The following is a 72,089-nucleotide window of genomic DNA, read 5'->3' on the forward strand; positions in this document are numbered from 1 at the left end:
CTTGAGGAATCTTCCTTAACACGACTGGACTTCTAATCCTTACCCCCCTTACTGACCTCCTGACCCTTTAAAGAAACTTACAGCAGATGTATACAGCTGACTGACTCCATGGTTGGTCTTGGGCTCATTGTACCCAAATGAAAGCCAAAGTTTATGCTGCGCTTCGTTACAAATCAATGTTGCTTTGGAAAAAGTCCCAGAGACAAGTCCAGTTGTTTGAGCCCATGTTTGTTGCTCTTGCGAGGTAATAGGAGCCATGGGAGGAGATAAGAGGCTGGGAAGAAGATGGCTCTTGCTGAAGTGAACACAGTGTGTGTTTATGTGTTTGTCATTGTGGGGTTACAGAGGTGTCCAGTTGTATTCCTAGTTCTGTCTGCCTTCGTCCTCCTCTTCCTCTCTTTTGTCATCAATCGTTTTGAGAACAGCAAAGTTTCTTCAGGAGAATACAGTTTGAAGCCATATGAGTGCAACTTTAGGCTGCCATGTTAGTGTTGGAAGGAAGGATGCTTACTTACTATACTCTGCTAATGCCGAAGCTCATATTCTACTTTCTGGGTCTGCATAGACAAAAAGGTTTTAAGTGACAACCATAAGTCAACTGCACATGTTTGAACACACCTCACCAAACACGATTTTAGTCCCAACATACAGGCAGGACCTTTTTTTAACGGACTGGATAGCTCTTAAGCATCAAATTTTCAACTTGCAGGGTAGTTCGATAGACTTCAACACGCAGTTAACATTGTGAATGCAAACTAAACTACTTTTACTAAAAATGACTTGGTTAAGTTTAGGAATAGATCAAGGTTTGGGTTAAAATAAGTGTATGTTACGCGTGTAAATATGTTACCGCACGTAACCAAGCCACTGTGCTTGAGAAGTTGGGAGTGAGGAAACAAACAGCCAGAGAATAAACCGAAACACGTGTGCGTCCACTGTCCATATCTGTTTTAGAATATATCATGGCCTGATGTTAAACGATTCATTGATTAATCTATAAATTGATTAACAGAAAATAAATATGCAACTGTTTTGGTAATTGATTAATTATGCAATCAAAGCAAATATGCCCAACATTTGGTGGTTGCAGCTTCTCAAATCTAATCATTAGCCGCTTTCCCACGTTACGTGATGCCCTTAAATGCCGATATTCACTAACTCTGGTGATTCGTAGGCCAAACAATTAATTTATCCACTATCCAAATGTCATACCAATCTGCCAATAAGATGATTACATATCTTATGTGCAATGATGACATCATGAAAAACTCATGTTGGGAGAAAGATTAAGAAGATTCATTTTGGGTATCTTGAACGTGCTCAGAAAGTTTGATGGCAAAATGCCCTCTAGAGTTTGATGTTGTGTATTGTATTGTGTTAGTGGAGCTTTGGCCTGACAGGTCATCAAAACATGGAGATTCATCCTCTGGCAAGTTTTTGAAATGGAAATTGAGTCTAGTGAAAGACAATAGGTGGAAACTACAAAAAACACTGTAAAAAAGGGAGTTTTACACAGCAGTTTGAAAGATGACACTGATTTGGCCCTCAGCTCCTCAGGCAGGTAAGTTCAAAGGAGCCTCCATGTCAGAAAACAAATTGCTGCATGCTTTCAGTGCAGTCTTTGAAAGGGCAAAGCCGGACCTGTCCAACAAACTCAGGCTGCGTACCCAGCAAATCAAGCTGGTGTGAACTCATGTTTTTTTGCTCCAGTTGCTGCATTTAGCATAAACAGGAGATTAGAAATAATGGGGGGGGGGGGGACACGTCTCAAAAAGTGAGGCAATAAAAGTCAAGAACAGACAGGAGTAAGCTTCTGTGATGAAAAACAAAACAAGGCAGAAAAAGTGATGGGTGGATGAAGAGGACAGGAAGTTGGGGGTCACTCAGTCAGTAGCCAACCCTTTTTCAGTAGGAGCCCTGGGGCTCAGCATGAAGCTCTGACCTGGAATTCCAAATAAATAATTCCTTAAACCTCCCCACTGAAGGAGACTCACACACACACACACACACACACACACACACACACACACACACACACACACACACACACACACACACACAAATGACGGGGCGGCAACGAGCAAAATGCAGAATTACTCCAAAACCACAGCTTATTTAGCCTAGCTTTCCAAGTATTTGAGGGTATGTTTAATCAACGTAGACATAATTCAGCGAGGCTAAATCACACACATACACGCACCAAAGTGTACACACTCACGGGTATTAATTCTCAAAGCTTAGCTCTCAGAGTAGCCTAAATCTTGCATGTGTGAGCAGGAACATTCAGCTAATCCTTACTCAATACAGCATGAAACCATTTCATTCAGTAATAAATGAGCAGGCAAAGGGAGGCATGACACTGAGGTCAAATGCTCTGCAGTATATACAAGTAATTAATATACGCAGAACGGAGAGTGAAGGATGGACCGGGCTTCCATCAGGGAGAGTTTACAGTGAAGCAGTGAGCAAGATGTCCTCGGCTGCACTCAGATGTACCAACAGTCAAATTAACTGGAGCTTGATAAAGTCAAAACCAAAATTGGATTTTATTTCTTGAAGCTGATTTTCAGGGACAGGATATGAACATGCAGTGTCCTCTTGATGTCCCTTATGAAGATTGTTGCACTCGCTGAAACACAGACCCAAAGTATGTCCATCAACATGAGCAAAAACTCTAATGATTTAAGATTTTTCAAGAGACCAGCAGAAAAAAAAATTAAATGGATTATGTAAAATGCTATAAAAGTATCAAGAAGTGATTATAGAGAAGTTTTTGAGAAAATGACCCTACTTCTCACCTTTTTAATATCTCAGTAAACATTGTAAACATTAATTTACCATTTACCACGGCATTGTCAGGTCTGGTAGTTGTCTGTGTTATCGTCTTAGAACTTTAAACCTTTAGTATTGTGTTTTCTGTTTAATAATTGTAACATTTGGTCGCTTAAAAGTGTCTTGTATAGCGTTTGGTTGTACTTAGCTCTACCCCAAAAACCAAGATGGCGACGGCCAAATTGTCTAACTTGAGACTTCAAAACAGCAGTCCAAACACCAATGGATGCTGTCACAGTGACTACGTCTGCTGCTTGTATACAGTCTATGGTTGTAATAAACCGAAATATTGTGAAACCACAGTTTGAGCCATTTGTTAGAGCACCTTAGATTAACAATTACAGTGCTTCACTGATTATTATATAATGAAACAAACCTTGCTACTTTGCTTCAACATGTTGCTTACTAAATGTGTGGGAGGGAATTTAAATCCATGGCATTAAAAAAAAAAAGCCTTAAATATCTCTGGAGTCACTAAATATACTTTCTCAGTTTCTATCTCCCTGTTACTGTTCCAAGATTAGACAAAGAGCGGGTGTGTTGGAGATGTTATGAAACGTTTTCACCCTGTGTGAGTATCGTATCACCAGAGTTTACGCTGATTGAGACAAATGCATAAATGGGAAGTAGTAAACTTAACACACCATGGCAGATGTGAGAGGATCTCGTCCATGCTTTCCCTCTGGCCCATGACAAACCACATTACAGAGGACATTAGTGGACACAGGGGTCACTGTAACACACACACACACACACACACACACACACACACACACACACACACACACACACACACACACACACACACACACAAACAAATACACAAGGGGATGGCCAATTTTGCCTTCAAGACTGAAAAGTGCACAATTAGATCATCCACCCACTGCCTTCGGATTCTCCCCCCCCACACACCCCCCCCCCACCCACACACACACACACACACACACACACACACACACACACACACACACACACACACACACACACACGCACGCTGAACGTAACTCAACACTGCTGCTTTCTCACTGGAGGAGAGCTTTAATCTGCACCAGACAGAGAGATTCTGGCTGCGGAAATTAATGTTTACTTTTCAGCCGTCTCTATTTCAAACCGCTCTCAGTTTTTCTCCGTTGTTGAGAAAACATCCCAAAGGAGATGTGAGATTGCTCAACCACAACACGGCCAAACAAACCCCCGCTGGTTCATATGGTTCTCTTCAGCGGAATATCACACAAACTTGTCAAAAAAAAAATCCCCCGCGAGATCTCATGTTTCTGTGCACAAATGAGAGGTAGCTTAAGATATTGTTTTCATACACATTATACAGTATAGTGGGGTCCCTGGTGTTAGTTCCATGTCATTGGAAGCAAATGGTGATGTCATAGCGTGTTGGCGTCTGAACTGCATTTCATACTTTGTTTTCTGATTTGTTAGTCTAATTGCTGGCACAAAAGGGGGATTGCTTTACAGAACAAAACAAACAAAAAAAGGTGCTATTCTGTGCTCAGGGAGAAACTAAGTATGTAGTTTAAAGACATTTAGAAATTCCGCAAGGTGTCTTGTTGCCGGAAGACAACGGTAGAAGCGCGATTGGAGAGTTTGGAGTTGGAGTACAGAAAACGTAGATGTTATCGAAAAGATTTACAATGCCTTTGCTGAAAATGTTGATGATTTTTAGCATCGTAACAGTGAAGTATTTAAAGAAGTCTATAGTTAGAGACTACCGACTGTCTCCTTGAGCTTTTTACAACAGAGTAAATTGATACTTCAGCTGAATGAGCATGTGTAATGTTACTCTGTGTCCATTTGGGTGTTTGTGTCCGGCCTGTCAGTAGGTCGTACATGTTAACAACCAGGCCCATTAAACTTAATAAGGACCATAATCCAACTATATCCTCATGCAGACCCACATTCATAAATCCCAGGAGGGTAGCTGTACTAGAGCATGCTGCAGAGGTCATCTATACCATAACTAGGAATGTTAAGCAGCAAGAAAACAACAGCTTCAATGGTGTTTTTTTGAAAACAGCTTCAAAGTGAGCGGATCACCGTGTGTGACACATTATGATGAAGTGTGCAACACATGCAAAGAGGAAATCCACCTTAAAACCAGCCCTTTTGTATCAGATGCATCAAGAACTGCGTGGATGTTTGCCGCAGAAATCATCTTTGAAATAGTGTACGGATTAGAATAGCCGTCCTTTGACTCCCAACAGATGACTATGACTGTGAGACAGTGAACAGATCCATATCAGAAACTCCTGCTGTAAGCCAAGAAAGTCAACCTGCACTCCATCACAGTTTCAGTGTTTTGACAAAAGCTCTTGCAACAGCGTGATGACATCTTACTCCTTGAGCTACATCGTAATCCACTCGCTCTGCTCTCCAGTGATAACGTTTCATTAAAGCCAGAACAATTCTTCTAGATGAGTAAAACTTTTAAAATCCTTTGGGCTAAATCTTCCAAGATAGTGCACAGATTTGTTTTTAGTGTGTATTTTTGGTACGAGCATTCCAAAGCTGTCGGGCCATCAAGGTCTTGTTCCTCCAACGCAGCCTCCTCACTTTGAGGGAACTTAGGGAGGCAATCAGGGAGGAAAGGCAAAATGGATAGCTGTTAGGTTAACAAGTTCAGGCCTCTCTGTTTCCTAGAGCAAGAGAGATTGTGTTGAAACATGGGATGTTGCCTGTCAAAATTTCAAATATACAGTATAAACTGCAAAGATCAGATTTCTTTTTGTATGCCCTATTGCATTTCTTTTTTTGTATTTTAGTTTTAGACTTTCATTGGAGTCGTTGAACAAATTCAATAGTGAGATTTGCCTCATTCCTGAGTGTTCTGATTGATGATGCATATTTTCCTAGAACACCAGTGAACACAGAGATCTGCATATAGGAGAGAAGGACACATGTGAGGGAAAGTATTGAACTAGTAATAGTCTAGTAATAGACTATTACTAGTTCATTACTGGGTTAGGGTTTGTACATAAAGCAGTAGTAGAGGTGGAGACAGGGTTTTCTTTGCGCCATAAAGCGTCAATTTGCCATACACCATGAGTGTCTGACAGCCAAGGCACGATGACCTTTAGTCCTCGGTCAAAACCTTAAAAGTGCCCGAAGGTTCCTGCACAGGAATCTCTCCAAATGCCAGGTCTTTCTTCTTACGAGTGATTGGAAGCTTTTCTGCAGCATCTCTTTCCAATGCTCCGGAAATGTGACATTGTTGTTCTAAACATTTCAATGTGGGGAAACTCAACAGAGGGCCATGACCTGTGTCAACGCTTTGGCCCATATGGTAAATAGCATCAGCATTAACAAAAACATGCAGCAGTTCATACACAGAGGCTGAATTAGAATGCATGATTTCTGATAAATGGAGTGTTACCCCAGCAGCATAAAAAGAAATCACGGGATGAGTAAGCTTGGAACACTCATGTTATTTCAATTAGATATTCCACATAGCATGCGGGGGATTATATCTTTCTAAAATATTCTAAAATAGATCTCAGTAATGTTGCACACGAATCTCTACCAAATAGCCAACAAACTGTCAACAGTCAATTTGGGATTCTAGTGATAGCTGTGTTTAGATAACATTGCAGAATGTCGTAAATGTAACCTTTTATAGGAAATATCACTTGTATATTACTGGACATGCAGATGAATGTAGTCCTCATTTTTTAGAGGAAAAGGCTGCGAATCACCAAAGTCAACGGGTTCATCCCCTGGCCACCATGAATGTACTAAATGTTGTGTAGTGGACTGACCTACCCATCGACATTGCTATATAGATCCATGGTGCCTGCATGGCGTAAAAAAAACCATATTTAGCGATCCTAAGAAAGCAAACAGTAGACCGATCTCAACGTGTGTCCCTCTACTCCGTCTCTCAGCTCTGAGGGCTCTGACGTAGTTCAGCCATGGCGCATAAACACAAATCAACACGGGGGCATCTAGAGAATCTTAAGAATGGCAACAACATGTCAGCGACTGTCATTGTAAGTGTTCCAAACGAGGACACCAGTCATATACGCTGACACTTCAATAAACACTCAAATGATCTCTCTTCACTCCACATGCTTTGAGCCAAAGCGATTCTAAAGTTTTAGCTGCTCTGAGGGCAGCCAAACAAGCCATCTTAGATTAAATTAATCACTAGAAAGCAACAGAAAAGTGGGATCTGCTCTGTGCAAACACACTAAACCAAACAAAACCGATAAAATCAAGAGTTTTTGCACACTAATAGCAGCTGTTTAACCTTATCAAATTACATTACCTTACTTGATAGGCCAGAGCAAACAGACACATTTCCCTCTAACTCCACTGTGTGTTAGTCACTCCAACATGTTGGTTGCGCTTGTGAATATATGCAGATTACATCACCAGAGACGAAGATCTGACCTCAATGAACCCCTGCTATATATCAGTCATTTAATAGCAATAGTTGTTTGAATGGAGGAGATGTCATTTTAAGATGATTTTCTCCACTTGGCCCCTCTTATAAAGCATCAGAGTAAGTGGCTCTAAAAATAGACAGTACAAAGTCAACATTCTGGCGCCCTGTAAACAACCAGGATTAAACTAGCCGACCACTGTTTCCTCTCCGAGGCCCGTGTGCGTCTGTGTAAGCGCATGGTATTGTCAGAAACGTACGTTTAAAGTGTACGTTTCACGCTCTGAAGTTACACATTCCAGTGTTCTCCTGTAAAAAAAAAACATCCACTGTTTTTATACGTGTGCGATTCTGCAAGAACATGTTGATAAGACGGCCAACTCTTAGAGTCCAATCACTCCACAAGAAGAGCCACTTCCAGTCACAGGCCCTCCTGCTGTATCAACACCGAGGGAAGATTTTCTTTCTTGCGTCATCGTTCTTTCAACATCAACAACCTGACCATGGAAAAATAGCTATTAAGCAATCACGGCCAATATAACTGTCAGACGTTGCTTTTTGTGTAAACCGTTACATCTCCACTTTGTCTCTGCCTCTCCCTTCTGTTCTCCCTCTGCCTCGCTGTCTCCTTCCTTAAAAAGGCATAGCACGAGACTTAGCTGCACAGGTTGCCCTCCACACACACACACACACACACACACACACACACACCCACACACACACACACACACACACACACACACACACACACACACACACACACACACACAGACACACAGTGCCACACATGCAAATTATTTAAAGTGGGATCCCAACCAGAGCAAAAGTTGGACAGATGCGATTCATGACTTTGTACCTATACATGAAAACCCTGTCCATCTACATTGATACAATTAAGACAACGTCTTTAGTCGTTTATTGCTGCTTTTTTTCTTCTTCAGTGAAATTGAAAAAGAAGTATATTCTGGTTATAGCTCAAACCAAATTAAAATGCTGCTCTCATTTTGAAATGAAAAAAAAGGGTGATTTGAGTACCCCTTTAAACTGTATCACATTCCAGAAAGTTTACTCAAATGTCATACCTAATAAACTGTATACTTATCGGCCACCATGTAGCTATTGGCTGCCATTTATGTTAGGATGATATGAAAACTAACTTGCAGACATTTAATTCATCATTTCACCACCTCCAGCTATTTTATCCTCACATGGTAATGGAGCAGAAAGCTAGGACCATTCAGATAGCCAGACAACGAGCACATGCATTCCACAAAAAGACATTTGTTTGTGTTGGAGTATGGCTACAAACAAATCATAAAATCACGCTAGTTTTGGTTGTTTCGTAAAATAGCCAGATAATTCATTTGCTGACTAGAATGTTAAGTGTCACCTGCAGTTTCAACATTGGAGACACACACTCCCAGTGGGTCGGCCATGTTTAACCTGGAAAGAGTCCCTCTGCCGAACCCCCTAATTTAGACACTCTGATAATCTTTCTTTTACAACAGATTATGTGAAATGCTTGTTTGCATTTGAAAAAAGGTGCATTGCAACTAAATCCAAATTCTGCTACACTCAGTTCTTTCCTAAAAACAAAGCCTTTGTTTACGCTTCATGTCTGGATTTTACTTCACACCCAACAGTGTGTGAAACATCACGGCAGACCAGCAACACGTCCTGGACTACTGCAACTCACTACTTGCCGGAGCCCCGGCGTCGGCCATCAGACCTCTGGAGCTCGTCCAGAAAGCTGCAGCTTGTCTGGTGTTCAATCGCCCCAAGTTCTCCCACACAACTTCCCTTCTCCGTTCTCTACACTGGCTCCCTGTAAGAGCTCGCATCCAGTTTAAGACTCTGGTGCTAGCCTACAGGGCAGTGAAAGGAACAGCTCCTTCCTATCTCCAGGCCATGGTCAAGCCCTACACCCCCGCCCGACCACTTCGCTCTGCTGCCTCGGGGCGATTGGTTGCCCCGTCGCTCAGAGGTCCCTGCGGCCGATCCACCCGGTCACAGCTTTTCTCTGTCCTGGCCCCTCAGTGGTGGAATGAACTCCCCACTGACGTCAGGACAGCAGAGTCGCTGCCCATCTTTAGGCGCAGGCTGAAAACTCACCTCTTCATGAAGTACTACCCTGAGCCTTCCTCGTAGCACTTATTGCATTCGTATTAGTTTGTTGCACTTATTGTATTCGTATTAGTTTGTTTCTGCACTATACTTTTGCTCTGGTTTATGCTTTTAGATGCTTGTTTAAGAAAGGAGATGCGCTTATGACTTCTGGTGACTGGTAGTTCTCTTGAATACCTATGTTGAATACACTTATTGTAAGTCGCTTAGGATAAAAGCGTCTGCTAAATGACTGTAATGTAATGTAATGTCTTGGCAAAGTATTTTTATAAATACTCTGAGGTGCAATAACTTCACGGTCCAGATCGTACTAATGACTCCAAACCGATGGCCTCATGTTATCCTCGGTGGGGCGTACCAGGGGAGGGGGGGGGGGGGGGGGGGGGCATGGAAAACAGAGTTGCAGCGGTGGGAAACTGCTGAGTGAGAGCTTCTCCACATCTCAGAGAGGAAGAGAGGGAGGAGAAGAGAGTGTTGACGCGTGTGTGTGTGTGTGTGTGTGTGTGTGTGTGTGTGTGTGTGTGTGTGTGTGTGTGTGTGTGTGTGTGTGTGTGTGCAAGTAAGTGAAACAGAGAGAGTGAAGCTGGAGCAGCTCTCTGTAATGGGAAATGATGGGAGAGCTGTTTGAGGGCCGCATGGTTCTGACCCCGAGACCACTCGCAGTCGTGAGAACCGGGTCCAGGGCCATGTGTCCTTAAGTCCCTCACATCAGCACACGCAGGCGCTGCTGCACGTACACTCGGTGGGGCTCGACAAAGCACAACACGAGTCACAGAGTCCACACCAGAAGCAGGGAAATTATCATACCTTCTCACCAGTGCATGTGGACTCGTGCCAACTATGCAGCCTATAAAGCCCCCCCGCTAAAAGTAAGTCTCCCAAGTATGTTTTGGTAAGGATTTCATACGCTGCCCTCCCCTCATTCACACTCAATTTGAAGCCTATATGAAGACAAAAGCCCAACCAGCCCAATGCTGACAACAGTAGGAGGGAAAAAAGGATTTTGAGGGGGGGGGGGGACTTTGGTTGGATTTATTTAATCCTCAGATCTCCATAAGAGTTTCTTCAGCTTTCCCAGAAGTACTTTTGTGTAAGGTGACTCTCACGAGGACTGATAAAAACGGAAACAAATTCAGGTAAGAGAAGCGAAGCTCCCCTTCCCCCTTGTTAATTACCCATGTGCCCTTGGGCAAGACCAGGACAACTGCTCCAGTTGTGGTGGTTTGATACTGGACCGGCTTCCAGGTGCAGATGTCAGTGCGGGGTCAACACTCCCACTTCAAAACCCATAAATCACCCAGTTAGGCTCCACCATCTCCACACAGAAACACCTCCAGTCCGGATGTCACTGTGAACACACGGTGAACTTCCAGATGCACGGATGCATTTCTGGGTCCAAGAATAAAAACATGCATCTTTTCAGAGTCTGGCTGTGCTGAAAGGAGATTTTCAGCAGATGTGTGTGCTGGCATGCAGCGGGCTTGACTCTCTTGTAGCAGAAATAAACGGTGTGCAAAGAGTGCTTTTTCTATCTGTTCCTTTCATATAGAGATTGCTGGTATGTAGTTCAAATCAAGGTCATGGACTTAAGATCATATTGTTTCTTTTTCTGCACAAGGTTTTAATGTTATAGGAAGTATGTTTTAAGATAGCAATATTTGTATAATTGTATACTGTAGGCCTATATATTGTTTAATTGTATAATTGTATATTTTAGGTGACTTACCGTATATATTTTATTAGAATAGGTAGCCTGATCAGGGATGAGGTGCAAATAAGCTATCTAATATAAACCTTTTATGTATTCACATCTGCAAGTATTATAAATGCCATGTCATGTTTGTAATAATGTGCACTGCTTTGTCCCTGCTAAATAAACTACAATAAAAAAAAAAAAAAATAAAGTGATGGAGTTGGGCCTACATTCTGTTTTGCTACATCTTCTTACTGACACAGCATTTTCATACAAATCCATAATGCTGAGGGAACTTACTGAAGCAGTAGGGAACAGGTGCTTGTTGGCTTTGCTTTGCTGCCTGATCTTATTTGTATTTAGCCCCAACACTGAACCTGCACTTTTCACTGCCAAAACTGCAGCCAACACCTGAAATTAAAACCACAGAACAATCTAAAAAAAAAAAAAAAAAAAAAAAAAAAAAAAAAGTTTACCTCTGATTTCCACACAACGTAAGCGCGAGAGCTGGACGGCTGCGCCTTCCTCTGAAGCCACCTCCGCGGGGAGAACAGAGTGCCCGTGCTCCCGGACGGCGTTGCCCCGGGCCCCCTCACCAGAAACGGTAAATCCCCGGCGGTATTCCTTTTGGCACGCTTCGAGATGTCATAGTCAAAGTGGAAGTTTGAGGACGGAGAAACATCCAGAGGAATGGAGGGCGAGGAGAGGGACGGGGTGATGGGCTCCTTAAGTGTCGGGATCTTGGTGCGTAAAGCCGGTTTCACAGCCAGGCGCTCCGGAGACACACCTGCGTCAACAGAGCACGGTGCGCCGCCGCTAACCCCGCCGTCGGTCCCGGTGTCACAGTGTCTGATGATAGCCGGGTCCAGGCTCCGGGTTTGGCGTAGCCTCCGTTTGGTTATGGCTTTGGAGGCAGGAGAGGAGCAGGAGAAGACGCTGTTGAGAAGCCCTTGAGCGGCAGACATGTCTCCTTATCTCACCATCAGCGTCCCTCAAAAAGCTCCCCTGCAACGGCAACGACACGAGTTTAGTGTTACTGTTTCCCCATCAAAAAGAAGGTCCGCGGAGGGCTGGCGGAGGGCTGGAATGCGCTGCATCTGGCTGCGTAAAGTGGAGAAAAGAGCGAGTCTTCTTTTCCTCTCACGTTGGTCATTCCCAAACTAGAGTGGAGTGAGAACACATTTTTAAGTGTGTGTGTGTGTGTGTGTGTGTGTGTGTGTGTGTGTGTGTGTGTGTGTGTGTGTGTCTGATTCTGTTACTGTTTAACGCTGAGACCTGCCGGTTATCCTTATTTACATGAGCTTCTAAAGTTCCAGTTTATTTGAAAGACATTTGCGATATTTAAATCAATAAATCTGTGACATAAACTTTGAAATCACACTATGCTCAAAAATGTATTGAGAAGCAGGGTTTGGTGACTTTTTTGTGTTTTTTTTCTCCACACTGTCAATATAAATCATTCCTAATTTCTGCTTTTCCTCAATGGAGTTCAACACTGAGTCTTGATGTTGAGTACTTTGCTGCACATGCAATTACCCAACCCTACTGTAGAGATCAGTTCTTGCATAGTGTATTTTTTTTTTTTTTTTTTTTTTTTTGCTTATTAACCAATTTCTTCTGAAAATAGTATATTATTAACAACTTTGATTTGATTTTTCAACTCTCCAGGCGAGTTTTGCATTTAAAGAGTCAACTCTCGACCCCCATGGTTCCTCTTTTGCTTTGCTGATCAAATGTAAATGCCCTCCAGATGAAACATCAGTGGGTGTTCACTAATCTCATCCCACAAATTCCATCCAGAAAAGCTTGAATTTAAACTCAATTTAGTTTCCTGCTGCCTTTTAAAAAGAAAAAGTAAAGTAAGATAGCTTTCTATGATTAATAAGCTAATTTTCATAATTAGGCGAGCAGACAGACCCGATAATCAGACAGGCAGAAGGTCACGCACACAGCCAGACAGACATGATTTAGCCAGAGATGAAAATAGGCATATTAATCCTTGTCTCCCATTAATCCACCTCGCCGTCTGGGAATAATAGGCCCATCAGTGAAGCCCGCTGTGTGCTATTATTAGCCAAACAATAAGTGAGCCATAGGATTAATAGCCAATGCCTTTCTTTATACACCTGTGCAAGAGGCTGTATTCCAGACATTTGTTTACACAGATGCTCTTGGAGGAGCTCAGTGATTCCAGTGTATAGAGATGGCTGTGTGAGTGTTTGTTTTTAAAGGGGGAGAGTGTGATAGAAAGAGAGACTCTGCCAGAGACAGACAGACAGAGAGAGAGAGAGACAGAGACAGAGAGAGAGAGGGAGCATGTGTGGCCCAGTGTGTGAAAGTATGGGAAAAATGAAAAGGGACAGCAGGAGTCCTGAGAGGAGGGTGCCGCGCGGCTGATAAAGGAGCTTATGAAGCTGCGCCGCATGACGCGCTCACACACATACACACAACACAGCGTGACACGACACCGATAACAGCTGAGATAGATTTGACCCTTCTAAAAACAGTCGGCTGGGGGAAAGAATGAGACACAGGCTGAGTGAAAAACACAGAAGCGTGAATTATAGAAAGAAAACATGGTGTTTCATATTAGAAATATTTATGGTAAGAAGCCAGCGCCTGAGGGAGGCAGTGTTGCCCTGAAGTGTACCCATACAACTCCTCCATGTAGGGGAGAAAGCCAACAAGAACTGCCATATGGAACAATAGTGTATAATTGAGAAGAAAATGTTCCACAGATTTAGAGAGTATGTATAGTCTATTGCAGCATTCTTGACTTTTCATTTTGAGGCCTTCAACCTCTTCGTCAAAGACAATCTCGGGCATTGCAGGACTTTATATGCAGCGTAACCGTGGAAACATGTAATGTGAAACAGTGATCATTTGACGTGACTGTCAAAATATATCAGTGGCAGTCAGGGTCAAAGGGAAGGAGGATAAATCAGCAGGGCTGCACTTCAGCTTACGCTCAGTAATGTTATATACACACTGTCCATATTTGGTATACAATAGTGGAGCAGCACTGCCTGAAACCATTTTAAGCTAAAATGAGCCTTGATTCAGATACAGCTTTTGAGACATGGTTTCCTGAGTGCACATTTCATTGTTCTAGCCTGTTAGACAGATATGAATGAGAAGGTCACAAGGTCAGGAATCAAAGTAAATTAAATCAATTGTAGACCTATAAATGAAATATGGAACAATAAATCAGTGATACAAGGTCTATTTTTATCTGTTAAAGACAATTTACTTCAGTATTATTATATATTCCAATACTAAGAAAAATGTATAATCTGATTTCTTAAAGTGATAAAACTCTCCGATTAGAGAAGTGATTGAATCAGTTTGCAAACTTGCAGGACAGTGTAAAATTGAAGACAAACACAGTTCAAACATGTAATACATTACCATAGTGTTCCAATAGAGGATGATTAGATTATTGAGCTGTATACTGTATTCTTGTACTGTTTTTTTTGCCTCAAGGAAAAGACTCCTTCCTTAAAGTGTGTAAACTGAATACCAGAAAAGGTTTTGCTCCTCTAATGTATGTATGTAGGGTAGGGGTGTAAAATACCCGTGTTTGCTTAATTTGTATAGGGTGGTTTAATACAGATATTTAATCTGAGAATCAGGGGAGCTGTAATTGAGGCCATTTGCAATAGTCCAATAAATTGCCTGCAGGTTCCTAATCATTTTTCATGTCATGGACACCTAAACGGACACAGATGGCTTTCCTCTTTGGTGAGATTTTATCCAATGGACCCTTGCAGGACCTACTTTTTCATATGGATGTGGAGATTAGAAAGATAATGGTAAAATGTAGGATTCAAATTGGGATAAACACAGGTGAATTGCAGTAAAAAATCTGTTTCACATGTTTGTTGTAGAGGACTGGGATCTTTGAGCATTAGTTTATAAATCTATATTCATGATGTAACTCATACACGTGGTCCACACAGACATATGCTACTCCTAGTCAAGGCAAGTGTTGCTTTATTGTGGAAATGGGATGCATGCTAGTAAGTACTACCTATATGTATTAAATTAAATGTATCAAATGGAACAAAAGCAATTTGGTGGTGACTTCACAATGAAGGCAAATTAGTTTCATGTACACTTTTTAGTGCCCGTATACTGACATCTGCTGGTCAGTTTCTGAAATTACCCTACTAGTACGGTGTCCGTGAGAGACCATTTGAACTTTATAAATTGCGTTTTCCATGGTGCCTTCACAGCTCTGTTGAATGTTGGGGATATGATTTGCATATAAATGATATCCTATTGATGAAGATATTATATATTTTGAGTCCAGCCTAATGGACTCACACGTGAATGTTATATATATATATATATATATATATATATATATATATATATATATATATATATTTATTTGTGGAACTCTTTTTGGTTTTAAATGAGTATTAAGACTAAAGTTGAAATCGTGATGATTCACATACTAAAATTGCATTCATGATTGTTACCTTAAAGCTTTGTTTTTTTTTTGTGAATGTGTATTGCAGAACAAAAAACTCCCGCACACTTTCTTCTTCACTTGCGTATAAATATATTTTAGTAACAACGTTTCGGTACGTAGACCTTCATCAGGTTATTTTACAAGGAAATGAGGATGCATGCATTAAATACAACACATACACATAATACATAATATCATATAGGAGTGATGTCTTCAATCAAAAAACACATAAAGAAGATAATTATAGAAATGATAGAAAGGCTGTAATGCCAAGATCAATACTTTTCTTTTATAGGACAGGATTTTTAGGAGTTTGCAAAGGTTTTCTTCTACAGTCAGTCCCTAGAAAAGGAAAGAAAAGAAAGAACAAAACATGCCACATTATAAAGAACGAGTATTATACGTTTGAAATAAGTACAAATAAAATGAATGTGTATTACAAACATATGTTTTCTAATTCTATCAAGGCATTCACAACCCTATTCCACGGCCCAGTGCCTGATAGTGGGAATTACGAGGCGCCAGTGAAGGCAGCGAGGAGCATTTTTTTCCCCTCGCAATAGCGCCATCCCTCCAAAGTGCGTTTCGGTGAGAGACCCCTTGCAGAAAAGCGTCTGGCGAGGAAAGGGTTAAGGGGTTTATAGGGTCCAGATCGATGCCCCCTTTCCCACACGTCGCCATGAACAAATGAATTCGCGGGGAATTAAATACTCATTTCGCAAAGGAGAAAGAGTCCTGTGCTTTGAACCCGACCCCACCAAGGCTAAAGTGTTGTATGACGCCAAGGTAATGGTTCGTATTCCGTCATTCAGACTTTGTCCAAACGAATGCTTTATATAGTCAAAGCAGGGCTGTGTGTGTGTGAAGTGTGGGTCGTATGAACCGACCGCTCAAGGCCTCAGAAAACACAACATTATCTGTTGCAATGTGCCGTTTCTTGAATGGTTTCCGGGGTACGTTTGACCGCAGCCGCGTTCGAGCGTTGCGTTTCTGCAACGTCGCGTTCACCAGGCTGGGCTAGTTGGCAAAGCTAACGCTAATAGAACGGTCTGGTGACGTCATCGCGTTCCGGCCCAGCTGCTGGCTCGATGTTAGCGTCGACTGCTGTTGATCTGCGTGTTTTGTGAGTCTGCAGTGGTGTAAGGAGCAATGCAAGTATAGTTATCATTTCTGCATTTATCTTTTTTTTTTTTTTTTTGCATCAAAACGTCTTCCACTTAGCATTTCATTTTGGAACCAATGTTGCATTATTTAAGATCAAGATACACAAAACTATCATATATAAAGCAATAACAAACTATAAAACTAATATTTGCATGAAAAACTATAATATAATTGAAAGTGTAATAAATGCACATACAGTGCATACAGCTGCAGACTTGACCTGACACTGCAATACAATACACTGTGCAATTATAGTTGTAATAGCTTTCTGTCTGAACATATAATATTTCAGTTATTGTGGATTCTTTACTGTTTTTTTATTGCTTATTTATAAATACTTGTTTTTTATTTTATTTTATCTTGTTTTTATTTTATTATGTCTCTTGTTTGCACTATAACCTATGCTGCTGTAATCCTGTAAATGTCCCCGCTGCGGGACTAATAAAGGATTATCTTTTCTTTATTTTATCTTATCTTACATTACCTGAGTTTAAAGGCACCGTCCTTTTAAACCACAGGAGCCTTGATGAACACAGTTCTTATGGTTTTCTGTTCACGTTACAGGTCATTGATGTCTTGATTGGTACAGATGAACATGGAAGAAGAATCCCAAAGTACCTAATTCACTTCAACGGTTGGAACAGAAGGTAAGATGAGTCACCGGCACCTGCCTACTTAACTATATCATACTCATTGTAGTGTTTATCATTGCAAAAATCTCATGTTCATCGACTTGTGTAATGACATAGATATGAAACACTGCTGTCAACCCATGCAGGTCTGTGTGATTTTGTTATTTTTTATTTTCTAAATGTGTGTGTTTTGGGTAGCTGGGATCGTTGGGCTGCAGAGGATCATGTCCTAAGGGACTCTGAGGAAAACCGTAAATTGCAACATAAACTGGCTCGCAAAGCTCTAGGTCGCATGTAAGTTCATATTATGTTCATTCATTCAGTCATGCAGGTAAATACCATCAAAATGTTTAACCACTGACTACTGTTTTCTTGCATGTGTATCAATTAGGCCTCTCTTAGTAGAGAGAGTAGCGTCATACAATGACTTTTGTTACCTTATTATCAGGCTTGAAAAGTTCTACTGGTGATTTCAGACTGTGCATGTCAGTGTTGTCTGTGAACATACTGTACATGACACCTGTAACTCAAACCACACTGCATGTCAATGTCTGTTCTGTGTCCACATGTTTTGGATTCGACCTTTCTGTTAGTTTGGTCTATCTTTAGACGAGACTGATACAGATGGTGTGTGTGTGTGTTTGTTTTGTTTTCTCTCCTGGCGGTAGGAAGAGAAAAGGATGGGCCAAGAGGCGGCGTCGTCAGTCTGGTACTAAATCTTCTCTGAAGACTCTCCCTAAGGAGGACGACAGCGATGACGCATGTGAGAAATCCTTCTCCGTCTTTGTATTTCGCTCCCAGTCTCCCATAGCAATCTAATTAATCCCCTCCCAAATTTTTCCTGTCTCTAGGTTTGATTTCGTCTTCGGATAGCAGTGACGGGGACGACTCTGACCCTGAATCTTCAAATAGCGGGGAAAGCACCTTCTCTGAGGATATCAACAAAATGGTGAAGTGGATCAGTCCAGTTTTCATCTAAAACAAGGGCATATATAGACCGACATTTACATTGGAGGCCTTTAGCTGATGCTGTTATCTAGACCAACGTGCATTGCAGTCAGTGCCACCAGAAAACGACCTCTGTTTCCTTCATTCCCTCTTAATGTCATAACACACTTGTGGTCTTGCAGGTCAAAGACATTCTAGGTTGTTATTTTTATCACTTTGTTAAACCAGTATTGTCGTCTAAATTGGCTTATCCAAACCTTGATAAGCCAAAAGTGACTTTTATGACCTTGACTTCAGTCCATGGCAAAGCACATCCTCTTACTGTCTCTATACCATTTACCTGAATGTTCATATCTTCTGTGTTTCAGAGGGTTGAGCCCGACATTAATGTTAAAAGGGAATGTGAGGAGAAGATCGTCCACGTCGACATCAGCATCCCCGATGTCCTGAAGAAGAAGCTGGAGGATGACTGCTTTTACATCAACAAGAGGAAGAAGGTACATGCAGCAGATGCTAAGCAGTGTTACACATTTAGTTAAGATACAGATACTGGTACTTCTGGTAAGCCATGGTAAGACAGAAGAAGCTTGCTTAAATTAAACAGACGTTTTTCTCCCCCAGCTGGTCATGGTTCCCTGTCAGACGAACGTCGTGCACATCCTCGAGTCCTACGTCAAGCACTTTGCCATCAACAAAGCGTTCATGGCCAACGAGAGGTACCGGCGCCAGCAGAGCACCACGCAGCCCAGCAGCCCTCAGCCAATCCCTCCAGAAAAGAGGTGAGTCCGCACACGCTTTGAACAGAGTGCGATGGAAACGAATGTGAATGGTTCCCAAGTGCCCAGCTGAGACGGCATACATGATTATGAACATTAACTTATCCTTAAAATGAATTTGTTTTTAGTGAGGAGTTGTGTAAGGAGATGGTCGACGGCCTGAGGATCACGTTTGACTTCACCTTACCCATGATCCTCCTCTACCCCTGTGAACAAGCCCAGTTCAAAAAGGTCAGCTCGTCCAGGCTTTTCCTGGCCGCCAACGAAAGCTCCCCCTGCTCCAGCAAGTAAGTGTGCTATGATAAATCAAGTCTACGTGTTGTTTCAGAGACCACTGCTTGGCTATGATAAACTGCATTTGACTATTGAGCTCTACCATTAAGCTGTAAGCCTCTTTCTCTCCCGTTGTGTCTGAAGCGCCCAACGAGAACGCAGCCCAAGCCCGTTGGGGCACAACCCACCCACCCCCCAGTCCACAGACAGCCAACCAGCACTGAGCGACATTTCTGCCACCACGCCTACGCCCACCGCCACTGCCCCCACCCCGAAGCGCCGGCGTCACCCTGACATGGACTGTATCTCTTTCCAGTCCCAGTCACTGAGACGCTCCACCAGGAACACATCTGGAGGTGACCGGCCAGCTGAAGGAAGCAGTGGAGGTAATATTTTTTTGGAGATTTAGTGCTATTTTGAAAATGATTCATAAAACAAAATATGTCTATTCATATTACATATATGCTTTATTATTTATATATGTGATTTTTTAAAAAATGTTTTGTCAAGCATTTTGTAACGATGTTTACACTTGTGAGCTATTTATGTATTGATAGAATGTATGTAATGATTCAGGTGGAGGCAGTGCTACAGCATCCCCGCAGCTCAAACGCCGTTTGGTCGACACCTCATCCCAGCCCAAGTTCTTCCTCAACCTCGACAGAAGTAAGAGGACAGTCTGTTAAAAAAAATATGACTTCAAATAAAAGCTTATTGTGACATTACTCTTAACTGTAGCTTGTAGTGACAACCTTTTGTATTTGTAGTAACCAGTTTTGCCCAGTAGATGGTGCTGTCCTACTTCTTTCCTCTCACATGTATCCACTTCCCAGGTGCCCAATAACTATACTTTCCTAAGAAGGACTTTGTGCCCAACTTTTTGTTGCTTGCATTCATTTTCGCTGTCATTGGTTTATTGTGTCAGCCATATCTCATCAGTGATAAGCAACACAGCTTGAAATGTATCTGTGAACATCTTGTTGTTCTCTGTTCTTTCCCTTTACCCAGAAACCCCAGTGCACAGTGGCTCATCTTCCCCGTTGCCCTTGACGCCAAGCAAAGAGCGAAGCGGGCCTTTCTATGGCCTCGAGAGCCGGAGAAACAATGAGCTTAATGAGGTGATGAAATTGTGTGTGTGTGTGCTGAATGTACTATTATCTGGATGGAAAACTATTTTTTTGCCGAAGGGCACTAGGATAGTTACATAAATGGACTTCCTCATTGCAGGGAGAGAAGTTAAGCAACCGTTTGATGATTTGTGCATTCAGGCCCAAGTTCACATTGACCAGTCATTTAAATGTTAATATGTGAAATGCTTTTTCCTTTACTCCATCAACCAGGTCCTCAGTTGGAAGCTGACTCCTGATAACTACCCTCTGCATGACCAGCCTCCTCCACCCTCGTACCTGTACGGATCACAGCACCTCCTGCGGCTTTTTGGTTGGTGTCTTTCTTGATTTCAGTGGTTTGATTGTGGTGAAGCGGAATATTTCCCCGTTATTTTCTGATTTTGAATGCATTCTTCTACCTTTTGTGCAACTTCTTCATATAACCATGGCCACTGTCCTGCTTTTCATTCAGTGAAGCTTCCTGAAATCCTGGGAAAAATGCAGATCCCAGAGAGGAACCTCCGAGCTCTGGTCAAGCATTTGGAACTCTTTCTCAGGTAAGTGATTACTGTGTTCAAATCAAATGTGTCAGTGTTGTCACGTGTACATATAAGAGGTCTCAGAGGTAAGTGCTTTAGGAAGCAAGAGAGGGACAGCAACTGTTAATTGAAATGGGTAAAAAGAGATTAAGCACAGGTTTCAATTTTCTTTAAGCTGTGCAGATGGGAAAGTACCAATCTTTGGGTCACTCAGGCCTAAAGTCTAACAGCTCCATCACTGAAACATTCAAGCATACTATTTAAATCTCAACCCCCAGTGGAATAGGCCATCAGGTGGACAGAAACTGTGCGAAATCTTGTATAATTTCCATGAAGGATAAACCATTAGAGAGACGGGGGGCTGCATTCAATTAGCGGAACATAAAATAGGAAGCACTCTGACTTAAGATGCTCCTTGGTAATAACCTGCACGCTCCATTAACCCAGGTTTGACCGAGCTAAGCATTTAAACTCAATACTAACTTCCAGCGTTGAGCTGCAAGAAGTTCTCATTTCACAAAGAGAGAGGGGGGCAGAACCTAGAAGCCATCAGCCTCTAGAACACCCTTAACAAATACAGTTTATGCCTCACTCACAATACCCTAATGTTCCATTTGGTAGCTTGCTTCCCATAAGTATAGTAAATCAAGATATTAAAAGATGGCGGACAACAATAGAATTCCTAGAAAGACAAAAATAGTGATTGTCCAGAAATGATTAATGTACGAAAATAACCAAGAAAAACAACAACAACAACAATAAAAAAGCAAGGAAGGGTAAGTAAATGAGAACATGAGGGGACGGAGGGGAGGGAGGGATGGAGTGAGAAAGAGCATGTGTTAGAGGGAGGGAGATGAGTGGGCGTTACACAAGCGCGGGAGTCTAATCTTTAAATCCTCCCTAGCGATCTTCAGTTCAGCCGGTCCCAAACCTGGGGGATTTAGGTCCTCTCATTCTCTAATCAAACACACGCAGTACCGTCTTCTGCCACCGAGTTGTGCTGTGGAGCAACACCTGAACTCTCCACGGGGGTGGGCACAGGGACAAAACTGGAGTCTGAGAGCCAAAATGACCTCTTTTCCACTACTCAACCAAAATAAATGTATATAAATAAATAAACTGGAGCTCGGTGCCATAAAAATCATGAGGGGGGGGGTCTTCTGAAAATAGCTAGAGCTGGCATTCATGTTGGTTTGTGGGAGGAGAGTGGTTTGATTACAGCATCCAACTACATATGTGATGCGCAGATTTTTTTTTTTTATCTCACGGCGGGACAGAAGGGCTCTAAAGCGGCATTGTCAACACGGTACTGTAACACTCCACACTAAATAAAATACCAATACCTCATTCTTTTCAGCAGCATTAGCAGTTTATCTTGGCAAAGCATATATTGCAGTGTCATCAGTAGTTGGAGTAGAAAGTCTTTTAATCCACTCCAGTGGCACTGGACTGCAAATCACTGGTGCATCTCCTTGCACAAAATATTATTCTGTAAAAATGGCACAGACAATAATTTGCAATATGGAGTGAAGTGCTTAAAAGTAAATTACTTTTGCAGTTACAATCTCCTCTGCTGCTCCGTGAGGAACTATTAAGTCGCTAAAACGGGACTGATTGTGTTCAATACAGAAAACACTGACATTTTTCTCTCAGTGACTTATTTGTATTTCCACCGTGTTGGAGACTCTGCAGGACACTGGACACAAACTAAAATACTGAAGTCTTTTGGGAAAGCCTTGATGCCTTTTACTCTGAAAATCAGCCTCGTGGCAGATTGTGCAGAGCGGGCAAAAACTGATTGATGTCGCAGAGACTGAAGTGCAGTGCATTCTGGGATTTGGCCACAGTTGATCTCTCACTCTCCCTTTCTCCGCAAGAATGATTATGATTAAGTGTGAGTGAGTGTGTGTGTGTGCGTGCGCACATGTGTTTGCACACGTTCTGCTGATTTACAATGTGTATGCCTAAAGCGGCTTGCCTTGTTTTATTACTGATCTAACAGCAATAAAGATTAGCACAAGCCTGAATTTCTGGCACCAAAGCAGCCAAAAAATGTAATAAAATCAGATCAATAAATATGCATTGAAACACGCTCAATGCTTCTCAATGAATGTCGTTGAATCTACTTTTTCATTTGAAGAACTAGGCTGAAATAAACTTCTTGAAACCAAGTCTTGCTCACCTTTTTAATCCATTCACTGTGGGGGTACTGGCATGTCCCCTTTACTGTCCCATTAGGTCGTCTCGTTTGTTATTCGTTTGTCAAAGCGTTCTTAAATTCTCTGATGAGGATAATTTGTTTGCATTGAGATTAGGAAGGCCGGTGGAGCTAAGATGAGATGGCAAGATTTAGAGGATTTGGCCGAGTAGCGGATACTAAGAAGATTCCGGATTAGTTTTCCCCTCTACTGATTAGATGGGAGGAGAAGGAGGAGGAGGAGGGGGGGGGGATCTTTCACTCTTCCCTCTCTGACTGCTGGTCGGTCATTCTCCATGTTCTGTGTCTTTCCGTCAGAGCGATTGGTTCTCTGGTGGTGGTATAGGATGAATGAGGCTTTGTGTCTGACATATATAACCCCAGGCAGAGGGCAAAGGGTCTAGGATTTATGTGGAATGAGCCAGGGATATCTAGGAAAACCAGAAGTCCAAGTGAACTGGGACGTGACATTTGAGATGCTTTCCTTGATAAAGCTTTTTTCGCTTCATATAAGCAAATTGTGTCCGATGACAAACCGCTTATGTTGAGTATTTTTAATGTGAACAGCGAGGGCTTCCGAACATCGTCGGAATCAAACTATCTCACCCGATTTCCTTTTCTTGTACTTCCTTTTTTTCCCCCCCACCCTCTCTCTTAGGTTTCTGGCAGAGTTCCATGAGGATTTTTTTCATGAGTCCGCGTATGTGTCGGCATCCGAGGCCCACTACAGCATGAAACAACCGAGGCCGATTTATTGACGGCGACGTTTCGGCCATTGTGTTTCTTTTCCCTGTCTTGTCTCTACCCTGACCTACCCTTCAGCCCGTCTAGACCAACCCTGTCTGGGCTCGTGTGCAGAGGAATAAATAGCAGCTCTCTCAGTTCAGATGTGTTGTGTTTTCCTGGACCAACCTTTCTTCCCCTCTGGCCTAACATTAGTTTTCCTGCCATTGCCTTGTGGAACTAGTTGCTTCTGCCACGCCACTAACCCTCGCCCGCGCTTTGTTTGTGGGACTGTCCTGCATGTGACGTCACCCTGCTCCCCCTTTTTCTTCAATGTACCGATCCAAGGCATGTCGAGAGCTGTATGCCCCATGTAAGATTTAAACAGGAGGAAGCTTCTTTCTGAGTCCCCTTTCCTCTTTGTCATCTGCTTATTGGTAACCTGGCCTACACGTTTTAGGGGAAGGCTAAGGCTTGGAAGTTCTCTAGCCTCTCAGGTATTAGAGGATGACCAAAACAAAACTCCTGCTCTGACTTTGCCGCTCTTCATAGCCACAGTCTTGGATCATTGAGGCTGTTCATAGAAGGGGAAACGGATACAGATTAAAATCTTCCTGTTCCGCCCGCCTAATAATCTAAGTTCTGATACTCTTAAGGGCATTGCTGGTTTGCCTGTTTTGGTAGCTCGCCGCCAGTGATCCTCATCCGGACTTGGTCCTCCTGTCCCAGAGATGCTTTGCTTCTTTCGCTGTGTAATTCTAACATACTGACTCTTAAAAAAAAACTTTCAGGAATCAGGAATGTTGTTTTTCCTGTGGATCTCTCTCTCTCTCTCTCTGTAGTGTTACACTTTTTGGTGTCCATTAGAGATTTTCTTCGTTCTTGGTCTGTCCTCCTTTTCATGTTGTCCTGTGCATGCCTGATAAATGTCGAGCTGATTTTGATTTTCAGTTTTTTTTTTTTTTTGCCTGTTCCTCTCACGCTGGCTGGCTGCCTTCTAGTAGACAGAATGATGAAAAAAGTGACAGAATTCTGTGTACAGCATATCTTGGAGCAAACCATGCGTTGCTTTTCATACACAGAGCAATGTCAGAATATCATTTTCTATAAAGGTGATCTCTATCAACAGGTAATCTTAAAATACAGTTAAAGATCTGATACTGTTATAAAATATATTAAAGATTGTTGTATACAAGCTTAGTTCATTGAGTACCATAGAGATTAGACAATCACTTGAAATGGTCAAAACAAATTGAGCATACATGTATGTGCAGCATAACAATTTATGCCATTCCCCCCCCCATTTTTGTTTGTAATAATCCTTAAAACAAATGCTAGGAATAACGTGTGAATGCAACAAAAGCGATTGTTGTGGTTTCTCTTCATGACATTGTGTAAATGTAAATACCTGTTGATCAGTATGTTATTTATTTTTTCTTTGCACACCACTGCATCACCCTGTTCATGCTTGTTCAATTGGTTTTACAATATGTGACATGACACATTACTATGTGTAATGCAATGGTTCCATGTTTCCCGTGTAATGTATAGACTTTTCTATTGTGTTCATTTACAGTGATGTCTGTTTCTTTTCAACTCTGTTTTCTTCATAGAGTTTAAATAAAGACTTCCATCTTCTTCACATGTACATAAAGCACCATGATTGTGAACGTCTATACTACCGTAGCTGATATTAGGTATGTCTGTTGTACTATCTTGATTGATGTGTGCTCATTTCTGGGCCTTATCCTGCTTTTGTAATTTTCCCTGTGAGATGAATCAGCTGCACGTTTATTTTAATGACCAAAAATCTTCTAAAAGCACTCCTATTAAAAGTTAAATGTAGAGGGGAGAGTTTATCAGCTACCTTGACCTTCCATGTTCCCGCACTGTAGCTGATTAAAACTTCGACCCTGAAAATGTTTTTGCAGCGGCTTGACATTTTGAGATTGTCCTTGTTAACACAGCTCCTCTGTTTGTCTTTGAGCTACTTGAGACCAAACCTAAAGTTTAGTGGAGCTCTTTAATATGAACTTTGCACTACTTTGACAGTATTTAATAAATTCTGATTAAAAAAAAAGGTCGACATGGCTAGACAGATCTGTTGTGCTGCGATACGACCACGGTTCCCCCGATGAGCGTTGGATGAAGTTGGAATTTTGACCTAATCAATGAACCCTTGTCTGCTGAAGATGGATGGGAGTCTTCTAGTGCTTGTTGTTCTTAGAAGATGTGGACGTGTCTTTGGCAGAGAGAAAAGTTCGATGCGTAATTCTAAACCAGGCACTATTGGAACTGGTTGTCCTGAAACACCTCTGTGTTAAGGGACTTTAAGAGGCTCAACTGGGCAAAGTTACACTACATACCTCTTGTTATATGTGGTCACAGCTGAATCATGTTCATACTTAATCTCTAACTATTAAGTGCAGTCAAAGAGTTTGAGGTCATAGGGTTACCATCCCATAACACATCAGTCCCTTCTGCAGCAGCCAGAGTCGTATCAGTCAAAAGCCAGATGTGTGAGGGAATGAGCCACTTAAAGGCAAAGTAAAATACTTTCCCCTTATACTGTGGTCCGGCAGTACTAGCTGAGACATACTGAACCCTTCAGGCTCTTTGTGTTCTCCCTGAAGACAAATTGATAAACTATAATGCTTAAAGAGTGAGCTTTTTTCGAAATCAATAATATCTGGTAGATATAAAGCATTTAACAATTGCCAGTGTAACTGTTGTAGCTCTGTCACTTGGAGAAATTTGACATTCATCATAGAACTCATGTCATTGGAGTGCATTAGTGTAGCTTAGCATGAAGACTGGATGCACGTGGAAACAGCTAGCCTGACTGTGTCCGGAAGCTCAAAAATAAACCAAGCAGCATCTATTATGGCCCAGTATAAATAAGTTAGGGTTCATTTATTAGTTTCAGCACATAGCTCTCTGTTAAACGTTTAATTGATCTGCTTGTGAACACATTAAACAAATGGGATCTAGCTTGTTAATTAATTAATTAGCTTTAGTGCTGCTGCTGCCAGGCATGTTTTTGAGCTTTGGATTGCAGCACGGGAGCACTTTCCAGCTGTTAACGGTCTTTATGCTATGCTAAGCTAATCAACTCCTGGCTCTAGCTTTATAGTTAATGTACAACACGGGGGTGACATCAATGTTCTCATCTAACTTTAAAATCTAAACAACTCTAAATCTGTAAAATTGAATAAGCCAATTCCCAAAATGTCTCGTGTATAATAACAAAATTTGCCTCCATTTGTGTGAGTAACCAAAAGTAAACGTTTACTTATTTTAAGTTTCTTTAGTACTTTATGTAAATCATTTAACATAGGCCACCTAACAGAAGTAACTTAACAATAGTACTTATTTTAACCCGAAACAACGATCTTTTTTTGTTGCTTAAACCATAGTTTTGCCAAGCCATACTTTTTCAAATTGAGCTAGTATATTACAAGTCTGACCTATAGGTGCCGGCTTGAATCCCCTGAATAAGAGGGTGTGTACCTGTATACTGTATCTTTACAGTCTGCAGAACAATGCTCTTAGTCTATGCCCAGTGTACCTTTGGGAGGCTAGCAAACCTGGCTTCCCCATTTCGGGGTCCTAATAGGCTTTAGTGGTGAGCCATAATTGTATTTGGACTGGGTCAGACTTCTTGTAATAAACTGCTTATCACTGCAACCCAAGATGGCACTCTCCTTCCTGCTGCTATCATGTAGCCACAGAAGCCACCAGTTCAACCCGCTCCATGCATCTCCAATCGATTTCACGCCCTGCTCCGCCGCGATCCCCTTACCACATGATTCAATTGCTGTGGGTAGAAAATGGGAGGTAATGAGATGCGAGCCATCACCTCGTAAGTGCTGCTGCCCGCACCTTTCACCTGATTCCTCTTCTTTTGTTTGTGCTCACCTCCCTTCCATGGAGCAGCACTTGGGTCCTATCTTTGCATCACACTCTCTGGTCTCTGTGTCTGGCTTCCTCATTCAGTCCCTGAGTGGTTTTCTTTTTTCCTGCCCTCACATCCATATCGCCATCTCTTTTGTCTCGAGTTTCCTCTGATTGGTCTTTTTGTCTTTCGTGGCTCTCGTCTCTCTCTTCAGAACTCTTTTGTGGCAGAAGAGAAGAGAGTTTAAAGCCTTTGGCCCGTCGGAGAGGGCAGACCTATCTCCTTCCATTCCATTATCTCATTTTGAAGTGTTTTTCTGCTTCAATTCTTTTCGTCCATTTCGAGCTTTTGATTTATTGAGACGACGTTTGATGCATTGATCTCCTTACCCATCTTCATCCAAGTCTCCATCAGTTTTTTTTTTCTTTCTTTTTCATTCATCTTTATTACCCAGCTTTTTGCCCCCTCCATTTTCAAATCCTGCACTATGGACCTAGGACATGAATTTCAAGAAGAGAAGGTGGACACCAGCTCCTTCGCCTCATCTGACTCTTCTTGGACATCGTTTGACCTTAGCACTGACCTCACATCAGTCAGCTCCGACCACGTCTTGACTCCCCTGGCAGCTCCCGGTGGCTGCAATCCGTTCGAGGACCAGCATCCAAAGAAGTCTTCTTCAGTCAAGGTCTCTGCTGACGCGCGAAACAGGCATGTTGCATGGAGGGAGACGTCTTTTCTCGGAAGTGATGAGTAAGCCCATTATTGTAATAACTAGATCATTCATCAGGAACAAGGTGAAAATAAGCATTGTCTCTTCATGTTGGATTACAGAAAGATGGCTGCATGTCAAAGTGTCCTTGTAGACATGACACATCATTCCTGTCACTTTCATGTGACCCGTGGTTTAATGCATCCACGAATTGCGTGTATGAAATTCAAATTGAATCAAGTTATCAGTAAACTGCATTCAGTTTTAAACATGCCACCTTGGTTTGACTTGTGATTGAGTCATTTCAGTGGATTCAGCGCTCTAAATATCACTTCTGTGTAATGTGTCACACTGATTAAGACTACAAAGTAATATAATGAGTACCTTGATACAAACACAAGGTGGGATCAATATGTTTTCATGAAACCCGCCGATATCAATATGCAGTTCTGCATACTTTTTCAGCTTGCGATGTCATTCCGTTGACATTTTGTCAAAGGCATCCGATCATCTGAGTCATTAAGAAGAGTTACGATTCGTTTAAGGGGTGATGAGTTTTGTTCTTTCCCCTTATTGGTTGAGAATTTACCAACAAGGAAAATAACATTAACATCTCTAGAAATGACGGAAGAGAAGGGAATTAAAGATCTCTTACAAAAGTACATGAATGCAAGTGCTCTCACTGAGATTTAGCTCTTAGCCCACAGTGGCAATGATTATCTGTTTGATTGGTTTTAATCACTGGTGGTTTTGTAATGGGAGTCTGATTCCCAGGAGCAGGACTGGGAGAGTGGATAAAACAAGCCCTGCATTAGTTTAGATAGAGACCATAAATCACCTCTCCTTGAACTCTTCAGGGAATCTCGGTCTCCGGCAAGTGGGAGAACTCGGGGGGGGGGGGGGGGTTGTTCATCAAGTCTTTCTTTTTCCCCTTTCTTTCTCTCACCCACAGTGGCCTGATGCATAGAATTACTCTCCCACCGACAGGAGAAAAGGCTGAACACGCTCACTGGCTGACACTCCGGCCATGTTTTTAAATCAACCTTAACCCCCTGTGGAGCGTTCAGTATCTTTACACAGACTGATTAAACTTTGGGTGAGGAATATTTCACAGCTAGCGGAGGACTATAAATGCATTTTGCTCTTTTTACCCGTCTCCGTCAGTAGCTGGGTTTCCAGCTTTAAAATGGAATTTCTCAATAGAGATGGGAAACGTCGGCTAGAATTTGTTTTTTGTCCCGTTCAGGTGTGGAGAAAGACACTCTCTCTATGTCCATGTCTATAAAGCAAACAATGACCACTTAGGGTAACCTGTGATTACATTAAAATGCATAATTGCAGACATTATAATGCGTTATAAAAAAAGATCAAATGTTTTGCACCAATGGGAATTAGAATTCACTATGATTCTTGGAAGAAAAGTGCTTGTAACTCATTATATGTATGTTTATAATGCATTATATACATAGGGGTCATAGAAAGTGTTACTGATAAGGTAGTGCAAAATATATACATTTATATACACCTCACAATATTAACATACTTAATGATTTTATTCGTTGATTTTTTTTTTTACATTCATTTATAATCTATAGTTTAGCCGAGCCAGCTTTTTCCTCCTGTTTTCAGTGTTTCTGCTAAGCTAAGCTAAGCTAATCGCTTTGAGGCTCCGGCTAGCTCTGCCTCCTTCAGGTCTCCTCCTCATATTTGCACTCTCTTCTCCTTGTGCTGAGCTCTGACTCAGCGATGCTCCGGGAAACACTTAATGTTCTTCTGCCGTATTTAAAGTCTAAAGAGGTTACAGCGGTCAGCGCGCTAAAACCCTATTGGCTGGTGCATTTAGGGAAAGCTTAGCGATGATTGGACCATCTGGAACAAGATGGGCTGCCTCACGTGGGAATAATAATGAAGATGTTAATATGATTACTGTTTCTGAACATTCATAACTGTTTCATTGGCTGACTTTTTTTTTTTTTTTGCCACTGCTGTGCTGTATTGTTTCTGAACTAAACCTAAAGAAACGCATCCCCAGATGTAAAAACAAGAGAGAGAAGAAGAAGAAAAAAGAGGCAGCTCTGAGAATAATACCACAGTGGGAGCTGCAAAGATAGGAAAATATAGAAAAGAGGAATGAAATCAGATTGAAGGACTTTCTGCTTGCTGCTAAATCACCACTCATTTGTTCACCTTTCTCCCCAACTTTCAGTTATTTCAACAGCTTCACAACTGGAATTTTTTATAATTCTTTTATCTCCATTCATCACCCCACCCCCCACTGACCCAAACATAAAGTCATTTTGCAGCAATTGCGGTTATTGTTTTTGTTGGAGCCTGAGGATTAGGATACAGTCGGGCAGAGAGGCGCAGCACCATGTCTCACTTGTGAGGTAGGATAACATATATTTTTTTACTCGTATCTAATCCTCCGTGTCTATATAATTTAATGATTTAATCAGAGGCTGCAAATGGTTGGGTCGACTCGAGAGTTTTGGAGGAAGTTGCTTCTATCTTGCCAGGCCATGCGTAGAGTGTGGCAGACAGACATTTTCACAGTTGGGTGGAGGCACTCTGATCTGAGCCCTCCCACTTATCTAACTGTAGTAACTGCATTTTCTACTCCTTCCAAGCTCTGTGGTTTGGCCGTAACATTTGAGAGGATTTAAAGTCATGCTTTAGTGTGATGCTGTGCAGTGCAGCCTGTAGGACGGCCTCCGCATAAACCCTCAAGCAGCGTCTTTCTCAGCCTAGATTGATACAAATGAACAATATTCTTAGTTGTTCATATTGCATTCCAGGGCATTAAGATGTGATGGATCATTCAGTGTCTTATGAGCTCTTTAGCCAGTGGAGAATCTGGTTTACCTCATTATGGCATACACTATGGGTGTCAGGGCGGAGGCCTTATGTGTTTCGGGTTGTCCGTCTGTCCCATTCTCCTGTTTTTGATATCTCATGTCTAAATCACTCTGGTGTTGTCTGCACCACATTTGAGTGTAAAATGTTGAACTTTAATTGCCCCTCAATGGACCACCAGTTGGATTTGTGAGCAGGGCTGTATGTGTGTGGAATACAGACTTCAGAATTAGAGCATATCAATGAGCGCATTTTAAGAAAAAAATATATAATACATGCAAGATTCATTAAAAACCAGAGCAGCGCTACCTCAGATGGCAAATTTTGTCTTCTTTTAACAAACGTTTGACCTTTAAACAGTAATAAGCGGGGATAAACGTTGCCGACTCACAGGTAATTAAGCCACTGCATTAGTACAAACGGCCTACAATATGGAAAAGTGAAGCACACTTTCCAGAGGCGACAGATTTTCTGTACCGGTCATGTGGTGGCTGGGTCAGTTAATTCCTGGTCTATTATGACTGATAGGAGCGGGTGTAATTAAAGAGAGGATGAATCTCAATTCTCTTTTTAATGAAACAGTAAGGACTTTTGGCGCTCGATAGTGAGCCGTCTGTTCCATCAAATCCACCAGCTGTGAATGAGATGTGAGCGATACAGATTACAAGAATTGATGACAGGTTATTGCTTTTGTTCTGAATGGGGGATGACGTAGCATTTTGCCAATTAAAAGTCCCCGCACCTCAAATTTATTATCCATCATCTTTTTTTTATTTTACACAATGAGTCATCAGCGAGATCCATCCTCCCTCCCTTCATCTCTCCATGCCTTTGTTCCTCCCTTCTTCCCCTGATATCGCCTTCCCTTTTCTCCCATACATTTCCTTGCATCCTGCCTTTCATCCCAGTCTCACCCACCCCACCCTCCCATCATCTGCCCTCCCACGACAATCCACATAATAATACATGAAATAGAGCTCATGGTAGTAAATGGATAAAAAAAAAAAAAAATTTGCCTTTACTAAGGAAGACTCTCTCTGCTTGCTTTTCCCAGTAAACAAACACAGTTACATAAAGTCCACAAAGCCTCCAGATGGACACGATGGAGGTGCAGCTATTTGGCCAGGAGTCTCTCCCAGCATAACATGCACACACAACACATACACACTTTTATGTGTGTCTCTTTAGGCCAGTTAGGAGCTTATTCGCATTTTTTTTAAATCTCATATTCGTTCCCTACACGTTCACCTTTGCAACAAGCTCGCATTTACCTTCATAGTCACCTTGACCTCACTTTAATTCTAAATCCTAACCTTTAAGGCGGGGCGAGCAAACACATGTATTTATGATCATGGAAATATGAAAGAACAATTCTACTAAAACTCATGACTAAATTAGTGAGTTAAATGATGAAATAAATAGGCAATTTTTCAGACTGTTTCATGTAGCTGTGGTCATGGAGGAGCACTGGTATCTGACATTTTCTATGGACGCAATACATCGTATCAGCAGATATTTCAATCTAACCATTTTTTTTTTTTATTGTGCTGTATATATAATTAGACACACAGGGGTCAAAAGGATGTACCAATCCGTCCTCACGTCCCTGTGGACATGGCTAAAGATAGCTACTTGGCCAAGTGTCAGTGCCAGGTGGCATCTCAGTAGCAAAGTGAGCTGGCCTCCACTGAACTGGGATTGTGCTGGGCTTGCAATATATCAGTATGTCACTGTAAAACGTTCATCCTGTTGCGTTTTGTAATACAAAGAAACTGCAGTATACAGAAGCCAGATTGAGCTGTCAAGAGAAATGATGTACTCACCCACAACGGGTGACAGTAGAGGACACGCAGTAATAAATCTGAAGGTAATCAGACAGGCAGCACTTTTCACCAGCTGGCTGGATGTTAAAGAGTTGATAGTCTGAGATTGTAAGTGGTGTATATCACTTTCGGTTATCTAAGTAGTGCTTGCTATCACAGTTGTTTTATCCAATTAGGCCAACTTCGCTCCCACAGGCTGGACGGTGGTTCCTGGCATCTCTGAACCTTTCACCTTAATAAGATATGCAGCTTAAATCACTTCCTCTAACTTCATTTTATGGAGACAAAACATACTTTATTCTAGGTCCTTTGTGACTACTTCCTGTAGAGCCTTCTATATCATGAGCAATGGGTGCTGCTCAGTACACCACTGGAGCCTGAAGCAGAGATTTTGTCTATTTCACTACTTCCTGGCTTTACTTGCGCCATTGATGTTTAGCATCTTTCTTGTTCTATTTTCTCTGCAATCTGCTTTCCTTATCTGCAATCGGGCAATTTGAGCCCTTCACTTGCAAGCTCTTAACCGTTTTCTAGACTCGTACTGGTCTGATTTTAACAAAAAACGGGATCTTTAGTTTTGTGGGAGGCATTTACTGTAAAGTTTCATGCTTTAAATCAGAATTATCTGACCGAAGAATATGTAAATTAGATGTAGAATCAGACTTTTCATTCAAAACCAACATTTGAAGCTTGCACTGGGGTCTAATGGCTGCAGCCCTGTTCCCTGTCCTTTGATCACATTTTTTTTTAAGTCCCTTTAAGCTATGCCCTTGAATTCTTCTTTGTCCACATGTTAATGGAGTTATCAGCGATGACCCTCCTACTTTGCCTCTGTTATAGTGCCAGTATCCGCCCCCCCCGCCCCCCCCATAGATTCAGTGATGCTTTTACAGTAGGTCATTCTTACGGTTTGTGCTCACCCCCCTTCTTCACTGACACACCAAGAGAGAGAGAAAAAGGAAGGGTGGAAGTAGTTTATGTGATGCTGTGTGAATAAATTGTCTTTCTCACTCTACACAATCAGATTTTATTGTCACCGGTTCTTGTTTATCTCCTCTGAGTCAGCAAGGACGACTGCACTGTTCTGTTGTGCCCTTCTCTTATTGTGCATACAATATTGTTGTGTTAATCTCTCTCTGCCCGCTCTATGCCCAGAGGCACAGCTGACCTCTGCCTGCTCTGACAGGACAGAACCATGTCACAGTCATTGATTCCAATTCGTTCACATACGTATACAAAGGAGAAACGTCTGCTATATGCCACACACACACACACATACACACACCCTTGCTGTGTGGCGTCGGGGACTAATAAAGGATTATCTTATCTTTAAGAGTGGCTTCAGACATCTTTGTGTCTGCGGGACATACTCGCACACATGCCCGTTGTAAGTACAGCTGCTGATGTCTGTGCTTAGTAGCAGCTCTAAAGTTGGCACACATCTGTTCATGCATTGATCCACCCGCTCTGTGTGCAAGCTGTGTGTGCATGGACAGGGGAGGAGTGTGTGTTTGTGTGTGAGCGCCGGACACACTCTATATCACACATCTTGTCATCTCTCTGATGATACCGTGTGGGGGAGGTTTTCCCAACATTGTCCCATGTGATCTCACACTGACACTCGCTGCATACAGTGTGCGTGTGTCGGCGTCCATTTGTGTGTGTGTGTGTGTGTGTGTGTGTGAGTGAATGGAGTTTATCCCCGCTGGCCCAGATGCCCCGGCTAAATCCATCACCAGCGGTGCTGCACAGCGGTGCTAAGCTGGAACATTTGGCACCAAGCTAGGAATGAAAAAAAAAAAGAAAAACAGGAACACACTCAAACACACACATATGCACACGCACACACACAGAATTGAGTTTGAGTTTTTTCTTTTTTTGAAGAGATTCAGAGGAAGTGGATATTTTTTAGTGGAGGAGTTGGACTCAGGGACCGGGACAGGAGCTGTTTCTCCGACGCTCTGAGCCTTTTGGTGGTGGTGGGGCCGGGGCGTCCATCCCACTCTCTCCACCCGTTCATTCCTTCATCTGTCCGGGCCGGCTGACAGGATGGAGCCGTGCGACGACGATGACGAACCGGGGATGTTAAACGCTTTCCAGTAAGTTGTGGTGTCCCTTGAGGCTTCTTTGTTGTTTGCTTGCCGTGGTCGTTGGACAGACAGCATGCCGTCGCCATGTTGGACTTATTCTGAAAGTAGAATCCCTTTTAAGTTCAAGATACATTTCCTTTGCCACCTCCTTCAGTACTTCCTGATCAGATTGATACAGCTCTTTAGTCAGGGCTTTGTTGATTAAGCTCCATGGGAGGTTTACATGGAGGTTGCTGCTGGTTGTTGGAGCCTGTTATGGGCCTATGGGTCGGGGGTCACAGATTCTTTATGAATAGCTGTGATGCTTCAGGCCCCTTTTTTGGTGATGATCTTTCGATGCCTTCCCAAATGGCTGTGTTGCTGTTTGTATTCATCTGAAACATGTTATGTGAATTTAATGTTTTGTGGTTTAATGTCACTTTAAAAAAATGTAAAGGTAGAAACACTGTGCGAATATGAAACATGATTAAGCAGAAATCAGAAGGTGGTTTTTAATCGGTGGTGAAAGAAGTATTCAAATCATATACTTAAGTAAAAGTAGCAATACCACACCCAAAGGACTTCACTGCGAGTAAAGTTCCTACATTCAAAATTCAAAAAAGTATTAAAGTGTTGGCAAAAATATCAAAAGTATTTTTATGTCAGTGTTGTATCATCACATAAATGATGCACGACAGTTTGATGCACAAACGTAAAAATATGAGGTTACTGAAGAAAACTGCTGTCACAAGCATAATTTACAGTTTATGTAAACTATTTCTTTCTGGAGAGTTTTTCTGCTGAAACTATGTGTTTACCTTTTTTTAATGAATACTTATGTGTTACAGGCTGTTCAACTGTTCAATTTTGCATCATTCGATCGAATTTGAAGTGGAAGGGCTGTGCTGCTCTGTAGTGTTTTAATGAGATAATTGCTTATTGATGTGTTAGTTGAACCTGACTGACTGTTATTGCTAGTGATCTCCTTGAGGTCAAAGCGTCAACACATCTTTTTTTTCTTCTTCTTCATCATCTCTCGACTATCACCACATCTGATCCGTTGGTGGATTTAATGGCCGACTCTCTTGCCGCAGGCTTTAAAGCAGCCATATTGTAATCTTGCTCAGTGAATTGACGGCACGTGAGTCGTCTGTTACATAAGGCCGAGGTAGCTCCAAGCAGCTGAGGAATCCAGGACCTTGTAATTACTGAACACACTTAGAGATTACATCATGGATTGAGGGGGTTTAAGCTAGCTGGCTGCTGGGAAGTGTGTGTGTGTGTGTGTGTGTGTGTGTGTGTGTGTGTGTGTGTGTGTGTGTGTGTGTGTGTGTGTGTGTGTGTGTGTGTGTGTGTGTGTGTGTGTGTGTGTGTGTGTGTGTGTGTGTGAGTGTGAGGTGTGGTGTGGTCTCATAAAATTATATTATTTTGCCCATAAATTATGCACGCTGCTTTCCACACCGTGCATGTTCACAAATGAATTGTTTTAGTATCGTCCCTTCAACAGCTGGATGATTTGTTTACTGATTGTCATTTGGAATAATAATCCACATATAAACTTCCACCACACACACACACACACATTTGAATCATGTGATTGATGAACTTCTCAGCTAAACTAATTGATTTTTGACAGAATCTGATTTGTAATATGACATCCCATAAAGGCTAGCACTGATTCACAACCAGGGACAGATTGAATAGCCCAACTACAAAATAGTTGACTCAGCTATGTTCAAATTTAGAGCTGTCATACTCACACATGTGTGTCATGGTTAAAGATTAAGACTTGATAGATCACAGTTTTGTGCACAAAAGAAGTGAGTTTTTCCCTCTGTCGTCTTTCTCTACCTAAACATAATAAACCCATGCAGCTTCTGGTCAGCTGTGGACTGTGTGATTGAGGAAGCGCCAGATCGCAGCATCATTTTCGAAGGATTACAGCAATGGGGTGATAGGTCATTGGCCAGGAAACGTGGCCCAGAAAGCAGACAAATGAAATTTGATTCAGATTCAGACTATGCTATGCTATGCTGTGTGTGTGTGTGTGTGTGTGTGTCAGGCAGGCAGACACAGACAGGCAAGCATGGACTGATTTATTCTTTTTTCAATCTCTCTACCTGCTGTTCCTGGTTTTTAAATCACTGATATTCCAAATATTTGAATGTTGACTCAGCAGCTTCAGAATGACTGACACACATTGAGATACAAGTAAAACCCAGTGAACCTGTGCAGCTTTTCTCATTCATATTGCACTACAAAATTCTGTTCTTTATTCTTCCAAATAAATAAATACAATTGAGGAAATTCAAAAAAAATATATGTTATAACTGTGGAATTGACACTGAAACTGAACAAGATTATAAGACAGTTTGAAGTGTTTTTAATCAGGCTATATTGGGCTTTTTATTATTCAAAGGGAGATTATTGATTTTTGCAATCTGTGTTTTTACTATTGAAAATAATGCCAATGTTATTCCATCCGTTGTGTAGTTGTTATAGACACTATGTTGGACGAATTTGGTTAATCTTTTATAAATAGCAATTAATAGTGACCCAAGACTGGAACCCTGATGCACACCACACTGTATTTATGCCTTGTTGTAGGCAGATATCAATCAAAACCCAGCACTGTTCACTGTTGAAATGTAGTTGTTTTGACTATACAAATGATGTGTCATGAAAACCATATTTTAAGAATATACATTATACAACTTCAGTTTTATTATCTCTCAGTTTCATCTTTTCATCATCTTTTGCTGTTGTGAAAGCTAATGGTACAATTGAACTAAATATAAGACTCATTCCTTGAGTCTTATATTTAGTTAAATTGTACCAAAACACAAGGTAAAACCAATACTCAACATTTCATGTCAAGAGCCATTTCAATAATTTATTAGCCAAGATGATGGTGTGCATACTAGAGATAATCAATGAAAATAATTAGCAAAGTTCATATCTTCACTTTGATTGTTCGTCTTAGGTTGAAAGTGCGCATACATCCCCCCCAAAACCCCATGCGGGGGATCTCTTTTATACACCGTGGCTGCTTTGTTAGAGACTAAATACAATTCTCTCACTCTCCAAAAATAATGCAGATAATTTGTGTCTTTTGAAAGTGCTCGTCCTTTGATTATAATCTGCCGTCGCTCCACCTCTGTGCCCCGCTGCACTGCGGTATGTTTGTGCTCGGATTGCTCGGGTCAGACTGGAAGGGCCATGAGGTGAAATCGGTCATAGGCCGATTAGTTTGCTGGCAGGTGCTCAGAGTCTAGTCCTCCTTTTCTTCTCCTCCGGCCTGTCAGATGTAAATTCATGTAAATTCCTGTTGGCTGCAGAAAGCAAACAGAAATGATTTGGGATGCATCGTGAAAAAACACCACAATCTTATACTCGGCTCTTTCAATTCAGATTTCAAAGATCCAGCATCTCTGGAAGGAAATGTACAAAACACACACAATAGCAAAGTTTTAAACGTTCCCCAAAACGTTCTGACTTTTATGTATTTCTGCTTACTGAAAAGTAGACTTCAGGGCTTTGCAAATCTGCCCACCGAAATGTGGTGTCAGCTGCCGCACTTTCCCTTTGCTCTGATAGAAAATGTCTAGTAAACTACGTGCTGCTGTACGCATCTATACAGCAGGCTGACTAAACTTTCTGCATTTGTAAATGCTTAGGAAATTGTTGACAACTTGCCAAAGTCCTGCAGTAGTTACCCAGCATATCCATTCGTTCATTTATTTTGTTGTTTTTTTTAGGGATTTTGCCTGTACATTTTTAATAATTCCTGTTTTTTATAAAGTCTGTTGTCAATGCTTTTACTACACAACCTAACCTTATGTGAGATGAACATATTGCAATGTGTTTACCGCTACTCCTTTCCTTCCCTGACACAGGAATTCACTTTTAATTATGATGTATCAAACTGCCATGCACCACGCAGTGCATTTAATGTACCGTAAACCCTGCTGCAGTTGTGCTGACATGTGTGTACGTGTCCTGAAAAAAAAAAAAAAAAAAAAAAAGACTGTAACAAGACACTCTGTGGCCAAAACAGCTGACCACACCACTGACCAACAAGGCTGAACCATCAATACCACCTTACCAGCCAAAGACCCTGTGTGTTTGTGTGCAGCTATTCTGGCAGGTATCGACAAGGTTTCAGCAGGGTGTTTGCTTGTTATTCTCGGTTGGTTGTTGTCCTAGTTGTAGTATTTATTGCCGCCTCATTGTTGTTCATGCGCAAGCTAATGGAAGCAGATGATAATAATCTCGCCCAGAGTCCCACTTATCACACAAACACAATATCCGTAGTCTGAGTGAGTGAGTGAGTGTGAGTATCTGGACGCGTGGATCTAGACGTGTAGCCGCGTGTTGCGCTAAGTGGGGATTTATGGTGCAAATCCGTCCTCTGTTTCCCAACAGGCCCGAGATCTTTCATAAATGTCAGATGAGCTAATGTGAAAAGCCACAATCCTTTAATGACTAAATGCAGATACGTGTCCATTCAACCGGGTTATCACGTGATGTTTGTCTCTGCATGTCTACCGGAGGAACTGTGAGGTTTAAAAAAAACAAGAAACATATGCCACTTAGTTGCATTTGTCCTTAGCCGTGTTCCCTTGCATGTTCAATTATTGCAACAGATGGAGGAGATTTGGATTCACATTAACAGAATAACTGCATTAACTTTTATGTCAAACTGACTCCAAATTGTCTTCCTTCCTTAAAGGCGAGTTGCACTGAATTTTGATTAGAAGCTTCAGCTTTATTGCGGGAATATGCTGAACATTTATGTAATTTCCATTTTGCTTTATTAGCATTCAGACCGTCACACAAATTCTGCATCAGTGAGCCAGCAGCAAGAGTGAAGATTGTTTGAGGCCTTTTACAGCCAGTTCTCAAAATCTACAAAATTGGCATTTATTAACAGCCACTGAGCTTTACTGAAACCTATCTGCTTGCAAACTTGAGTAATAAAGTGTGGCTATCTTTTCCCTGTGCACCATGCTTGTACTGTGTGTGAATTTAACTGTACCTCAGCCAAAATTGAGGTTGACATGTTGATATTATTTTACTAAAAGCTATTTTGGTGGTATTAAGTCAGCCAGGGAGGGAAATTGATTTGCTCTATAGATATTAAGTTAATTTCCTGTGGGCTCACTGGTTGGAAGAGTAACCTGTCAAGGTCTGTATCTCAATCATGATTGTCTTGTTTAAGGTTATCTTCCTACTTGAAGCTCACATACGCTTCAATTCCCTTCTTCTTCAATTAGAATGTGGTGGAATTGAAAATAAATGAATGTAATATCATAGTTTCATGTATACCTGCATACCAAGAGAATGGTATCGATCGTCTCAGCTAACTCTCGGCAAGAAAGAAATAACCGTGCATGTCAGAAAGTATCAAACCATTAGGAATTAGTGTTTATTGGTTAATCTCTTTCCAGTTTGTTATCAGCACCTCTGCATGCTCGGAAACGTCTGCATTTTATCGTTTGCCTGTTTCTGATTTAACACTTATGGAAAGTTTTTTTTACTGTCACAGTGAAACATCCAGTCCAAACACACTTGGGCAATAAAATTGCTTTAAAAGTGCAACACAGAAAACATCACAATATGGCCTCTCAGATTCTGTTCCAGGGAAAGAAAACAAACAAAAAATCTGTTATTTATTACTGCTACTCCTGCCCAGAACACTTCGGCCATTACTCTGACTCTCACTTTGTTCCTCTCATCACTGGGAATCCTGCCCAGCTATGTCCAGCATTACTGGGCCTGTTGCCCAAACATGAACCCCTCAGGCCCCTCTGTCAGTACACATTATTGGTCCTTAGCTTGGTAATCACAATTAGTCTCTACAGCCATTGAGCAGTATTTTTTTTTACCGCAAATAAACAATTTCTACTCTGTTGAAAATGCGACTCGATGCAATGTGAGCAGTATTTTTTTACTGAGACAGATTGCGTGCAGACGTTTGAATGTAAATGCTTGTTTGTGTGCGTGTATGTGGCAGTCAGACTGTCAGACTAGAGCCTGTAGAGATGTGGCTCACGTAAAAAAAAAAAAATACACATCTCGTTAGCATTCAAGCTTAGTTGGTGTGTGCGCAATTAAAAGTCACGCTGGACTCGACGAATAGCTGAATGCATTTGATCAATTCTTCACATAGGCCTCTATATTGATGTGGGTGCGCATGCCAGACATGATGAGAATATGTGCATGGCATGCAGCCAGCAGGAGAATACATAACCCAAAGAAAAAGTTGGTTTTTTAAGTGTGTTTACAGCTCACCCATGTCTGCGTAGAAGCCCACGAAAAAAAAGCTCAGGGGTCCGGGGCAGCCAGCAGCTTACTAATATGCAGAGAGGTGACAGATAGCTCCCGTCGTTTCCCCACTCTTCCTTATCTCCCAAGTGTCTCCGACAAGCTCTATTTATCTACAAGCATTATTGATGAGGGACGTTTAGCAGGCCGACAGCGGGAGGCGTGAGGAAAGAGAGACAAAAAGCCCAGCCAAATGCATTGTTTGTTTAAACCCACGTGGAGAACTGGACAGGTTCAGTGCGTCAGAAACAATCTGAGTGCTGCCAGATACATGGTATGCCAGGCAGATAACAAGCTCTGGCAGAATATTAGAAAAAAAAAAAATGCTTTTAATATGGACAAGTTATACAGGATATTATCTCGAAGAACACCAAAAAGCCCTTAAAAGTTGATATTTTTGTAGATTTGTAAAAGAAAGAATGGATTGATTGAATGTGCGCGACCTTTTTAATCACACTGTAGCACCAAAATCCATCTGTCATCTTTAAAAGTCCTTGTGCTTGACGAGGCTCAGCTCAAAAGCTGCGAGTTTGCAGCAACTTCTGGTCTTCGTCTAGAGATGAACTCACTGAGACTAAATCCACTTCCATATGTGGACTTGACATTTTCCGTCCTTGTTCGCATGCGTTGTATAGTTTATACTGTAGTAACTCCCAACCTGTGAGCCGATAATGTTTTAAAGCGAGTGAAGACTTTGAAAATCTTACTTGATCCATGTCTGGTACAGTGGATTAGATGTTATCCAGCAAGCAATCTTGACTCAAATCTTGAATAGCATTATGTTGTATTTATAAAGTATTAGCCCTCTCACTCCTCTTCTCCTCCTCACATCGTTTCCTCTCCTCCTCTCGTCATATTATCCCTTCCCCTCTGCGTCTCCACTTGCCCTTTACCCATCTCTTTTGTTCGTTCCACCCTTCAATCTCCTTCTCTCCCAATCTATTATCAACTCCCACATCACACATTCGCCTTACAACCCCTCACTTTTAAATATCCATCTTCTCCCTCCATCCATTTATCCTCCCTGACCTTTCTCCCCCCTCCACCTCCCCAAAACCCTCATCATCTCTCCCGACGTACACCTCCCTCGTTCCCCTTTGTTTTATCAATCTAGTCCTTTGTCTCCTCTTTCTCACACCCTCCCTTCATCTCCCCTCCCCTCCCTTGCTTAAGGGTAGTCTGCCCTATCAGATTAGGCCTGTCTCATAAGGAAAAGAGAGAAAGAGAGAGATTGCCGGTTGGATTAAAGGCGGACTGGAATGAAATTCTATGATCTCGTTGTTTAGATGAGTCACATAAAGTTGCTGTGTGTGTGTGTGTGTGTGTGTGTGTGTGTGTGTGTGTGTGTGTGTGTGTGTGTGTGTGTGTGTGTGTGTGTGTGTGTGTGTGTGTGTGTGTGTGTGTGTGCTGTGTGTGTGTGTGCATGCGAAGGGTGGCGTCCGCTTTATCCCCTGTAATGACAGGGAGCTGGCGCTGTTGCATGATGGGAAATCATGCTTGTGACCGTGTTAAATTACTGTATGATGATGGATTGGGCTGCTGAGACTGCACGTTGCAGAGCAATCCCCTATACGTTTAAATAATAATCAGGTAATATTGTGATTGAACGCCCCACCTGTGCCGTGACACAGTAAAGCAGAGTATGACATGATTTATTTCATTTTTTTTAAAACATGACACCAGCTGTAACAATTAAATTATGCTAACTTGAAGGTACCTAGTCACAAAAACATTATGCGCATAAACCATTCACAAAGCTATCCTATTGTTTTTAAACTTGCATTCTTTGCACACCTTGTAGTCTTCTTCTTCTCCTTTTTTAGTTGTTGCATTGTTGAATCGTTGCGCTACAGCACCACCGGTGTTTGAAAACTCCACGGGGAAGCTTTAATTACATATAATGTATATTAATTGTGAATATAAAAAACGTTGTTCACAATTAATATATGATGTTGTGATGATTGTCTTGTCACTTGTTTTCATTGTGCAATTTGTTTTGAAAATTTATTTGAATATTATTTTTCACAGTCACTCAAGTTGCTAAATTAATACAGTTTAAGCAGGCATGACTTGCCGGTCTCTTTTACTGTAGTGGTGGGAGAAGTTAACTTAAGTCAAAGTAATCTGCTTGAGGTAACTAAAGCATGATTTGTATTTTTTGGCAAGCGTTAACATGGTCTTGGTTAAATGCTCGAAAATGTAAAACTAACTTGATAGGCACAGGAACTTTTTCCAACCAAGTGTTTTAGTAGCCTTTACAACCCGACCATATAAGGGATGCAGGACCATGCTTTGTTGACTCTTTTGCTTTGTATGCTACCTCCTCCCTGTGACTCTATAAAGATACCACTCCTCATGAATTCAAACAAAGCGCTGCGAGTAAACACAATCCAGGCAGCGGCCGCGTTTCCATCAAACCACAATTTGCAAAGGTTGTACACAACCACATCTTGTATCAGATAGGGTGTGTGTGTTCGTCAGTGGCCTGCAGAATACAGAACAAGTAGGGAGATGTAAGTAGCTGTTGCAAAGGTGACAGTGATTTATGTATGAAACCCCACCACTCAGAGACTCAAGGGAATGTCAAAGTCATCAAGGTCCAGTTCCTACAAGAAGAGACGAAGCTTATCAGCTGATCAGCCGCACGTTTAACTGCATGATGAACCTTATTGTTCTTGAAAGTAGCCTCTAGTGGAAATCCCATTACAGGATACTATTATGATGGGTACTGACATGCAGAATCCTTCTCTTTTAAAGGAGACAAAAGAGATACAGATATGCCACACACATGCAGGTTAATGACTTACTGTGCGTGCGTGTCAACCATCATAGAGAGGTGAAGGAGTGCTGAATGCCAATGCGCTGTGTAATAATGCAGCACGGATGTTTTTTGGCTCTCTCTCTCTCTCTCTCTCTCGCAGCCACTCACACTTGAATGGTGACCTTGGGCTATATTGTTATTCATTAGTGGACAGAGGCTTATCTCTATGGGACACAAACCAGCAGTGGGATGCGAGTAGCGTTCCTATCTATCCTCCACTGTAATAAGAAGAGTGGAGAGATCAGGCAGCAGCCTTGACAGATAAATAAAAAAAGGTCCTTGTGTTCTGTCCGTCCGGTGCTTAAAAATGTAATAAACTGTAAGTTTATTACATTTTTTAAATAACGTTTTGATTCAGAATGTAACACCAACATACTATTATAATGACATAATCATCAAAGCATGGCTGTACTGTGATAGATACAAGACCAAAGACAAGAAGATCAACTTTGGTGATGATATGATGAACATAATACTACTTTTACATAGTTATTATCTCCATCAAGGGGATTATGCACTCGAGTGTGTGAGTGAGTGAGCACTTCTGTTTGTCCACTGCTCACATTCTGCTGCAGCAAACTGCATATTATTTTGGGTCCCCAGTTATAGCGGCATGTTCAAGGACCATTGGGATTGCAGTGACTCACATTTTCTCAGAAAAACTTTTATTGTCTGCTTTATAGTGCCATTGACTGCCTGCAGACTCCTCAGTCATTACTCTTTCTCTTACGCTCCTCTGCGTGTCAATGGGGAAAACAGTTTGCCCACTGTTATAGTTACGGAAAGATGTTTGGCTTACAGCTAAGAGACTACAAACTGCTGTGCCTTTTCATTGGGCATCAACCTCAAGTTTACAGTGACAAAAAAATTGACTTGAAGCCCTAATTGTTTAATTTAATTTGTGCCATTCCCCAAACGTATTGCCATTTAAAAATTCCTAACATTGGAAAAGTTGATATAGAAAAATGTAGAGAAATAATATACAGTACCAGTCAAAAGTTTGGACACACCTTCTCATTCAATGGTTTTTCTTTTTTTTTTTTTTATTAATTTTTTCTACATTGTAGATTAATATTGAAGACATCCAAACTATGAAGGAACACATATGGTATCATGTGGTAAACAAACAAATGCTCAACAAACCCAGAATATGTTTCATATTTTAGATTCTTCAAAGTAGTTGAATGAGAAGGTGTGTCCAAACTTTTGACTGGTACTGTATGCTTTTAGATTTTGTGTGCATTACTTTCAGATGAACCATTTAAAAGCAATTTGATTACGTTCCGTTGTCACAATTGCATTTCTGAGCCGACTGTTTTGACTGTTGCCGGCAGTCTTTCCAATCCGAGTGTGACGATCTGAGGTTCCATCTGGTGTCTGTCGGCTGGTCAGCTCCTTTCCCTTCTGCTCACGGAACACGAGTGAGTGCTGTTGGATTGATTCATCAGTCGACAGGAAAATGAGGCGTTGATCCTCTGGGCATTTATAACATTACCATAGGGGCTGTCGAAGTCTTTCCATATGAAAAGGGTTGAGTCCAAGTGAAGTTACAGGTCATGGGTGTGTGAAAGAAACCAGAAACTGTAGAAAGAAAATACTTGTTTATTTTGCTTGTATGCTGTTGTAGTATGAGAGCTTATGTTTCATCTTGCAGTTTACAAAGTTGGCTCTGTTTGAGTCCCTCTTAGAGAGTTCATAACATTTTCAGAGGAGCTTTGAAAGTTGAGGTAAATTGCCAGCTGAAGAGTAACAGGTCCAGCACGTCCTACTCAAACTTTGTCCCGTCCTTTACAACCCCTAATGAACCAAGTCATAAAAATAAAATGGGACTTTGTGGACCCTGGCAAAAGGTCATTCACTCTCCCTCACTTCTTCGTTGGTCGCTCGCTCTCAGCCTTTACGCCTCTTGGCCCCGATCCATTCTCATGGATCCCTGCTTCCCTTTATTATCCTGTCAATTTCAAATTAGGCTACTCCTTCTTCAATCACTTTATCCAATCTCTAAAACCTAAAGGTACTACTCTGCTCACTTACTCACACAGGGACCAATCGTTAGTCACCGGTTCCTTCGCCAATCCAATCAGCTCCTCCCGAAGTCGACTGCTTCCAGCTTTTCCAGCCACCAACTACATTATTCTTCCTTCTGTTCTGAGGCATTGTCGTTCTAATCTGAGGATAAAGGCTGACTTTTACGTTTGATATTTCAAATGAGAATGAAATTCAGCCAGTATGTTTTAGATTTCGGAGGTTCTCCACTAAAACACAGCAATTGGCATACTAAGAACATGTATTCAGTACAGGAAGTGTGTGTGCTAGCAAGAAGCTAGAACCATAGAAGCCGTCACACTGCTTTATAATCATGTTGCTTATGCATTGCACAATATATGCCTGTTGTTCTTTGCTCTTCTGTCAATGTGTCAGGTCTAATGTATTGATAGAGGATGAATACATTTGAAATTCCGTCGGGGCAGAAAGTTGCTGCAGAGATGGCTCATTATTTCCAGACATTCTGGTTTGTTTTTTTCCCCGCTGCAAACACGGCCACCCATCTAAGGACCTCCCATATGGAGATCACCATTCTTACACAACGCGGTTTATTAAAATGAAAGTTGCGTGATTTTCAGAGCTCAACAATAAGGATTGATTCCTGGAAACTATTATCCAAAAGCCCCCAGTGATGCACAAAACTAGATATCCCAAAATAGCTTCCATTTGTAATAAGTTCTGACAGGAAATTGAATGTACTGACAGATAAAAGGGGGTCTTCATTCTTTTGTGTTGCCCTGAGATGGGATGTGAGCAAAGCAGTATGGAAATATGAGAGGGCAACTAGGCCTTTTATACGTTGCCACTCGCTAAGTGTGTTTGATGTGCATGTGGATGCATGTGCTTTGGTGTGTGCCTGAGGGAAGACAAGGGTCATCAAAGAGTATTTGCATCAAAGCTGCCTCATACATCGGCTGCTTTCTGCCGTTGCTGCGTCGAGAGTAAGAGAGCAGACGGACATGATGCCTTTTATTTACAGGCATACACTGAACATGATCTCCAAAGATTTGTGAGCTCATTAACAGCAGAGCTTTGAATTTCCTTAAAACTGATTTATTTTAGAAGCATTTTTTACTTATATTTGTTTAAATTCTCCTTACATTATGACAGTAACCAATAAATCAAATGCTCTGACAGATACAAAACTATCTGACCATCTGACAAGCAAATCTTATATAGTATACTGACCTCTTAAACCTTAAAAGAGACAATAAACAAATCCGGACGTTATAATAGGATAAGATACAGTGGCTCTTACAGCGTCTTGCATTAAATGAGTTACTGAACTGTGATTAATGAAAACCCAAAGCTTGTAGGAATTTAGGAAAAACACAAATTTATGAAACTATAGCACTGACAGTAATGTAACACATACATGACTAGACATGCCACTGTATACTTACTTGAGATGGAACATAATGTGTCCTGGGTCTAAGCAATATTTTTTGAAAACTTTTCACTTAAAAAAGAAAGTCTGAAACTTTTAATGTGATCAAGTGCGCAGCCTTTCATTGCTCCCCGGAGAAACGCTCGTGCTCATAAATAGTGATCAGACTGTCCTCAGCCATCAGAGTAACTTTTTTATGAATCCTTAAATCTTGCGGCGTTCAACTTGCGGATAGCTGCTCCCTTTTCTCTCATTTCACATGTCGCTCGTTATCACGTCTCCGCTCTGCTGTCCTGATCTGACAGCGCTGTAACCACACATTTAAGGAAGATGCCCCGATCCTTGTCACGTCAGTCTGTCTGATGCCATCGGGGACAACAGGCCCAGTTGATAAAACAACCCGCTAGCCGTCTTCATCGGGATTCCCATTACCTTGTGCTGTTACCTGTAGCAGCCGATAACACTAAACTAATGAGACTAAGAATAATGTCCTCCCTTCATTCATAAGATAGGTGAAACACATATACCTCCTCTCATTACACGGCCAGTTTAGTTGGATTACATGGGACGCTAAACATACTTTACACTCTCTTGGGTTCAATTAATGTCCATCAACGCCACCGAGGTCCATTTGTGGGTCGTCCTTGGCACCTTGTGGCACGATGCCAGCACGAGCGGCACCTCGCTACGGGGCTGAGCCATCTGTGGGCATGCACACACACACACACACACACACACACACACACACACACACACACTAGAGACTCTGACTTGTTTTCAGGGTTTGATGACAGGCTGTGAAGGAATATGCGTGTATGTGTGAACATGCACAAAAAATACAAAAATAAAGAAGAGTCCTTGAATGTCCTTGTCAGAATTAAAAGACAGAATGTCTTAAGCCAGTTTTTCTTTTGTTCAGTATGATAAAACATTGGTTTTTAAACCAAATAAGCAAAAGAACATTGTGTTTGCTTTTTTGTTTGTTCACGTTTACAAGCTCACTTAGTAAAACCAAGCAGAGGGGAAAAAAAAGAAAGGGGGAAAAAAACCTGAGAGACGGGGTCTTGCTCCCATCAGCGTGCCATTCTGCCGAGTCAGCTCTCCTCTGCCCATCACCGCTCTCCCGCACCCCCCTTCTCTGTCTCTCTCAGTTGCTTCCTCCTTACAACCAAAGCACTTTTACCCTCCTTTTTTGTCCCTCCTCCATCTTTCATCTCAATATCCTTCTTCTGCATCCTCTCCTTTGCCCTGCAAAGGGGACACGCATCCCAGATGAACGGAGGGCAAAGAGGGAGACAGAGAGCATCCGTCATCCATTCGCTTTGTCCCTCCCTCCCTCCCTCCTATCCCATCCCATCCCTCTTCCATTCACTCCCCCCCCCCCATCCTCTCCTCTACCCTGCTTGCCGCGGCTAGGATCACTGCACTACTCCATGCGCTGAGATGGAGAACACACACAGGGGGCTTATTGTAGCTCAACTAAGCCAGGTGGAGAGCAGCAGAAAGGGCTGACTCGTGCCAGAGAGAGCAGAGAGGAAACGGGGGGTGACCTGGACTTTCTATGTCATCACTTAAGGACGCAACATTGTGGACAGATAAGGAATTGGACTATCTGCGTACCGGACGGGGGCATTCAACAAGGGTGATACTTTCACCGTACCATTCATGTGTTTTCTCTCAAACTGTAAGGAATTCGGAATTATGTGTCCGAAAGGCTTTTGTTGACTCTTGATATGGATCCGGGTTGAAACTGGATTGTCTGGGCTTTGGATGTGGATTAGAATACTGATGTGGAAGCAGCTGAGCTTTGGGATATAGAGCGCTGTAGCAGGACCACATGGACATGTTTGGTTTCTCCAAGATGCCAAAGCTGTCTGGGTGAGTGTGTGTGTGTGTGTGTGTGTGTGTGTGTGTGTGTGTGTGCGTGTGCGTGTGCGCGTGTTTGTGTGTGTGTGTGCTCTCAGGGCACTGTCATGTGTTTTTGACTTTTTATTCCAATTTCTTCACAAATGCAACTTCCTTAGGAAGAAAGTCGAAATACTCCATTCAGGATGTTTCCAGGTGAAGTTGTCTGAACAGTGAAAATGGTGTTGTGAGGCAAGAATCCGCTTGGTGGAGCCAGTAAATGCACTCGACTGTTACTTTGTCAACCGGTGTGTGTTTTCCTCAAAACGTTTTATGACTCACAATAAATGAAATGAAAGTGTTTCAATTGAGAGACTTCTGATGTATGTGTTGCACACACCAGATGAATATTTGACCTGTGGTCAGTGGTGGAGGAAGTATTCAGATCCTTTACTTAAGTAATAGTAACAATACAACACTGTAACCAATTGCCCGTTAAAGTCTAGTTCAAAACTTGCCTTAAAATGTATTTAAATAGCAGAGTAAAAGGCCAATTTAAGTGTTTAATTATCCAGAAAGATGAAAAAAATTAAATAATATGCACACAAGTCATTATCGTGTTCTATAAAATAAAATAAAAGATATATATATATTTTAAGGGGGACCTCTTGGACTCTGCCAGGGATGTGGGCCTTTAATCTACAACAGTACAACATATTTGTTAAATTTATCAAATATTTTGTTTGTAAAATCTGAGTGACTACTGTAAAATAAATGCAGTGAAGTAAAAAGTACAATCTTTCCCTCTGAAATGTAGTGCAAAAGATGTATTACATGGCATGAAATGGGGACGAGTTGCCTAGTTTTGGAGATATCGGCAGTAGAGATGTCTGCCTTCTCGAATTAAAATGGGACTATATGGCCCTCGGCTTGTGGTGCTCAAATACAATTACATTTGAAAAATTCCACAGCAATGTCTCTCTCCAGAAGTCATGACCCGGTTATTCAAGGTAGATTTCAGACTGATTGAGTAAGTGTACTTGGTTACATTCTACATGAGCAGGTAGAGCCATGATTGTGTCTATGACTTGTTATTTGTGTTTTATTTTACTGACTAAGAAATGTTGGCATCTATGAGATGCAACTCCTACTAAGATGCGCATGGTGACAGCAGCAGAGGCTCAGTGAATGCGGGAAATGAAAGGCCGAGCATAATCACAGATTCCAAGGAGCAACCAGAGAGTGCGTGTGATTAAGAGAAAGATAAAGAAACAAGAGAGGACGGACAATGGTTACTGAAAAGGTTAGGAACACAAAGTGAGCCAGTGGAGAGCACAGAGCCAAAGGAAGAGTCGTAACGAGACTACGAAGTACTTCCAAAGACAGAGGTTCCAAACTTTGTTCCATAGAAGGAGGTTTACCCTGAGCAACACTATCCAGTCTCCATGATGCTCAACCTCGCCCACCTATTGCAAGTATACAATAAGGGCAAAATATGAATTAAATGCTTCATTCAGGATTATTTTTAATTCAAGTAAACTATACCAGACATGTTGAATAAAACCAATCACAGGCCTGAGATGAGGAGACACACTTAAAAGTCTTAAGACAGAGGAGACTCTATAAGTCAGAGCCTCAGCGATGATGAAGAGCTCAGCGCACAACAATCCCCGCTCACTGTGACTTTATACACCACACATACACATGTAGATATATGTTTGTATGATCCCTGACTCATGTGTGGTCACATCTCTAAGCCCTCTAAACATGGCTCCTGACAAATCTCTTAAACCTACACATTCAGAGGCTAGCATCTGGAGTGCATCCTCCACTCCTCTGAGGAAAAGAGAGAGAGAGAGAAGTGTCCATAGTGGTTCAGACTCAACAGCAATCATTTTACAACATTTTCTATGTTTTATAAAGACATTCATACACTGAAGTTTGACCAAAGTTGAAATGATTATAAGGTGTGGTTTTAGCGTGCCATTCGAAAGCATTGACATACATTATAAATAAGTATTATTGAGCATAGATATTTCAAACTTTTCAACATTTGCTCTGAGGATTTGTGTTTTTGAATTTTGAGTTTGCCTGAATTCATTTCCAAACTCAGTGACATGCTCCAAACTTTGTATTTGGCTCTATCATGTAGGGGATTTTCAGCAAAAGGTCATGTTTTTCTTCAGCATATCAACCCCATAAAACCAAATAAAGGATGGAAATAAAATGAGAAAAACTGACATAGGGTTGAGCTGGCTATGGTGAGACTGTCCTTCCAGGCACTATTCTCTGTTCACTTCAGTTGTGTTCGTGTGCTGCTGCTGTGAAATGAAAATACCCCCAGGATAAGTTAACTTTCTATCCATTCATCTATCTTACTAAGATGGGAGCAAAGGAGGAGGTCAGGGTTTTTGTAGAGTGAAAAGGTCTGCATATGGAGGAGGTGGATGAGGTTGGGTTCGATGGATTGGTCAACAAAACTACAGACTTTAACCCTGGAGGCCGCTGTTCCTGTCCCGTTTCCAAACGACAGTCTACATTGGTTGTTTTTAAGGATCACCAGGATCGTCCCCCAACCTAAACGAAGTGTTTATAACCATATTTAGTAGCTTCATTTTCATTTGGAGGTGCTGTTAGCTGTGGCTCATAGTCTTTTCATGGATATGTTTGTAACATCACTACATGGCTCTGTCCTTTTCTTTTTTTTGCTGTGCTTTGAAGAAGCAAAACCTTTTTAAATACAATTTCAAAAAGCAAGGCTGCTGTTATATTACCAAATTATGCAAGTATAAGAGGAAACCAAAGCAGCAGGCTGTGTTCTCCAATTCTTTTGATGCCTGTGAAGCACAGTTTTAATCTTTTATATCTTTCCCTGCAAATCATAAAGTGAAAAATAAACAGTTAGTGTTCTTAAAATGAGTTTTTCATGGATTTCATTTCAATGAGTATTCGAAAAAAACCACACAAAATGAAGTACATTCCTATTTCTCTCATAAATGTGGATAAATGAGTCACACAGCACAGGCAGGTGTGCATGTGTAGCATATCTTCACATTTTTCTCTTTATTTGACTTCTGATTTGAATAAATAGATTCCATTTGTCATAAGAAGTGCTTCCCCTCCCCTTGTTCTCCAAGAGTTTTACCCTCCTGGCTGCCACTTGCACTTGTCCTTACACTTTACCATTCTGTCAGCCGGTCATAACGTTTGCCACACCCACTTATACATATTTGGCTCCATCTCATTGTTGACAGACTGTAAAATGGCGAAAAATTAATAATGGCGTAGCGCTAACAGGCGCCAAGAGAGTGTTTGCCTCACTGGCAAGTTAGCTGCGCTTTGCCCGCTCCCAGATGGCCGGTGTGTATCCATGAGCTGTCATAATACTGTTTCAGAGCCTTCTGTTTGCACATGCTGCACAAGCCAAATTTGCTTCATAAACTGTAATGAGAAGTTGTGGTTCATTTATCACCTTCTAATGCTCGTAATGAATCATTCATTGTCAGATGGGAAATAAAACAGCTGCAGCAGGTATGGGGGAAATATCCTTCACGTTGTGTTTGTTGGTTTTATTCTGACTATGGACTAATGGGAGTTTTGTTATCACACATCTGGCTTGGCTTTATTCCGGGAAGCTAATCTCTCTTATCCTTGCATCCTAAAGACAATGACAGGACCTGTATCGGCGTTTGCAGTGTGGGAAAAAATCTTGGCTTTACTATGTAGGAATTTGGCAGTGAAACTAGCCAGCAGGGCTTGTTTGTGTTCTGAATATCAGATTACAGCGATGCATGCCAAATTACCTTCTGCTTTTTGCCAAACGCACGCTGCTACTTCAGAGGGCAAAGTTCCATTGTACCGAGTGCCATCTGACAAGTCGCGGCATCCTAAAAGAACATCACGAGTAATTTTCAATATGGACTTAATATCACCTGTAATCATTTCATAATCAGCTCCGACAATTGTAACATTGTTTTATTTGGATTTTTTTATTTTTTTTTTGCCTCGGTTGTACTTATGATGTACAGAACATTTTTGGAAGCAGTATGGGCCACCAGATCAACCTTTCTAAAAGAGCCCAATGAGGGGAGGGGTTCTACAAATACAGGATGTTACCAGAAATACAATCATCAGGGACAGCTAGCCTGGCTCTCTCCAAAGGTGATGCGTAGCTGCATGTGTCGAAACACAAAGCAGAGGCAGGAGTGGAGGAAAAATAACATCAGGGCTACAGCGCTACACCCCCCCCCCCTCCCCCTACACCACTCTCACTTTCTCACTCTGTGCCCGTAACCCTTAAAGTTGGACAATTTTCTTGATTTGAGTCTGGATAATCCTCCTAAGGGATTTGGTCGGTGATCACTGCAGGAAGGGGCTGGCAGGGTGAACACACTGCTGGCTGTTTGATTCAGTATCTGAAATCACATCACAACATCTCTCTCTCTCTCTCTCTCTCTCTCTCTCTCTCTCCGCCTCACCTATCCATCTACTTTATATGGCAGCACATCCATCCACTTCCATGTGTATTCGTCCCTGCCTGTCTGCTTCATAGATGCCATTCATCTTTCGGTCTTAGACTGATATGGCTTTTGATTGTTTAATGATGTTGAAATTTATTTTAAGGCGTAAATACATGTTTAAAAATGTGTATTAAAGCTGCAGAAGCAACTTTCATTTCAGCCCAGCAGAATAACACGTTTGTTATCTCTTGATGCTTATTTAATAAAAGACATCAGCTCTGAAATGGAATACTTTAATCAGTCCTTCCTTCTTACTACAGGGATTCATTTCCTGCTGAACGCTAATATTCTCTTATGTTATGATTGCCACATTTTACTTCCCATAATTCCAGTCATCTCTCACACGAGATAATACCGAATGACTGGAGCGACGTGCTTCGTGCTTCCGCTCCCCTTTTTGACGGGAGACCAAATCTCATCAATTATGCAAAATGCGGCAAAAACCCATTTTGCTCCTTGCTCCGTTCACGTCTGAACTTCCTCCCCTCGCTTCTGCTTCGCGAGAAACAAATAACTGTGAGAACAAGCGTCATCTCTCCAATCAAGCTTTAATTCTCGACCGGCGTGCACAGGGAAATTCAGACACAATTTGCCAGCTGATCAGTGATGCAGAAAGTGACGCTCGTATTGAGTTCTCCCCCACGGGGGTGCGTCTCGTGTTCTGTAAGTTTAAAAAGAGCTTGACATACAGCATGTGTCTCTCTGATAGCGCTTTTATGTCTCATGTATTCTGCATGGAGCCTGCTCGGTGCATTATTTAATGATGCACGGATGCATAGGCTTTTTTGCTTCCTAAATGGATAACCACCTTGTTGTAACCAAACGGCTGAAGTTAAATTGGTAGTGTTCTTTTTTTGCTGAGACAACCCTCTCTTGTCCCTGACGCCCATCATAACAAAGGCATGTAATGGTGTTCGCCCCGAGGTTGAACCCCGTAGCAATCCCCGAGAACAAAGGCATCAAAAACCACCCATGTGTCCCAAGATGACTCACTCAAGTGACTGATCTTCTTTCTGAAGTTTTAACTGCATTCTAACACTTTGTTGAATTAGCAGCTTTTTCACTGAATATTCCGTATAGCCGATGTGTTCAGGGTCATTTTTTTTTTTAGACTGACTTCAGGATGCATACTGTAGGTAGAGGAACAGCTTGGAGGTTTTTCCCTGGAGGTTTGAATCATGTCCACTCTGTTGGCAGGGTCAGTCCTGGACTCATGTGATGAGGTGAATTCACAGACCTTTTTTTATCCCTCAGCACAGCGAGAGCCGTGCTGTAAGTAAGCATGGACAATCATCAAGGGAATATAAAACCTATTTAAACCTATTGACTGTGTTTCATCGCTTTATTGCCAGCCCTATATAGTCCGTACTGTTAATCCTCTCATAGATCCGTCACTTTTTAGATATGCCGTGTCTGCTGCCGGTTTGACCCCTTAGTTTTGTTCTGGGCTCTCATTTGTTCCCTTTGCATTTGAAATAATACAGACGTAGTCTTGTTGTCAACATGAGGATGCCAGGCAACCAGCAGAGACTCTATGAAGTTACTGGATGCTCCTGGCAACAAAAAAATAAATAAATAGTCCAGCTCACAACTCCGTCCTTATTCCAAGCGCAACCTTTATAGAAAAATGACTCTACATTTACAGAATGAAAATACCCTTACAGCTGTTTCCTTTTTAGATAAATGCTCATGGACACGTTCACTTGCATAGTGTAAGCTTGAGTATTAAAATGCCAAGGACACATGGGTGAATTTGGCATCTGTGGTTCTCGTTATATAACAAGTATGTCGCTTGAAAATCTGTGTATTTCTTTAAGTGATCGCAAAGCTTAAAATACATACAGGCCTCCACAGATTTGACCTGTGAATGAGGATGTTTCACAAACGCTGGCATACTCTGAGGGAAGTGCATTCTTAATAATTGATCACTTTGGCTTGGTTTTACTACATACAGTGGGCAATTCTGTCCTTGTAGGACAGAAGGAAAGTTAAAAATATCTTTGCATTATCTTGCATTTCATATTCTCTCTCTCGCACACTGGTATTCTGGGTGATGTTTGCAACAGGGAAGAATTCAGCACTGTGGAACACATGAATGAAACATGACAGAGTAAAATGTGGAATTAATGAATTCTTGTCATTTATGTTTAATGGCAGTTGTTCGAGTGATGAAATTGTATTTAGTTGCATACATTCTTTTCCATTAGTATTGAGGCGGTGGTTTCATATGAGTTGGGCTAACATCTTAGCATCAATTACGTTATTATAATGAAGTTGACTTAATTTTTAACAAACACCTTCTGTCCAGCTAAATGAGAAAGAGCAAGGGAGAGGAAATACCAAAAAAAAAAAGAGTACGAGTATGATTTGCCAGCAATGCGCATAAAACAAATTGCACAGCATAGCTTGGAATTCAGGCGATTGACAAATAAGATTGAACTAAACACAATCAAAACGATGTGTAAAGGGTACTGAGTGACGAGGCACATGATTGATGAGCTCGCACTGACGTCCAGCTGTCCGTTTGCTGATACATGTGTTTGCTAAAGAGGCTTGTTGAGTGATTAGTTCTGCTCCAAATACTGTCTCATAATACTGAAGGGCCGCCGTGTATTCACAGAGCCATGCGGTCACACACACAATGTACTGTAAACCTTCATACAGTGCGGCTCACATACTCACACATGCACACACTTGCACTGGGACGCATGTTCAAGCCTGGCATCTATATATATATATTCCTCCACTGATTGAGCATGGCTTTTACTTCCACTAATTGTGAGTGCATCATTTCTCAAAGTGCTTGTTTATCTGTGGCATATTCTACCCCGCTGCACTCTCTATGTTCTCTCTTCCTTTTATTTACTGCCAGACTTTCATTCCATTATGATTGAAGAACCCAGACATGAGTGTTTCTTATTCACCATAATGATCACCATCCTCACGTGTAATCTTATTCAGTGGGCGTTCAACGACGGGGTATTTCTAACCTGCGGCTTCACGCCTCGATGTTCGGGGCAGATGTTCCAGCCTGTACGTGTTTTGACACGGACCGAATGTAGCCAGTGACAAATGAAGTGACTCGAGTGTTATTCTCGTGTATTCACACGCTGGATTTTTTTACACGCTGATATGCATGCACACACACACACTGTGCTTTTTCTCTAACCTTTACAATTGACTCGTACCGAATAGACGGAGGTTGTCGATGCTTGTTCGTCATTACATCACACGTGTACAGACATCCAACCAGAAACAGACCGGTAGTGAAAGTCCCCACAGGCATGACCACAGTGAAAGTACCACCCCCCAGTCGAAATATGAACAACATTAAAGGGCTTTGACACAGAAAGCAAAATATTTATTTATTTTAAGAGATATAGAACAAATAATATGTGCACAAAATCCAGAAACACTACTTCTTGAAGGCCCACAAAATCCCCACTTGACTTCGTCTTCATCGTGGTGCCTTTACTGAAATCACGGATTAAAAAAAGTATATACTTATGAATAAAATAGTGTTTTTCTGTCAGAAAAAGGGAAGATCTAAGCCCTGGCTTTACGTTTTCTTCATGACAGACTGTCACAGTAAGGTGACTAGTGAGTAATTGCCTTCAGTTGTCCCTCGGGATTCGTCTATGTGATCCTGGTTTTTAAGTTAAATCTCAGAGCTTACTCTTGGATCCATACATGGACAGCCAGAAGGTGCAGGCTGCATTGAATATCTATGTCTTATTATTAGTTTCACTTCTCGACGCAACTCAAAAGTGAGATCCCGTGGAGCTTAAAGCCACATACAAAAATCGTTGATTCGACAACAACATAAACATACTTCAAATGGACAATCGTCGGATTTATTTAAAAAGAAACATAATTTCAAACTATGCTCTGCTGCCCTTTGTGTTTTCTGGCCCCCGGTTCCACTGGGCTTTATGTGACATTTACAAAGAATCAATGGGGTGTTGTGCTGTGGACTGTGTTGCCCAACAGAGACGTGCTGCTGAGCTGCAAAGGTTTAAAAGCAGCGCTTTAAAGTGTTAAGGTCTGCTGCTGATACAGATACAGTGTGCACAGTGACAGGTTGTAGACAGAACTGACCTACAAGCCAGATAAACGATTCCTTTTGTAAAATTTATTTCACCACTTTTATCCTTATTCACCTCATGTAGCTTCACTTCTTGTGACCTGTCCTTGTGACTCCTTTTACGAATTATTAAAGGGTAAAGTTTATCCCAAAGACCAAAGGCAAGTCAACAATAGATGACGTGACGGTGACTACGTCCACTTCTTAGCTACAGTATATTGTCATTACATGTAACACACTCTTTCCCCCATATATTCTTCGCATATCTTAAAGTCTTACCATTTGGCAGCACACGTAGAGGTAACTCCACAAATCCAGGTATGCAGCTAATTTATATTCTGCTTTTCATGTGCTTACATCCTCTGCCAGATCCTATATATTTTAAACACCCCTCCCACACTTGCATTTTCGAGGTTTCATCTGCTATTATCTCATTCTATAAATGAACAAACTTCAACCAAATGTTGTTCTGTCCCTGCAGAAAAAATCTTCAATCCCGAAGAGAAATAATGCTTTTTTGAAAACCTACAAAGCGTGTCTCAAGCTGTTAAATGCCATTTGCAGTGCTGTTGAGGACAGTCGATGTGTGTGTGTGTGTGTGTGTGTGTGTGTGTGTGTGTGTGTGTGTGTGTGTGTGTGTGTGTGTGTGTGTGTGTGTGTGTGTGTGTGTGTGTGTGTGTGTGTGTGTGTGTTTTTCCACGGTCAAGGGTCTGGCCAGGAGCCTGTGCAAGAGTCCAAATCCTCACATTGGGAAAGGACAGGGTGTGCCCACTAGTTCTACTCTGGTACACTCACAGACAGTGTGTGTGTGTGAGGAGAGCAAGAGGAGGAGATAAAAGTCAAGAGGAAGAAATTATAAAAAATTGAGTGTTTGTAGTAACATATTTTTTGACCTGCATGAGCTTGAGAATCAGTATTCCCATCCTGATCATTGCTGTAGAACAGAATGGGAGCTGTCCGTGGTCCTGAAACAAAAGCATCAATGCAGCAGCTCCTTCGCTCACGTACTTTGATATTTTTGAAAGGAGTAGCATTTATTCATCTGAGCTTTTAATTGATTCCATCATCTCATGCTGTTGGCATGTTTCCACATCAGAAGGACCAGCCAGTGTTTGTAACGAAAGGAGTTTCATCTGTAGGGGATATACAGATCCAAATCCCACGAATCAGCTCATGCACGGATCCGTCTTTATTATGATCTCAGAGGAACGATATTTTGCTGGGGAAAGACTTTATAACACAGTGCAGCACAGTGCAACATGACAAATGCAACATTTACCCGCAATCATAAAATAGCAGAATAGCGGTGACTCACTGCCTCTGCAGTTAGTGCTGATAGGCTATGGATTTAGCAACTTGGTGGCTGACGGGGAAAAACAAATGATCGCATATGGTGGAATATTGTAGATTGAACCAGATGTGAGGTTTTTTTTTTTTTTTTTACAAACTTTCCTTTTTAAATATTCAACACAACTTTTTGCTATTTCCGATTTATGACATGCTGAGTGTGAATACTAGATCAGTTCCAGACTGAATCACTGCAGATGTCTTTTCAGCAATTCAAATAGTTCTGGTGTTGTGCTCATTAACGTCCCAGGGTGAAAAAGCAACCAACTATACAGAGCTTTGTTAGTGGAATTAAGACTGGATACATTATCTTCCTATAAATATATACATATATGTAAATATGAGAAATAGTTTTTTTTATTGCTGAACTACTTGCTCTAAACTAGAAAGCTCTCTAAGCCAACGACCTTGCTTAGTGACACTTTGCTGATTGACAGTTAACAAGCTACCTAGAAAGGACAACAACTAAATGGGCCATTAAGCTAACTAGCTCATTTTAAACACGTATTTAAACCGCTGACTCGCGTCTCATGATTGCCTCTTTGTCTAAGACGCTTATACTCCAACAGAGAAGGTAAAATAAAAGTCAAGAATGGTGCAACACCGTTACAATCGCATCTTCTATTCTAGACCCCGGCTGTCCGTTTCCAGGTCTGCAGCACTGTGAAGATGGCTTTGCTAATGGTGCAAAATTTACCTTGGTTGAATCTTGTGGATTTACTTTGCCCTTGTGAGTGAATTCACTGATTTCTCCATTGAAAGGACTTCATTTTGGACTTAAAAAACCTAAATAACCCTCCTCGAAGACAGAAATTGGCTTAAATGAGTTCGACTGAATAATGAAGTGAAGCAAAATGGCCAATCGGTCTGATTTTCAGGCTTGAAGTCAGGAGACTTGAATGCATCAGCTTTATAAATGATGGCTCCCGTCCAAAGTCTTGATGGCCTTGTGCTGCTCGTGGTGGCTGTGAAAGGAAATCTCCATGTGGTCTTTAAATGGTAAATGTGAGAGCTGTTCACTTTCAAATTCATGGTTTGAAAGGCAAGCATGAATCACCTGAATTGGATCCATTATCCATTATCCCTTCAATTTACGAGTGAATGCGATTGTTCTCCAGAATATTTGTTTTTTCGGGGCCTCTGCTTGCAAATTAGCAACTCTTTTTTTTCCCGCTCTGCTTTTTCTCGCTCTCCATTATGCTTGTTTAGCAAACAACTGCACTCTGCAAGATGTTCAGAGAGCATGCAGAATGGAGCTTAATGTTCAAGTGTGTTACATAAAAACAAAGTGTGTGTGTGCACGTTTTTCACGTGTATGTGCGTGCCCTGCGTGTTGAGAGCCAAAGCATGTTGTCTTCAGATTGTAAATCTATATAAAGTAAGAGCACTTCCAGGGCAACTTTTAACAACGTGCACCGATGTTCCATTCATGAACCGAGCAAAAGGCACGGAGAGAGAGACTGAGGGAGGACGAGAGGGTGGAAAAAAGCCAACGAATGTGGACGTGGGTGAGGATTGGACGAGAAGAAGGTCAGGCGATGGCTGCAGTTGTCTTGCTAGGAGCTATGAGTGTGTTAAGTTGGAACATTAATGAGCATAATGAGGAAGACTAGGAGGAAAGGGGCTCCATTAGCAAGCAAATTAGGACATTTCTAGAGACAGATCAATGCCAAATTGGACAATGGTAGTGACAACAGCACAGATCCTCTTACTTCAGCTCTAGATGTGCACTGTTAATTAATCTGCCGATTCTTTTCTACGATAATTATGATTTCTAAGAGCCCAAGGTGCTGCTTTAAATTGCTCATTCTCACGTTTGAGAATTTGGAAGGAACCATCAAGATTTTAAGCACCCTTATACCACAATGGTTTCGATTATTATAATTGCTGTAACCGAAGTTTGTTTTTTTTCAGCATTTTTAAGTCATGGGAACAGATGGATGACAGGACTTGATAATGTGTCTTGCATAGTAGTGCAATGATTCACAAGTCATTCATCACTGAATCGAACATGCCTCAAAATGTATATCAGATGTCTGACACAGATTACAGCTGATGTTTTATTATTGCATGGTGCCACATGCAATTAACATGAGAGCTGTTATCTGGCAGTGTTTATGTGGTTTGTCTGTTTTACTATGTGTTAGGTGATTTATATGGCATCTTTTAACCAAAACCAGAGAAAAACACCCTTCCTTCATTTTTTTACTTGTTTTTTCCTCCTTTTCTTTTTGCCCCCATTAAACCAGAACGAGTCTTTTTAAATGGAGCGTCCTGCGTGGTGATAAATCTGGCAAATGCACAGGGTTACCTGAGGCTAATGTGAAGTTTTTATAGAGAGTTATTGTTTATTTTTTTTAATCTATTTTCTGAGCTCTCCGTGTTCAGTAGTACGAAATCACAGCACGTAAAAAGTCGTCTCTTTGCATCTCATTTCAAGTCCTTGGAGATGAAATACCTTTTAGTCAAGTCAATTTTTCTTAAGCATTTAACTCGTTATATCAGTGTACTTTATTTAACAGAGACTGGGAATGAACACTTTTCTGTTTATTGCAGACCCTGATTTCACCGCTCCACCCACCACTTAACCTACATGTCCTTGTGTGCTGAGAGGGGTCCTTAGCTCCACCGGCATGCAGAACACTCAGCAGCAGAGCTTTTAACAAGACTGGGGGTAAAAAAAAAAAGTCGTAGCTTAAATTACCCTAGTTGTTCTGCAGAGTGTAAAGTGGTGAGAATTGGTAGGGGGGGTGGTGGGGTTTTTATGCTACTGGCTGTAGTGAGCATTGTCATAATGTAGGCTAAAGCTCTTTGCTTTTTGTGCAAATCCAGTCAGTCTTGATAAAGATCTTGAGGGGTTTTACAAGACATAGCATGTGTGTGGTCTTTTAAAAAAAAGTAAAACTAAAATATTTTCACTCCCGGCAGCAGTGATAAGTAGCCAGGCCCGTTGACAGAAATCAGTCCTTTTAACTGGCCTCCATCTCCCAAGGCTGGATCTTTGAAATGCTTCGGCGTCCTGTTTACATCACAATTCAAACTCTGAAAATAATGTGTCAGTAAAGACAGACGCAGAAATGCCCCAGTGACTCGGATCCCTCTCTGCTCCTGACTCTCATTTGGAGAGACGGTGAGACAGATGTTTGCTTATGTTCGGGTTCAGTGGCAGAGTAGAGTTCAAACTAGAAATGAGTTACATATCAGGTCAAACATAAAAAAAGTAGAGAGCCTCAGAGGAAAAGAACACACACACACACACACACACACACACACACACACACACACACACACACACACACACACACACACACACACACAAACACAAACATTTCACTGAATTCTAGTGGATCATTTAGATGACACTGTCTATCCCCTGTCTATCTGTAACTGCGTTAGGCTACATAGTGAGTGCAGCTAACTGATAGCAGCCACAGCTGTCCGGTATTGCTGAAACATTGTCCAATGTAGAATCACAACTGTAAAATAAAAGGGGTTTGAATGTGATCACCTTATGATATAATATAAAGGTATAAATTCCCTATTTGTAGGCAACATCTGTAGCTGCCTTAATTTGAAAGCATGATTTATTCATTTTTTGGACTACAAGACTTATCATTGGGCATAAAGACATATTTCTAGTCGCATATTTCTCTATGAAAGCAATCATATTTACTGATGACATGAAACAAATTTATGATCTGCCCGGATGGACTACTTTCATATTAGGCTCATATGTATGTGGTACTATAGGCATCACCTCCGCTGAACCCTGCGATGTATTACTTTTCTGGACGGTAGCAATAAGAATCAGAGATGCCGTATGGGAGAAAGGAAACATTTGTTGCGATGCACCCAGAGCTGTGTGTTCTTGCTGACTGGAGCATGTGGTGGCTGTGGGGGGGCGTCTGTGCCAGCTGGCTGGACTGCTTTATGTGATAGGGTGCTCTGACATATGATGCACCAAAAAAAACAAAAAAAAACAGACTAGCTCCTAGTAGCCACCATCTTTGTTACTAAAGAAGGATGGGCATTTATTTGTGATGTGGTGAAATATGTATTTGTGTGGAGAGTTGTAACGATGGGTTTTCTCTCACACAGTAAGTGTAGAGGTTATGCCCCGCTATGCAATACATGACGGGGATCCAATCTGTGTCTTTAGTATTTTAAACAGTAATATAAAGACAGAGGGGATCGATGTGTGTCATGGCAGTCGATGCGGGACTGGCTGTGACGAATCAATCAGGCAGGGGAGGTTTTAACGGCCGAAACAAGCTTCATAATTTGGTCAAAACCATTGAACTGCTTGGCAGAACTTGCACAGGCAGCCCCTCTTTATACTACCACCCTTTAAAATCAATCAATTGTGTATAATTGAATTCAACCGTCTTCATTTCTTCTACCAGAGTTACTACATTTTTTAAAAAGTAAGTAATTTTTCCTTCAATCCTATCCCACACTTTCAAAAATAAATGGTTCTCGTTGGTCCATTTTTGTCAAGAGAAGAAAACATCGATTGAATTTGTGTCATGAAGTTTCGCTTTTGAGCTGTAGTGTGGTTGACAGAGAGAGAGATCAATCGCCGGGGGTAAAGAGAGGGGCATGTATTGATCAGTTCAGAAGAAAAAGTACTTTTTGAAGTCAATACAGTGGCCTTTTTCAGCAAAGGCAACCCAAAAGACCGAAGCACCCCGCGGCTTCTTTTGAATGCATACAGTCGGATCCCTGGTATGTTGAACTGAATGTATCAGATGGGGGAAACGGGGGCAAGACGGCAAGTTTGAGTTGAACCGCGTAGTTCTTCGCGGAGTCAACTTTCGTGATTAAAATGCAGGGATTATGTTTCTTTGTGTTGTGATCTGCTGACATTTGTGAGTTTCTGCACAGGGAGTCTTAGAAAAACACCTAGGGAGAAAGAAAAAAAAAAGTAGAAAGAAGCTTGAACAATCCCAGCTGAAGCGTAGAGGGAGCGGTTTTCAACGGCACTTGTAGGGTTTCCCTTTAAACATGCAGCTGTAAAACTAGTGTGACTGTTACTGTTGTGAATGGTAAACACAACTATCAGATTTTCTGCTTGCATTGAGTGTAATTTCTGAAGTTTGAGCTTGAATCAGCATGTTAATCCCTGCGTTTTGCATTCAGGAGGAGATGCTGATAGCGCAAAGACAAAAGGACCTTGACCGTGTAGGAAATATCCATCTTTTAAAAGCCTTATTTCATTTACAATCGGGCCTTAAAGTGTATTTTATTCCGCTAGGGATGGCAATAATGGTCGGTCGGTCGCTCAACTATCATTTTTCTTCTTACTTGCAGAACCATATGCCCTTTTCTGTCTCGCGTGGACATAAAAACAACTTATTTTTCGCTGGAGGAGGACCAAAAGGGAAGAGTAAAATATTAATGCCATCCAGGTGAACTTTTCAGAGTCAGTTTCCTCCAGCTCAGAGATAGAGCGATGTTTCCATACACGTTGTTGCTCTCTGAAAAGCCTCTTACTCCACACACACACGCACACACATGCACACACACACACACACACACACACACACACACACACACACACACACACACACACACACACACACACACACACACACACACACACACACACACACACACATGGACGGTTGCACACACTCTCTCTCCTTCTCATTTTTTCTCTCTCTCATACACACACAGGCACACACAAATACTCATACTCTCTTTCACACACACACACACACACAGCATGGATTTGTTTTCTCTGTGATGAGAGGGATTATGGGATAAAGGAAGCCAGGCCACGGCAGTATACTTCAGTTTGGACCAAAGCTGCTCCCAGCAGCGGCAGCAGCACAACGACAAACACAGATGCATGTCTGGCTACACACTGGAGATCTGCACGGCCGTTAGCGCCGCGGCCTCTGTTTATTTTGAGCACAAGAGCCTCTGATTGGGATTCTGAAGTGGCGGTGGATGTGATTTATTTTATTTTATTTGGGATGACTGAAGATCAGCGGAAGCACAGGCGTCTGACTGAAATGCGTGCACGGCAACAGAATCGAGAGGAGTAAAGACTGAAAAGCCCTCGAGCGCCAAAATGGATCTTCTGTTTAGTTTTGTTTTCCTTGCAGTTGGGTGTTAATGGAAGCACAGGAGATGTGTGTATTGCTTGAGACAACTGTATCCCGAGTCCACTTTTCTTTTCCTTCTACATGACAGCTGATCAGCAGGATGACTGATAGGCTCTGACACTTCCACCAGCAGCTTCACTGCTCTCCAGTGGAGCTTGTTTTGCACTTAATCATCTGAAGGCCAATTTGTTTTTTTCCACACACCGCAAGCTATGACATGATTGACTGATGTATTCCACCCGTCAACAGCACAATATGGGAATCGATCAGCTGGATTCCTACGGCGATGACGTCCTCCTCTAGTACGCCTTTTCTTCTATTTTAAGCATGCATATCGACTGCAGAGTGCAAGATCGATCAATTGGGGCCCTTTGCTTTTAGTGGGAAGGGTCTGAAACTGTGATGTAAAGCACACATGCTGCGTAACATAATGTCAGACTAAATCTTGGCACACAAATGCTATTAATCTATTCATTGTTACTGTTGCTATGCATCCGCTTGCTACCATGGATTTAAGGTTAGGACGATAAACTTTTTCCTCATGGTTTATGGCTGTGGGAGGGAGTGTTTTCCAGAATAAATCAAGTATGCGTATGAAGTGCATAGATGCTTGAATTCAGTGACTTTTTCTCCGGCTTGATGATCTTTTATTGCATTTGTGATTATTTCCGTGGAGAGTTTTATAACCTGCGCATGATTAGTTGCTGTAGCGTGCTTGGCTTTTTTGGGAGCTCGGCACAGTTCAGGAGAGTGGTCTGTTCAATCCTCATTTATAGGAAGAACTTTTCCCGCACAGTTCACGGCGGGGTGACACGTTGGACCCATTCTTCTCCGCCTATCTCCTCCCCCGATCCTCAATGACATCGTTTGAGTAATCTGCGATAACCGAATCAGCTGTCACATCAGTGCTTTTCCTCCTTTGCAGAGCAGCTACCGCAGTGCTCGCCCATACATGCCGCTATTGATCGCCTATCTACGGACCAGATGGGCCGTTATTTGACTGCGGTCGATTGCACTAAGCAGTGCGATGTCACACCGCAAGCCACACACAGAGAGACAAGAGGTCACACTAATTGGGCTGAGAGGGATCAAACCAGAGTGTCCCTGAGTGTTTTTATCCAGATAGGGGAAAAATAGATTAATAAATTCACCTTTTATTATTTTCTTACATGATGTACCTATTGAGATAAGTAGATGCATGTGCTGTGATGTTTTTGAATTAGTTCTGTTCTCCGTGGATCTTCTCCCAAGTCCTCCTAACTAAAGATTTGCTGCAGCTATTAACTGTCAAACAGTAGTTTCATTTAAATGTTGATTGAAGTGCTTGTTTTCTTAGACGTGACTATAAGATACTTGTGCGTTCTTTAAAGTGTTCATCTATATTTTCTTAAAACAACAAAAAACTAAAGTGAAACTACTTGTGGTTTTACTTAACTTACTTCTATTATCTGCCACAACACACTAATAAAAGCATATTTTTTGGTCGTATGTGAGGATCAAAAGCTTATTTTCCCCCGTCCTTTTATGTTTCAGCCATAAGAACAAAATGTCGGGCTGGCCGCCCCCTGGCCCAGGCTCCTGGGGTGGACTGCAGGGTCCTCCATACAGCTGGGACAGCATGAACAGCACCAGGGAGGGACGGGACTGCTTCAACAAGTACGTACAGCATGATCATAACCAACAGCATGCCATGTGCTCACAAGTTTGTATGATGTACAATCATCACCGTAGAGTCCCCACAGTGGCTTCTTATTCCATCTGTAGGATCAACTGGAGAAGCAGCAGCAAGTTTTTTTCTATGCCTATTGCCAAAGGCATCACCTAGTTTAATCACTATGCAGATGATGTGGTTCTGTTGGCCATGATGTTTAGCACCCACTGGGGCAGGTTTGCAGTCACGGTGTAGGTTTTCTGGGCACGTTCAAGTGGTAAGAGACCCCCAGGGTAGACCCAGAACCCGTTGCTGAGGAGAGGGGTGTCTGGAATACCCTGCTAATCCTGCTGGCCCCACGACCTGGAACGGGATGAGCAGAAGATAGTGGATGGATGAATGGATAGTTTAATCCCGATACTTTTATGACCCAGTGTGTTGTTTCATCTGCCGCGTCCTCCCAACATGCACAAAAAGTAGCCATTGTTCAGGGCATTTAGCATTCCACGTTTGCGTGCAGTGTGGAAATTTGTTTTGCAGAAGGAAACATGAAGCCAGGTAAACATGCAAATCCTGCTCCATGTTAACGCTGCGGAACAGGCTCTGTGTTAGGGAGACATGTCTTGTTCTGATAAGCTGTGATCCAATTAACTGTTTTGATGCACACATTGCTATATGTGTTGGTAGCACTACACTGTTTTCTTAATTGATAATGGCTGCATATGTCTTATTGGTTGGTTACCTCCTCTTGTTGTTCTCTTTCTTTGCAACATCTCATCGTGCTTTCATTCTTTTCCTTGCCTTGCACTTCTACTTCTCGCTTATACTTTTTCATCTCACCTTTTTTAACTTTTCATCCTTCCTTATATCTCCTCTCTTGATCAGTTTTTTCCATGTATTTATCTATTCTCTTTGGCCTCCTCCTGTCTCCTCTTTTTTCTCGTTGACCTTTCCTTCTCTTCTGACTTCCTCTTCGCTTTGACCCCTCGACATCAATTCCCCTCCCTTGGTCTGTGCTTTCCAAACGCTGGTTTTCTGGGCATCAGATGCAGCACTGATAAAAGTAACTCGTTCAACACTTGGCACATTAATTCACACATTATTTCAATATTGTTTGTTCTTGTTCCCATTTCCTCTCTTGCCCTTTTACTTTACTGTCTACCTCTTATGCATCCTCTTATTTTTATTTTCTTGCCTTTCCCCTTGCCTCCTCTTTTCCACACCCCTCCTCTCCTCAAGAGGAATATGACAAGGGAGACAGCTCTGGTTATGTGGCTTTCTTCCCAGAAAAAAGCTGTTGGCTTTAGTGGAGGTGACACAGATTGAGTATCACGATTGGATTTCTGTGCGACAGAAAGAGAGCGAGAGTGACTAAAGCCAATAGTTGATTTAACTATTTTGGACAGATATCTCCCATAACCTTACCTAACATGATCTAGCAGGTTTATCATTGCCATTCTCCACTCATGTGTCAGTGAATTTGAACTCCCCGTGATATGGCAGCTGGGCTGTATATATTTGTACATACTGTGCATAGAATCGGCATTTATAGTGTGTGTTTAATCTTATTGTGTCATGATCAGATAAATGTGATTGTTTTTAGGGTAGTGTTTTATTGCAAAATAATTTAGAAAATAACAAATCAGTTCAGGAAAATTACATCCAGCATATATTTTCTTATCTGAAGCACTTTATGGTTTTGCAATATTGGATGAGTGATTTTTCAGTGTGTGTAGAGTAAGCATATGCCTTCCTGCGTGGATGCTCGTTAACATGGATGGTGTGTGCTCATAAGCTTATCTGTGTGTGCCTTATAAACCCTGCCAACTGTATTGGTCCCTTTTTCCTTTTTCATTGGTGTTACATACAGTTTATGTGAAACGATGGCGGAATGTAGCGCTACTCCCAGCATTTTTCTTAGCTTGTTATCCCTAAAATGAAATATAGTTTTAGGCATCTAAAACCACTTCGTTATGATTAGATTACGATATCAGTAATGGTAAGTTCTACAAACCTTTACAATTACAACTGACGAGAACCTGGAGCGCCAGTTGTAACTGGTTTGCATGCTCTTCCAATTCTTCCATGACTAGCAGCAACACGAGGATTTTGACCTTTTTGTATTCAGCTTTCCCCTGACCCCATGACATCCCAGCTCTGCCCTACCGCGGGATTTAAACCCCACTGACCCTGACAGGGAACATGAGCCCACATCGCAGATTGGAACATGCTTCATTACTGACAGATTTAGATTGAGATCCCTCCCCCTCTCCCTTGAACAGTACAGATCAATATGATAATGAGAGAGAGAATGCGAAAGCGCAAGAGGGAAAGAAGGTGGCGGAGATTGAGACTGATCCGGATCGGTCGGAGATGAGGTCGCTTAGGACACGCTTTATCATCAGGGCAGATTTAGGCAAAGCTGCAGGTATATAATAATAATATATATATATATTTGTCTAGAAAAACTAAATACAAGGGTAAAGCCACATTGGACTTGAACAATCTGAAAACTATATTTTTTGATGAACTAAAAGAAAGATGTTAGTTTGGTGCAGTTAGAAACAAATGAACCATATGTGACTATGTGAAGGTTAGAACAGATGAGGCATGAATTTCATACACTATGCTCTGCTATATGGACAGTAGAGGCAGACAATATGGAATGGATGTTGGCAAGGTAACAATGGACGCCCTGGCCCGCACTGGACTTAATGTGCAGCGAGGAGGCAACGGCAGCCAAGGGAGCGTTTTTAAGTTGTGAAAGAGGGAGGGAGGTGGAAGTAGAGACAGAGAGAGAATGAGTGAACCCCACTGAAAGCATATATCCACTCATAGTTAACAGGCACTCCGCATTCTCAGTGTCCCGGTCAGAGAGACGTCTGAGGTTCAGCAAGCAGGAAGGTTTAATTTAATATGGGGCATTTATATTTAAGTGGTGCTCTCATCCCGAGTGACTTGCAATAAGGCAAAAGAAAAGGATAATGTGATATTTCACCAGTATTAACCTACATTAACATTGATTTTTTTCCCCCAAAGTATTTATATTACTGGAAGTCCAAAGCGATATCCAAAAGCAACACATATCTCCATGTTTCATATTTTCAATAAAATCAAGACAGATCAAACAACAAATATGAAACACACGGAACGTACAAAAATATGCACTTGATGGCTAAATTCATGACATGGTGCTAATATGAGGATAGGAGCAATCAACAGCAGCAATTAAGAAGAGAGCAGACTTGTTTGGCCTTTACACATTCATTTAGAATGTCTGCAGACTTTTACATGGGTGCAAGAACCAAACTGTTTCCAGATTGCAGATCTTTGGCATTTTATGAACGCAGTACGTTTGCTCTCTTTATAAATACCTCTTAAGCATAAAATGTTGTGCTAATGACCAAACCTGAGCCAGGGCTCTGATTTATGAGCGGCTGATCGGATAGCTCGAATCATTCACTCCAGGTTTAATGTTTTCTTTCAAAGCTAAAACGAATTCCTAGTGTAGGAATGAATGAATTGATTGGATTTAAATGTGCACTGCATCATAATCTCCGAGAGATCCACCGTTAATATGCAGAACGGTCGTTGAGCCTATTACCAGCTACAGCTCTTTTTGATGTGAAACGATCTGCTGACTCATCCTCCTCTCCTTTATTTTACCAGCCAAGTGTCCCAGTGCAGCTCCCTGGAGGAGGTTCACCTGGACGGGCTCCCCCCCGCCCCCCGCCTGGTGGAGATGAGACGGGACCCGGTCCTGGGCTTCGGCTTTGTGGCGGGCAGTGAGAAACCAGTGGTGGTCCGCTCTGTCACACCAGGTAGGCTTTACGCGGCGCTGTCTGTGAAGGTGATTTCTCTGATGTCATCACAAGGAGTCACCACAGTCAGAAATGGTCAAATCTAAGACATCTGGGCTTTAAATCATAGATTGGATTGAATAATCTAGCAACACTGAATCATAGTTTAGAAAATCCAAATTCCTCAAGATTAAAAAGGAAACAAAACCCCATCTTTTCAAGTAGTAGTACACATATGTTAACTGTTTTCAATTTAGCCTTGCTTCCTGTGTGAGCCCACTTTAATGTTGCATTCACACAAGTCACTTGAAAACACTGCCTTTAACTGCATATATTTTACGCATGAATTAGGTTTTTAGAGTTTTTCAAAACAACACGGAGGAATTATTCCCCGATGCAAAAGCCCATTCACTGCTGTGGGTGTCAGATGATTGACAGCTGGAGGAGCAGTATACATTGCCTTCACGAGCAACACTGAACAGTAGTGGGATATGATGCTTCTAGAAGAACTAAGAGAAAATAAAATAGCTAACAAAACAAAGCGGGAAAGCAAGGCCTGATACCTCCGGAGGGGTTTGCATGTTGAAAGATTCCACTGAGCGATTCCATCAGTTCCTCCTCACTGTTTGCAGCGTGCTTATCAGTGCAAACAGTTGCTGTAATGATTATTTAGGAGGAGGCCATGCAGACTGTTGGCTTCTCCAGAGTATGTTTGCCAAAGGGAGTATAATTGGCCGCATACTAGAAAGAAAATAAACACAAATGAATGCGTTTCGTTGTTTTTTTTTGTACTGGAAGTGTTGTTTATTTTAGTTAATTGGCTGATTGCCAAATTACTGCCAAACCAGTGCTAACAGACTCCCATCAGCCGTCAGCTCCAGTGGCTGCAACGACACACACAGTGATTATCTCAATAATCAAT

At 41.7% G+C, this 72,089-nt stretch overlaps 1 protein-coding gene across 2 annotated transcripts; it reads left to right on the forward strand.

The window, feature by feature from the left end:
- Positions 1 to 16,082: 16,082 nt before the first annotated feature.
- Positions 16,083 to 25,861, forward strand: LOC129111897 (male-specific lethal 3 homolog). Of its 2 annotated transcripts, none has more exons than XM_054624049.1 (14): positions 16,083 to 16,311; positions 17,248 to 17,330; positions 17,514 to 17,609; positions 17,984 to 18,078; positions 18,167 to 18,264; positions 18,632 to 18,760; positions 18,885 to 19,042; positions 19,168 to 19,326; positions 19,457 to 19,698; positions 19,889 to 19,978; positions 20,321 to 20,430; positions 20,653 to 20,752; positions 20,894 to 20,978; positions 23,816 to 25,861. In XM_054624049.1, exons 1-14 carry the CDS (start codon positions 16,207 to 16,209, stop codon positions 23,913 to 23,915), a joined length of 1,650 nt encoding a protein of 549 aa, XP_054480024.1. In that variant the 5' UTR covers positions 16,083 to 16,206; the 3' UTR covers positions 23,916 to 25,861. The 2 variants fall into 2 exon arrangements, with proteins under 2 accessions (XP_054480024.1, XP_054480025.1); XM_054624050.1 differs by having other exon boundaries at positions 16,083 to 16,305; positions 23,816 to 25,860.
- The last annotated feature ends 46,228 nt before the right edge of the window (positions 25,862 to 72,089 follow it).

The sequence above is a fragment of the Anoplopoma fimbria genome, chromosome 22, assembly GCF_027596085.1.
Source record: "Anoplopoma fimbria isolate UVic2021 breed Golden Eagle Sablefish chromosome 22, Afim_UVic_2022, whole genome shotgun sequence".
NCBI classification, from domain to species: Eukaryota; Metazoa; Chordata; class Actinopteri; order Perciformes; family Anoplopomatidae; genus Anoplopoma; species Anoplopoma fimbria.

What these genes read in the sequence shown, in the direction of transcription:
- LOC129111897 (XM_054624049.1), top strand. Translation starts at nt 16,207, where the DNA reads ATGAATTCGCGGGGAATTAAATACTCATTTCGCAAAGGAGAAAGAGTC. An exon ending in AGCTCCCCCTGCTCCAGCAA is followed by an intron (nt 19,327 to 19,456) that starts GTAAGTGTGCTA and finishes TTGTGTCTGAAG; the next exon opens with CGCCCAACGAGAACGCAGCC. An exon ending in CTTCCTCAACCTCGACAGAA is followed by an intron (nt 19,979 to 20,320) that starts GTAAGAGGACAG and finishes CCCTTTACCCAG; the next exon opens with AAACCCCAGTGCACAGTGGC.